The following is a 69,656-nucleotide window of genomic DNA, read 5'->3' as shown; positions in this document are numbered from 1 at the left end:
TGGAGAGTGGCCAACCAAGCACTAAGCACCGTGCTGGCCCCCTAAACCATGTTTCTAACAAAAGCCAATTTTAACGAGACGTGAGCCACTCAAGCCACACAGAGTGCCACTCTCAGAATTAAGTTCAAGTAAACCATTAATCAATTTAATTAAAAAAAAGGACCAGAGTGTGTTATAGCGCAGCAACCTAGCACAACTAACCATAATGCAACCCAAAGGTATATATAAAGGATATAAAGTGGCTAGGAAATCCTTATAGGCATACAGTATTAAAATGCAGTATGAAATTGTATTTAAAGTGATAGGTTGTTCATGTTATACTTGCCTTCCTCGTACTGCTCTGGCTGCTGCTCAAAGTGCTCGGAAGACGGCTGCTCCGGGTACTGGTACTGGGGCTCCTCAGAAGGATCAACGTCTACTCACGAACACATGGCCAAAACAATGCACGAAAATAAGCATACGAGCAAACACTAATAAAAGCTAAGAAACAGTACATCAATACATAAAAACAGCGCACTAAACTACTCTAATACTGTTCTACGCGTTACAACGATCGCGTGGATATAAAGAACGCTAAAAACGGAGCTAAAACGCGTTTTCTAGGCTAAAAACAAGTCCTAGGGGCTTATTTGTATGAAAACTGAAGGTCCAGGGGGTTTTATGCTAAAACCGAGGGCCTAGACGTAAAAACCAGAAAGATCCGAGGGCCCAAGCGTAAAAAGACCAAAACTGGACGGCGGGTTCTATTCTGAGAAAAGCCAGGGGGTTATCTGCTAAAAACTGGGCCCAACTGTAATTATTTGTGAAAACGCCTGGACTGCGGGTTGATTAGCAGAGAGTCCAGGGACTCTTTAGCAAAAGTACCGGCCGAACCGGTATCTTTGATCCCAGACCGTTGGATCTCGATCCGACGATCCGGATCTAGCGGGGACGCGATCTAATCTGGGCCCTAGGTTCCGGATCGGACGGCTCTTAGGCGATTGGGTGTGGGGCGGCGGCGGAACGCGCCGGCGTGCCCTGTTCCGCGGCGGCGCAGCATAGGGCTCGCCGGAGTTCGTCGGATCCGACGTTCTGGGGCTAGATTTGGCATGCGGTTTGGCCTGGGAGGTAGTACGCCTCATGCGTAATCCACCGGGGAACTTAAAGAAGCGCGGCAGGGCTGGGAAGGGGACTCCCGCCGACATGGGCGGTTCGGCGGCGGTGGAGAAGCGCCGGCAAGCGCGGCCGGGGCACCTAGGGTGCGCTACAGGTTCTAATCGCCCGTACAAAAGAAACAGGGAAGCAAAGGCGTGCTCACCGAGGCTCGAAGCAGTAGGGAGCGTGGCGCAGGGGAGGTCGACGGCGTGTAACGGCGGCGGGTCGGCGCTGGGTTCGGGGAGGGGTCGATGAGACGCAGCTCCGGCCTCCAATTCCCTCGAGCAGGTGCGCTGGTCGGCTGTGGTCCCAGAGAAGCTGTCAGTGAGGTCAAGAGGCCAGCGGCGGGGCTGAATCGCGGCGAGAATTCCACTCACCGGCGATGGGTCTCCGGCGAAAAATCCGGGCGCGCAGGGGTCGAAGCCGTGGATGGCGGCCGCGGGGACACTACTGGCACCAAGGCGGAGCTTCTGCTGCGGATTCGATGGCGGAGGGGGCCTGGGCGTGCGGCGAGGCGGCGCGTGGCCACGGCGGTGCCGTGCTCTGCTCTCACGGAGCGAGGGGAGAGGCGGCTAGGGTTGGCGGCTGCGGATGGGGGAGCAGGGAGGCCGCAGGGGCAATTAAAGGGGCCGGCGGGGATCCTGGGGATGCGCACCGTGAAGGGCGCGGCGCGAGATCTCCGGCGAGATGCTCGGCGGTAGCTGCGCGAGGGGGAAGCCGACGCTGGCAGGCTGGGCCCACGGGTCAGCGGCGGGGCGTGCTGCGAGCGGCTGAGCGGGCGAGCGGGCGAGCGGGCTGGCTTGCGCCGCCAGGTGGGGTCGGGCTGTCAGGCGGGGCGAGGCGACTTGGGCGCTGGCGAGCTGGCCTGCGCGGGATGGGGCGTGCGGAGCGGGGCCAAGCGGGCCTGCGCGGGCGCTCGGGCTGAGCGGGGCGGAGGCAGGCCGCAGTGTGGGCCGCGGCTGGGCAGGCCGGGGAGGTGGGTTTTGGGCCGGACGAGGGAGAGAGGTGGGCTGCGGGTTGGGTTTTGTTTGGGTCCGGTTTTGGCTGGGTTTTGGGCTTTCTGGGTTTTTGGTTTTCTTTTTCCTACTCTTCTCCTTTTCTATTTCTAATTCAAACAAAGTTTGAATTCAAAATTGAATTTGAATTCAAACCACACTCAAATAAAATTATGCACCAGCATGAATGCAACAAAAATTTAAACCTATGATAAATTTTAATCATTAAGGAACAAGAAATTAGATTAAATGCCAACTAAACACAATAAACCTTAGAAAATTTAACCTAAGCCAATTAATTTATTAATAAATACTGAAATTTAAAATTAGGGTGTTACATACCCTACCCCCTTAAAGAAATCTCGTCCCGAGATTTAGCTGGGCTGGCTAGCAAAGAGATCTGGATATGTCTTCTTTAGCTCATCTTCTCGCTCCCATGTAGCCTCAGCTTCACTATGGTGACTCCACTGAACTCTGCACATCTTGATGCGCTTGTTCCGAGTAACCCTCTCTGATGTCTCCAGAATCTTCACCGGATGCTCAGTATAAGTCAGATCCTCCTGGACATCGACTCCATCCAGGGGTGCCTGCTCCTCGGGTACTCGCAAACACCTCTTCAGCTGAGATATATGGAAGACATCATGAACTCCTGAGAGGCTGAGAGGTAACTCCAGGCGATAAGCAACTTCGCCTTTCCGCTCTAGCACCTTGAATGGCCCCACATAACGAGGTGCTAACTTCCCTTTGACATTAAATCTGCGGATTCCTCTCATCGGAGACACCTTCAGATACACATAATCACCGATACTGAAAGTCAGGTCTCTCCGCTTGCCATCAGCATAGCTCTTCTGTCTGCTCTGTGCAATCCTCAGATTTTCTCGCACAGCCTGAACCATCTGCTCTGCATCATCTATGATCTCAGGGCCAAAGAGCTGCTTCTCACCGATCTGATCCCAATAGAGAGGAGTCCTGCACTTTCTGCCATACAATGCCTCGAAGGGAGACTTCTTTAGACTGGCCTGATAGCTGTTGTTATATGAGAACTCAGCAAATGACAGGCACTTATCCCAACTAGTACCATACTGAATAGCACAAGCTCTCAGCATATCCTCCAACACTTGGTTGGTTCTCTCTGTCTGCCCATCTGTCTGAGGGTGATAAGCCGTACTGAAGCGCAGCTTCGTATCCAACGAATCATGGAGCTGCTCCCAGAACCGAGAAGTGAACTGAGACCCTCTGTCAGATATGATCTTCTTGGGCACACCATGCAAGCAGACAATCCGAGAGATGTACAACTCTGCAAGTCTAGCACCGGAGTAAGTAGTGTTCACTGGAATGAAGTGAGCAACCTTCGTCAGACGATCCACTACTACCCAAATGGAGTTGTACCCTTTCTGAGTACGAGGCAATCCAACAATGAAGTCCATAGTGATTTCCTCCCATTTCCACTCTGGAATCTTCAAAGGCTGTAACAGACCTGCTGGCCTCTGATGCTCAGCCTTGACACGCTGACAGGTGTCACAAATAGCCACGTACTCTGCCACTGAACGCTTCATCCCATACCACCAGAAACGTTCCTTCAGATCATAGTACATCTTCGTGCTGCCCGGATGAATAGAGTAAGCTGTATCATGGGCCTCACTCAGAATCAACTTCCGAAGATCATGCACATCAGGCACGCAGATCCGGTTCTTGTACCACAAGGTACCTTGATCATCCTCTCTGAAATGAGGAGCCTTGCCCTTCTTGAGCAACTCACGGATCTCCTGCAGCTTCTCATCATCTTTCTGATGCTGCCTGATCTCTGACTCTAGAGTCGGTACTGCCTCAAATGCTGCACTGGAAGTATGATGCAAGAAGCCCAGACTCAACTGCTCGAACTCCTCGCATAACTCTGGAGGCATCTGGAAAGCCACGGCCATGTTGACATAACTTCTTCTGCTCAGAGCATCTGCTACAACATTGGCCTTGCCCGGATGATAATGGATCTCCAGATCATAATCCTTGACCAACTCTAGCCATCTTCTCTGCCGCATGTTCAGCTCATTCTGCGTGAAAATATACTTGAGGCTCTTGTGGTCAGTGTAGATATCACACCGCTGCCCATACAAGTAATGCCTCCAAATCTTCAGAGCATGCACAACTGCGGCTAACTCAAGATCATGAGTAGGATAATTCAGCTCATGCCGACGTAACTGCCGTGAAGCATAAGCTATCACTCTGCCCTCCTGCATCAGAACACACCCAAGACCATCCTTCGAAGCATCACAATATACGGTGAACCTCTTCGTCTGGTCCGGCAGAGTCAGGACTGGCGCCGTAGTCAACCTTTTCTTCAGCTCATCAAAGGCCATCTGACGCTCATCAGTCCATACAAAAGCCACATTCTTCTCTAGCAAAGAAGTCAAAGGCTTCGCGATCTTGGAGAAATTCTCAATGAACCTCCGATAATATCCAGCTAAGCCCAAGAAAGATCTGACTTCCTTCACTGTCTGCGGTGTCTCCCACTCGAGCACATCCTTCACCTTGCTTGGATCAACAGCAATGCCTCCCTGAGAGATAACATGACCGAGGAATGGAACCTCGTCAATCCAGAACTCGCACTTGCTGAATTTGGCATACAGCTGATGCTCTCTCAATCTCTGCAATACGAGTCTCAGGTGCTCCTCATGCTCTTCTTCTGTCTTGGAAAAGATCAGGATATCATCAATAAAGATCACCACGAAGACATCCAGATAATCCATGAAAACCATGTTCATCAGATGCATGAAGAAAGCCGGGGCATTAGTCAAGCCGAAGGACATGACTGTATACTCATATAGCCCGTACTTGCAGGTGAATGCCGTCTTCGGAATATCCCCAGGATGGATCCTCAGCTGAAAATAACCCGAACGAAGATCAATCTTCGAGAATATACGAGCACCTCGAAGCAGATCGAAGAGATCCTCAATACGGGGCAGTGGATGCTTGTTCTTGATAGTGACTGCATTCAGCTCCCGATAATCCACACACATCCTCTTCGAGCCATCCTTCTTATCTACTAGCAGCAATGGAAAAGCCCAAGGAGAGAAGCTGCGACGGATATAGCCCTTGGCTAGCAACTCATCAATAGTCTTCTTAACTTCTTCATGCTCTATAGGTGCCATACGGTAGGGCCGCTTTGCAATAGGAGCTGTGCCAGGCAAGAGATCAATACAAAACTCAATGGCGCGTTCAGGCGGCATACCTGGCAGATCATCCGGAAAGACATCCGGGAATTCAGACACCACGCGAATACCGTCCGTGGGTCTAGCCTCCATCTGATGAAGAAATCCCGAAGGCTCTACTGCACTGATAACAACCTCTTGGCCACTGGAAGCTGATAGCAAGACTGTCCTCTGAGCACAATCTATCCGAACTCCCCATTTGGCCAGAGTCTCCATTCCCAGAATGACATCAATGCCCTTGGTGTCTAGCACCATCAGATCAGTACAGAACTCTACTCCCCTCAAAGAAACACTGACTCTCGGGCAGTAAGTGTGAGACCTCAACTGTCCTCCCGGTGAAGATACTAACAGGCACCTCTTTAATGTGCTAGTATGAATACCATGATGCTCGACAAAAGACTGAGTAATGAAGGAATGCGTAGCACCAGTATCAAAAAGCACTGTAGCTGGATATGAATTAACCATGAACGTACCAATAACCACGTTGGGAGCCTCGGCCGCTGACTCGGCCGTCACGTGGTTCACTCTGCCCTGTGCTGGCGCCCTGGGCTGAGCTGGGCGCCCCTGCTGTCCCGCCTGCGCCTTCCGGGGGCAAGCGTTGGCGTAGTGCCCCGGCTGGCCGCAGTGAAAGCAGGTGCGAGGAGGTCCCTGAGCCTGCTGTCCGGTAGGAGCTGCCGGACGTGGAGCCTGTGGTGCCGGTGGAGCTGGTGGAGCAGTACGAGCCGGAGGTGCCGGTAACCTCGGGCCCTGACCTGCCTGCTGCTGTCGAGGCGGGTACTGCTGCGGTGGCCTCTGCTGGTACTGCTGAGGAGGCCGGTACTGCTGCTGGTACGGCTGAGGCTGCTGGAGTCGTGGACGAGTGTTGCTGCCGGAAGCAACGGGGACAACCTTCCTCTTCTTGTCCTCCATCTCCAGGTGCTTACGCTCAGTGTTGAGCGCACTGTCAACCAGATGGTTGAAGTCGTCGAAGCGGTGGTTGAGCAGCGCGTACTGGAGGTAGTCCTCAAGACCCTCCATGAAGTGCTCCTGCTTCTTGCGGTCATCCGCAACCTTGGCAGGGGCGTAGCGTGCCAGTTGAAGAAAGCGATCACGATACTCCGTGACCGACATAGTCCCCTGAATTCACAAAGACAGATAGATATCGGAAAATTAACTCAGGATTCATAAGGATAGAACAAGGGGCATTAGCTCAAAAGAAACCGTTGAATGATTATACTTAAGATTACCTGCTTCAGTGCAAGGAACTCCTTCTGCTTCATCTTCATAACGCCCGCGGGGACGTTGTGGCTGCGGAAACGCTCCCTGAACTGGAGCCAGGTGAGAGACTCGCGGTCATAGACCGGGTGGGACTCCCACCAGTCCAAAGCTGCCCCTCGCAGCTGTCCTGCTGCGTACAAGACGCGCTCACGATCATCGCACTGGGCGATGTCCAGCTGACGCTCCACTGCACGGAGCCAGTCGTCAGCCTGAAGAGGGTCGGACGTGTGAGAAAACGTCGGCGGGTGACCCCTCAGGAACTCAGCACGCCTGTTGCGAGGCTGCGGCGGTGGAGGAGGCGGAGGCTGAGTGTGAGCGTGCTGAAGAGCCTGAACGGTGTTGTTCAGGGTAGCCATCATCTGCATCTGGAGCTGGAAGTACTGCTCCGGAGTCAAGGGCGGAGGCATCGGGAACCGTCCGCTGTTCAAAAACCGGACCGTCCGCCGTTCAAAAACCGGACCGTCCGCCGTTATAAGCCAGTGAGTCATAGTGCATTTAATGCGTGTTAGAACTAGCCGTTACAGCCTGGCGGACCGTCCGCGCCCCAGGGGCGGACCGTCTGCAGTTAAGTGTTCCACACCACCAGAGACGAACATCGTCTCTGGTACAACTTTGAAATTAGCCGGCGGACCATCCGCGCCCCAGGAGCGGACCGTCCGCCGTTCATCCTTGAATTCCACCAGAGACAACAATGTCTCTGGTACAAATTGTCAAATAGTCGGTGGACCGTCCGCGCCCCAGGGGCGGACCGTCCGCAGCACAGATCATAAGCCCAACCAGAGAAAACACCCTCTCTGGTACATTTTGAGTTAGAGAGGCGGACCGTATGCCCACCTGGGCCGGACTGTCCGCCAGTCACATCTAATTTCCACCAGAGCCAAACATGCGCTCTTGTACGGGTGCGGACCTTCCGCACTCCAAGGAGCGGACTGTCCGCGCTTGTGCTGTCAGCTCTCAAACTTGTTTTTTTTTTCAAATCTTGTCAAAGTGTCGTTAGCCCTCATGCATGCACCTAGACATTTTAAGAAAAATGGCACTAAAGACCCGTCAAGCACGAGTACACAACCCCTCTTGATAGTACGGCTATCTATCCAACAAATCCGATCACTTTTCATCCACTAAACGCCTTGTGACCGGTAAAATACAAAAGCCCGATTTTATACCTTTGTCTTGAGCCCGAGCTTTGCATATCATCTCCAAACTTCACATGTTCACAACCAAATCCCTTTCATCCGTGGATCAACCTATGCTCATTATCTCGAATGAAATTGTTAATCCACAAATCATTGTCATTAATTATCAAAACTCGAATTAGGGGCCTAGATGCTTTCAGGGGGAGACCCTGTTGCTGGCCTCCTCCTCCTTTTTCTCCTCCTCTTCACGGCGGGCGCGGCTCTTCGCCGGACTCGCCCGCCGCGAGGCCAGCTTTGCGGCATCACTGGAGCCACACTCATTGGATGACTCCTCCGCCTTCCTCTTGGCGCAGCTGAGCGACGCCCTCATACACCAACGACAAGGGCGATAAGAACAGCTCCAGGGAATAAAAATCAAGAAAGAACAAGATCAAGGTTGGGAAACTTACCCGCCGCTACGACGCAGCGGGAACTTCAGCTTCAGCGGCGTGGCCGATGGAGTCCCAGAGCCGGTGCGCGGGGCGTTACCTCCCCGTGCAGTTGGCCCAGCACCTGGGCTGCCTCCTTTTCGACTTGGGGGCCGGCCGATGCCGACCCCACTTCAACAGTGGCCGAGGGCGCTGATGCCCCCCGAACTTTGCTCGCCCTCTTCCGGGTCGAGCGCCTCAGCGTCTGCTGCGCCGCCGCCAACCCAGCTTTCGATAGCTTGATCTTCTTGATGGCGCAGTGCATTTTCCTCCTCAGGGCCGCCGATGGTGGCAGCCCCGAGGCTCCGGTGATCTCCACCTCCGGCTCACTCCCCACGGAGGAGTCAGAAGAGAACTCGGACTCCTCCTCCGCCGGTTGGCGCAGCTCAGTGGGGGCAGTGGCATCCTTCCTAGGATCCCCCTCAGGCAGAGGAGCGGGGGACTAGTACTCCAAGACCTTGGCCTGCAATGGATCCGAGTTGTGTTACAACCCAACAGGTGCGCCCGGAAACACAGAGCAAAAATAGAGGAAACAACTCGGAATGCACAAAACAACTTGGAAGATTCAAGCAAACTTAAGGCGTCGGTCGGCTGCTTCAGGCAGTGGGCTTTTGGGCAGCCCTTGTCCCGGATCTGCCCCACCATGATGCGGGTGACCCAGTTCACGATCTCTTCCCAGGGGACCTTGCAATCCTGCCCCCGGGTTGGATCCCGATGACCCCAGTACTCGAAGGCCAGGTGGACCCTCTCCTGGATCGGCTGCGTGAGCCGCCTGTAGAAGAAGATGGCCACCGCAGCTCCCGTCAGACCTTGCGCCGACAAGTCGGTGATCTCCTTGAGGAGGCGCTCCACCTGCGCCATCTCCTCGGTGGTCGGCGGCTCCTCCCAACACGCCTTGTACTCCGGCGCGCGGCCGGTGCGCGCCAGGAGGCAGGGCGCCGGGTTCGCCACCACGAACCATTCCCGCGCCCACCCCTTGTTGGTGTCGCGGAGCTCGAAGTCGGGGTAGACACTCCCCTGGCACCGCGAGAAGGCGGCCCCACCCACAACATTCCGGTGAATGTTGGACGGGTGCCCCTTGAGGCGGTACAGAGCCCGCCACAGATTGGAATGATGAGCGATCCCCAGGTACCCCTCGCAGAGGTGTATGAAGATGGCGATCTGAGCAATGGAGTTAGGCTTGAGATGAGTTACCTCGAGCCCGTAGAAATTTAGAAGCCCGCAGAAAAAGGCCCCCGCTGGCAGCGCGAAGCCCTTCTCGTAGAAGGACTCGAACACAACCGCCTAGTTCGTGTCCTCCGACGGGAATTCCTCCCCGTAGCAGCACCGCCACCTGAAGATCTGCTTCTCCGGGAGGATGCCGCGCTCCACCATGTCCTGGATGTCACTCTCTTGGAGCGAGCACCTCTGCTAGGATGATGACGGTAGTGGGGCCTCTCCGGAGCTCCCCGAAGTTGAAGACGTAGACGCGGCGGGCGAGGCAGCCATGGTGATGGCAGTGAAGCTCAGGCACGGGGAGGAAATCGCAACGAAGACGAAGGCCGAGATCTCTGGAAACATGTCGAGTTAGCTAAGGCGGCGGAAAGCTCTGGAGCGCTCGGGAACAGGGTGGCCGCTCCGCGCCGCCTCCCTGTTTAAATATTGGAGGCCCCACAAAGGGCAGATCCGGAATCAACAGGTGGATCAGATCAGGCCAGTGATCTCACGGTGGATGAGGCGGGAAAAACGGTAACATCCTTTTTTACCGTTGCCTCTGACAACCCCGCTCCCTTGTCAGCCGCGATAGATCCGCGCAGAGAATAATGGTTGGATTTTCACCTTAACGCGAATATGCTCCAGATATTCCTGGAAACTACTCGGCGTGTCTCCGTTACCCAGCCAGGGCCACAGGGCCCGGAGGCCGTGACGACCCGGCGCGTCTCCATGACTCCGCCAGTGACCCTGCTCGGGGGCTGGGCGCCATCTACGACCCGGCGTGTCTCCGCAACCCAGCCAAGGCCTCAGGGCCCGGACGCCGTGACGACCCGGCACTTCTCCGTGACTCCGCCAGCAACCCTGCTCGGGGGGGCTTGTGGCAGCACCGCCCAAATTAATCCGGCTCAAGTGCGCTAACCATCACCCTAAAGGTAATCCCGGCTAACACGCACTTCAAACGGAGTAATCCGGCAGGGCTGTCGGGAAAAGTCCCGAAGAATCCACCTGAGCGTCGATCGAACCCAAAGTTTACATACAACCCACACGAAGGTGAGTCCAGAGAGTACAATATTTCACAATTATATTACATTACCGGGTCTTTACTTAATTATTACAAACCAAGTTCGCAATCTCAGAAAGGTACTTGAAGTTCAAATTGAAAGTAGTTCAGAGTTCAACTGCAGCGGAAATAAAGCGAGTTCTAAACGATGATACAAGATGTCATGATGAAGCCCGTACATGACATCACTCGGCGTTGTCATCGTTGGCCGGAGTCGAATCCCACTCCACCGACCAACCAGGGGGTAAGGTACAGGGCCAAGTCAAGCTAGCTATTTGATCTTCAAACATATCACCTGAAACAAAGTTGAGCCACAAGCAAGGCTGAGTATACTAATACTCAGCAAGGCTTACCCGACTAAGGGTATACTTAGCCCTTAATCTAGACATGCAAGGCTTTTGGCTTGAGAGATTTGTTTTGCCGAAAAGCAGTAAAGAGTAGATCCTTAATTCTAGTTCAATTAACAAATCTAGGTGAGCATCTATCCAATAGCATACATGGTGGGAAACAATTATTTTTCATCATTCAACCATATTCATCATCCTCATTGTTCCACTTCTTACTCTATGTGGCAAAAGGGTTAAGCAGTCCCAATATCCGTGAGAGGCGGACGATTCGAATCGAATTTGTTAACCTGGCCAGGCAGACCTAAACACACGCATGGGAACCGAGTCCCCACGCAACATTTCCCCTTTCTTTCCGGCTCGTGGATCAGGGTCACCCCCTTCGACTACAAGAGCGCCACGCCACGGTCGACGCCGGGTCGTGACCACGCTTGCACCCGCATGTGGCCGCATGAGAAACAACGTTCAAAGAGGGTGAGGGAAAAGTCCACTCCCCGGGCCGATTAGGTACTTAAGCTTACCGATTACCATATTTCTCGGCATGTGATTAGTACGTTCAAACGCTTAACCACCACTACCACACACCGTGGCCTTATCCATTTTCACTAAACAGACAGGGTATCACAAGTACAACAACCCCGCCCATAACCCTTATATTGCAGTGTGTCGTAAACATCCAACTCCTATAATTCTCGCGAGTGACAGGAAATCACTCGACTTCTACCGAACCATTAGCATAGCCAACTAGTAACCTACACATACTAGTGTTCAAACATAGGTACCTAGGATCATGCAACTAAGGTTCCAAACAATTCCTACAAACTTAAATGCACAAGTAGATAGGAATATAAGCAGTTGCATAAATTTAAAATAGATAGGACATGCTCCGGGGCTTGCCTTGCTAAGCACAGTTAGCCTTGGCCTCTTCCGAACTTTGGTTTGGGTCTTCGGCGGCTTCAGTTAGATTATCTTGGGCTTCACGCTGCTCACTCTCGGACTCCGGCACCAGCTCGTACGTACCGTCGGCGAGAGTAGGCGTATCTATATGAAATGCGCATGCATGAGTTGTGTGACCGTAACAACTTTTTATTTACTTCACTATAAAGTTGTAAAATATTTCATTTACATCTACTTGGGCAATCATTTATAGAGTATTATCTAGATTAACTATTTCTCATTAAGTTAGTGAGGGTTTTGCCTTTTCGTAAAAACTATTTTTCAATAGCAAACATGGATTATTCATAACTGCTGTTAAATATAGTTTCCCGTGTTGAGATTTTTATACAGAGTACTTTGCTTAGACACAAACCTACTGTCAAAAATTTCAGACATTTTCGTCAAGCAGGTTAATCACTAAAAATAGCGTAAGCTGCTACTACTAGAATCAAGATTAAATTGTACAGGCGAAACCATGCGAATACTAGTAACGAAACATTAACTAAGTGTTGAGGATCTGGTGATGAACCTACTATAAATTTTTCAGCTTTAAAAGAGAAACATACAAGGCATGAAAAATAAAGCAATATATAGTGGCATAGATCAAGATTAATTTATACAGACCATTATACTTAGATACTGAGCCTCAAATTTTTACAAAGTGATTAGGTGAACATAATAGACCTATGGTCAAAATATCATGTTTTTCCAGGCATAGGAACTATTTTCCTTGATTTAATGTATTTCTCCTTACCAAAAATCATTTGGTCCAGTTGGTTTTAACTAAAATTCTCCAACTTTTTCCGTAGAATATGGGAACCAAACTAAAGGTACTGTAAAAGTTTTAACCCGTTAATCATATCATAACAATTTGGATAAATAAAACTATTTATCTTAGGAATACATCAAGTCCTATATAAAACCTATAGCTACGAGTGTCAACTGGCCACCAAACTTTTATAGTGTACTACACTTACAGTCTACAACAATCTGTCCAAAAATCACATACAGATCATGGCTAGAACTTGAGATACAATAAAAGTTACCTATTCTTTATATTTTAAATAAAGCAAAAAATATTGATCAAATGAAAAAGTGCATGTATCAAAAGTTGTAGATCTCTTTTCAAATATTCCAGAACAGTTGAGTTTGCATTTTTATGATTTGTCTACGATTTTTAAACGAATTTACAATTCCGCTGTTTGAAACTGAAAACTGAAAAACGAGATTTGCAGACAGGCCCTTGACTTTAGTGCATAACCCCCTGGGATCTAAAAACAATTCACAACCAGGCCCATGGACGGAGGTTGAAGAAGGGGAGGGTAGGGGCGGCCTTTCCCGGCCGAAATCCGGCGGCGAGGGGGAAGTGGGGGAGGAGCTAGACGAGACCGAGCTCTACCCATTTGTGGGCTCAAACAAGGTTGGGGATGGCCGGAGGTGTGCTCCCCGCGGCGAGCAGTGGGCGGCGGCGACGGCAGGCCACGGCGGCGCTCTGGCGAGTCTGGACGGCGGGGAACTGGCTGAGAAGCTTCACCGAGGCACGAGGAAGGTGGCTGGGGGGTCCATTGGGGGCGAGGTGGGGCGGAGGAGGGGCTTCCACGGCGGGCTATGGAGGGCCGGCGGCCATGGCGCGGCAATGGCGGGCTGCGCGCGAGTAGGGTCCGAGCTCGGCCTTATATAGGCGCACGAGGGAGGGGAGGTGGTGCTGGGGAGGCCGGGCAGCTCGGGCAGGCGGGCAGCGGCCCGGGCACGGCCGTGGCAAGGGCATGCGCGGTGTTGGCCGCGAGCGCGTGTCGCGGAGCCAGCGTCGTGGTCCGGCATTGAAGCCGGGGCAGAGCGCAGCAAGGAGGGAGGCAGTGTCGCAGTGGTGACGGGACGGGGCAAGCTGGGCAGCTAGCGAAGGCACTCATGGCTGGGCGGTGGTCGCAGCGTGGTGGCAGCGGCAGGGCGCAACGAGCTGCTCTGCCATGGCCGAAGCAGAGGAGCAGAGTGAGGGGAGAGAGAGGAGAGAGAAAAAGAAAGAGGGAGAGAGCGAGGTTTGATAGAGAGCGAGGTTTGATCGAGGAAAACTCAAAAATTTTGAACTAAACTTGAAAAGTTTTGAATACCAAAGTTGTTCCTCGTGTCAAAATCTACCACTTTGGTTTCATACGTTTTCCCATTTGAGGCTCGGTTTGAAAGTTAAAAATTCGAATTCAAGTTTAAATGAAAACCCCCTAAACCTACTGTTTTTCGGGGTTTTCTCCAAATTTCATGTTGTAACTTGAAAAACTTTGAATACGAAAGTTGTTTGTCTTATAAAACCCTACAACTTTTGTTTTGGGCAAAAGTTCATTTGAGCTAAGGTGTGAGAGTTGACTTTTCAGTCTATTTAAACGGATTTTTGGCTTTTAAGTATTTGAAAATTTGGGGGTTTTAACTTGTCATTTCATGTGCATAAATTCACCTTGTCTCCACTCTTTTGTTATGACTTAGTTGTGCCATCAATTTGGGGTATGTTCGGGAAGTTTCACCTGGGTTTGAATTGAGGTTTTGCATTTTAAACTATTTTCCCGACTTAGGTTTATATTTAAAATGGGGACTGTCACAGGGCTGGGCGCCATCTACGACCCGGTGTGTCTCCGGGACCCAGCCAGGTCCTCAGGGCCCGGACGCCGTGACGACCCGGCGCGTCTCTGTGACTCCGCCAGCGACCCTGCTTGGGGGTTGGGCGCCATCTACGACCCGGTGTGTCTCCGATACCCAGCCAGGACCTCAAGGCCCGGATGCCGTGACGACCCGGCGCATCTCCGTGACTCCACCAGGGCCGGACGCCGTGATTGCTCAGCGAGTCTCTATAACCTAGCTAAGGCCTCAGGGCCCAGATGTTTGGACTACTCGGAAAGTGTCAGTGACTTAACCCAGGGCTTTAGGGTCGGGGTAACCGAGTCGGGTTCGGTCACCATGGCAATCTCAAGGTGGCTAAAGGTTGATACCCTCAGGGGATCCGTGTAACAAGAATATTGGCTGGACGCTCAAGCATTCGGACAGACAAGAGTTAAAGATCATTTCTTTGACCCTCGAAATGCTTCTCCGAAACCTTCCTAGGCTCGGGGGCTACACCCAACAGGTGCGCCCAGGGGCGCATCCCGTTTCGGATCTACAACAACGATGGATATTCTTAATGAGCACCAAAGGACTTCGTTCAAGTACGACAAGGTTCAACTCGGCCCTCCGGCGCTCGGGGGCTTGACGAAGGTAGATCTATGTACCTCCTGCTGAATGGGGTCCCCAAATCCAGGAGACTACCCTGCTCGGTGACTCGGCTACGACCACTCGGCGTGCAGGACTCGGCTGTGCGCAGAGGGGATCCCCAATGGATTAGGATGAGAGGCTCCAGCTAGAAGCCCGAATATCTAGGGATCTTAACCGACCTCCTTCCTTATAAAACAATCCGAGCATATCATTCCTTGTACCCCTACGGCTCCTGGTCTATATAAAGGAGACGTAGGCCGACCCATACATAGACTCCTTCTTTCGCAGCATTCCACAAACCCTAATACAACCCCGAACACAGGACGTAGGGTATTACGCTCATTGCGGCCCGGACCTTGTCTAAGTCTCTGCATCTTCGTGTTACCATCGAGCTCTTGGCCCTGAGATCCCCATCCTGAAACTCTACCGCCGGGTACACTCCTGGTGGACTGGCCGGAATAACAATTCGACAACGATTCTATCTTAAGAAACAAAAACTACTCTAAAATAAGATAACTCTTGCCAACCGAAGCCAAAATATCTGGTCAATCTCCCCTTCCTTAGTCAACAAGATTTTCAACAGTGACACGCAACCATCCCTCCAAATCCATCGATCGTACGACGCAGAATCTTTTCTCCTTTGCAATACTCTTCCTTGACACGTGCCAAAATCTAGTGTCAACATAGACCCACTTTGCTCAAAATAAGCACTGCAGAAAACACAATCTTAAGCATATAATTTACAAACGTCAGCTGCATTGTACAGACAAGGTGACACACAAGATCTGAGGATTTCATTTCACATACAAGATATGGTTCAAACACCAGATTCTGCTCTTGCTTGTCGATCTGCTAGCGGGTGAAGGCGTAGAAGACGATGCCGATGTAGATGAGCATGGCGGCGGGTATAAATAAATCTCGACCGTTCGATGTTTACATATGAGTCCTTTTCTGACAGTATTATATGGTAATATTGCGCACCATAAAAGACCTTGTAAATAAATGTAACCTTTTCTACAGCAAGATGTAGAGAACATCTCAACCATTGTTATAGTTGCACAAATGGCTGATCCAATAGGGCGAGGCAAAGTCGCGCCTAGTTTTCTAATACATATTGGTGGCCGCCATTTTAAATCAGTACTTGGTCAGATCGAGCTGCCGCTTTCCTACTTCTATAAAGAAGCCGCGCTCCTCCATCTCACCGCACCGTCGGTGCAACCTCTGCATAGGGTCGTACTCCTCCCGCGAGAGCCGTCTGTCGAAGAGCGCCTCGGCGTCGATGCTCCCACCCGCCGGCTCCTTGAACTCGACACTCGGCGCGGCCTCGAGCTCAGAGAGGTTCTGCAGTACTTCACTCCTCGTGCGCGTCACGTACGTGTCCGTGTTATCGTTCTTCATGTTCTTGTCTGCCGGGTAAAAGAGCTTGTAGCCCTGGCTCCTATACAAGCCGTCGTAGCAGTGTGGCGGTATGTCGTCAGCGATGTTCTTGCCGATGGCGACTGCCGTCTGCGTGCATCAAACAAGTTAAATTTAGAATCGGCCAATCGGTGAGCACGAATTGATGATCAATGCCACAATATAAATGGAGAATGATTTAAAATATAAGACACCTAGAATTTTACTTTTGATTCTTGAAATTTCTTATTTGATAGCAGATTGAAGCGGAGTGTATGTGTACCTCGTAGCACCAGCAGGCGGCGACGTGGTTGATGGTGTACCCGCCGCCGCCGAGGAGCAGCAGCGGCGTGCTGAAACTCCGCATGAAGCTGACGCACCGGGCGTGGCCGGCGATAGACAGGTTCTGGTGGCCAAGCCTATCGCCGGAGAGCGAGTCAGCGCCACACTGCATCACGATGGCCTCCGGCTGGAACACCGCCACGACCCTTGTCATGATGGGCTCGAACAGCCGGCGGTACCCATCGTCGTCCATGCCCTTCTTCATCGGCACGTTCACGGCGCGGAGCCGGCCGGTCCCTTCGCCGACGTGCTCGATGAGCCCCCTCTGCTCCGGGAAGAAGCCCTCGGTGCACTGGTGGAAGGACACGGTCATCACCCGGTTGGACCTGACGAAGGCGGTCTCGACGCCGTCGCCGTGGTGCACGTCGATGTCCACGTACAGCACGCGCCGGAAGTGGCCGAGGAGCTCTTCGATGGCGAGCACGATGTCGTTCACGTAGCAGAAGCCGCTGGCCTTGTCCCGGCACGCGTGGTGCATGCCGCCGGACCAGTTGATGGCGACGTCGGCCTCCCCGCTGGCGAGCGCGCGCGCCGCGGCCAGCGACCCGCCGGCGTAGCGCTGGCAGTAGTCCCAGAGGCCGGCGACGGGGGGGTTGTCGACGGAGCGGCCGTATGTGGAGACCGCGCCGACGTTGCAGCCCCTGGCCCGGCGCGCGACCTCGCCGCCGGCGCCGAAGCCCTCCGGGGTGAGGTCCCGCAGGAGCCCGACGTAGCGGGCGCCGTGGAAGCCGGAGATCTCGGCGTCGGTGGCGGGCCTGGTGCGGAGGCGGGTCATGTCGCCGAGCAGGCCGTAGGAGCGAATGAGCGCGTGCGCCATGTCGACGCGGCGAGGCACCATGACGTGGTCCTCGCCGTAGTCGACGCCGGCGATGCAGCGGTCATAGTAGTAGCACACGCGCCGCTTCGCGCCGTCGGGGCACGACTGCGACGGCAGCGAGTTGCCGCCGGTGTTCATCGTCGTCGTCGGCAGCGACCGATTCGAGCGTGAGGGATGCAGAGTCGAGTACTAGCTGGACACCGGAGAACAGGCGTTTCGTGCGTGTGCTATGGGCCCGGGACGCACACAACACATATGTAGACGCGCGGACATGGTGTTGGTGTCGGATTGCAACAACCAATGTAATATCGGAATCGGCGACCCGTGTTCTCAATCCTGATCGCAAAATTAGGAACAAAATTCTATTTTGATAGGTGTTCCATTTGGCGCCCAATAATTAGGAACAAAATTCTATACTGGATTATGGGAAGTTTGGATGTGCTAAAATAGGATGCTAAAGTTTAGTTATAAATATGATAATGAAGTTGTTTTCTTTTCATCGAGCATCAACCCCCTTTTTTATACATGATCCGAATACTCCATCCGTTCAAAAATACAACAAGTCATTTTAAACAAAATTTAGATTACTCGCCCACTCAGAACAATTTGGTAAAGATGGCTTCATTCTTAGTGGAGGGACTGCATTTTGGGTTGATTTTTGTTATAATGGTAGCGGCGGTAATTTATAAATAGGGATAGGGGTATTTTGGGTTATTTAAAGATTTTTTTCCTTGTGTCAACTAATTAATGTGTTAATTTTGTAGGTAGAGAACATGTAGATTTTCTAGTATCCAAATACTATGATAATAGATTAAATTGTTTCATGTGAATTGTCTACATAAATATTGTAGAAATTTTTAGGTCTCTAGAGGCTTGAGCAGGTGGGATCAATGGCCGAATAAAAAAACAGTGGTGGATCAGTGGACCTGAAGCGCGCCATACTTGGCTCCTTTTCGGCCCGGCCCAGCTTCATTTCGAACGTACACACGGCTGCCCGGCCAGGCGGCCACCAGTTATTTCAGTTACCTTCCCGCCTTTCCCGTTTTCGAGCCCACCGGACAGTGTCCACTCTGGCTGGTATCACTACTACACCTAACCTGAGCTGTCCTGTTTCTCTGGCACCGACCCCACCCCCACCAGGGTCCCACTTCACAGAGTGTATGTGTAGTAGGCTGCACGTTGCCTCTCTCTCCTAATTAATCTCTCAATAATCATATCACAATATCAGATGCATAGCCATGTTTGCCATAAAAAAGACTATTTTAAAATGTTGAAGTCGAAACGCATCATCTTCTCCATTGATGGGCAGCAGGAATTGGCCAGCCAGGCCACACCACCAAAAACATTTTCCAGCTCGCCCAACTAGAATTATTTTTGTTTTAAAAAAACTAGTATTATTTTTCCCTCTACTTATGCTGCGCTTTTATTAATTTGCTCCGTGTATTTTATACTAGTATAGCACCCAGAATCTGCCCCTCCTGACCCACAGATTTCACTGTCGGCACTCGGCACCATTAAATTAAATTAGTTTTCGTTGACAGAAATGGCCATCAGACAGATAGTTAGCTCCTGAATTTCTTTCTAACGCTGTCCCATCAAAGATTTTTAGGGTGACATGTCATTGTTAGGCCGAAAATCAAAAGGGAGAAGAAGGAAAAGGCAGGGGGAGAAGAGGGGAAAGTACCAAGCCAGCTAGGAAGCGAGGAAGCAGAGATGCCAACCGCAAGGTGCTGCGACCTCTGCTCATGAGCTAATCGGTAACAAGCTTGATCATGCTTCACCTGTCTAATCCAACTTGTTTTATCCTTTGCTAATCCGATCCCAAGATTTCACACGCGCTTGCCTGCAGTGGCGACGACAGCGCAGAAGCCCCGTCAAGGTCAAGGCCGCCTATGGATGGGGATCAGAGGAGGCAAGCCGCCGCCGTGGTCACCGTCGCACGGGCGGCGCGCGCGCGGGACAGCCGGGCGCGGCGCCTGATCGCCTGGCTGCAGCTTCTCTTCCGTGAGTGTCATCCCGTCCGCCGATTCGGTTCCATACTAAGAAAAAGAAGAGCTCGATCGTGGTCCAACCCGCCGGCGCTTCGGATTCTGCAGGGGCGTTCGTTCAGAGGTACGGCACGCTCGCGAGCTGGGACGCGGCGGGGCGCCCCGTGCTTGTCGTCGCCGCGGCATTCTTCCTCCAGCGGACCCTGCGGCGCCGGTACCTGTCATGGAAGGAGTCGTCGCGGCTGCGGCGGACGGCCGCGGCCGTCACCGTGCAGGCGGCCGTCAGGGCCATGGCGGCTCGCCGCGAGCTCTCGCTCCGGAAGCAGATCAGAGCAGCCACGCGCATCCAGGTAGCATCCCGGTGATCAACTATAGCATCAGTATATTGCTGAACTTCCTGTAATGGACTCTAATTTCTCGTCGTGTCGGGAAAAAAAAGGCGCAATGGCGTGCGTACCGGGCAGTGTGGAGCTACCTGATGACGAAGAGAGCAGCCCTGATCTGCCAGCGTGCTTGGAGGCAGGGCATTGCGAGAAGGGAGCTCAGGAAGCTCAGACTGGTCCGGCACTCATCTTCTACTGCTCATACATGGTGCCCGGTTTTGTACCTACCTTCGCCCATTTTGATACATGGGAAATGTGCAGGAGATTCTTGAGAGGGAGATGCAGGATGAGATGTGCAGGCTGCGTGAAATGGTGGACGTACTCCAGCAGGCCGTCAATGACGCCGAGACGAGGGCCCTCAACGAGAGGGAGGCGGCGAAGAAGGCGATTACGGAGTCGGAAGCGGCCCCGGTGATCAAGGATACCGTGGTGATGGTCGAGGACACCGAGAAGGTTAACTCGTTGAACGCAGAAGTTGACCGGCTGAAGGTCCCTCGCTCACACCAGTTCGATTCAGAGATTGTGGAATGTGGAATGGTTACATGTGGAATCTGATCTCTGAACATTCAACATCAACCTGTTGTCACTTTGCGGGTTGCAGGATCTGCTGGGAGCTGAAATGAAGGAAACGTTTGCCGCGAAGAAGGCGCTTGCTGAAGCTGAATTGAGGAATGAGAAACTGGCTAGGTGGCTTGGAGTTGAGGAGGTTAAGAACAAACGGCTGCAAGATTCCCTGAAAAGGTTGTATTGCAAATTCAGAATCAGATAGTAATCACCTTCATGCGCACTGCACATTTTCTGTGAACTCATGACGCAAATAATTCTGGTGTTTTGCACGGTTCTTACATAGGATGGAGAAGAAGGCTTCCAATCTAGATGAAGAAAACAAAATGCTTCGACAGGCTGTTGCATCAATTCCTACTATCAAGTCACCATTGACTGAAAACCGTGAAACGCCTAATATTCAGGTACCTGCTATGAGCATTGCCAAACTATTACGTGCTAGATTACCATCGCCAATCTATTACATGCTGGATTACCATCGTCAATCTAATTATAGTTGTGCATATGTATGTTGGCAGGAAAGTCCTGATAATGAGAAAACACCAAATGGTGCAGTGAAGCCCATCATAGTAGATAGGGAGGGTACTATCCATGTATGTATGAGCTTGCAGCCACCTCGACCAATAAATACTTATTTTTAGCTATTTATACATAGCTAACTTGACAGTATGGATTTCTAACTAGGAGAAGAGTGCTGAACAACCTAGCTCAAATGGCCATGAAGCTGAGAAGCAACAGCAAGTATGGCACTGGTCTGAACTTTTCAGCTTTAGTGGTTTCGCCATTCAAGCGATGCATCTGAGCATTTTCTTGTTACATCTCAAAACATTCAGGATCTTCTGATCAAGTGTCTATCTGAAGATCTGGGCTTCTCGATCGGCAGGCCTATTGCTGCCTACCTCATCTACCGATGTCTGGTCCATTGGAAATCATTTGAAGAGGAGAGGACCCCAGTCTTTGATCGGATTATTCAGAAGATTACTGCTGCCCTTGAGGTATCTGGCAGGTTATAGGAATTTTGGTTAATAAAAAATGTAGCATAATTTTAATACTCTTCGCTGCTAGGGTCGAGACAACAATGACACATTAGCATATTGGCTGTCCAATTCATGCACACTGCTGGTTCTTCTCCAAAGGACACTGAAAATCAACGGGGTAGCTGCTTTGGCTCGTCAGAGGCGAAGAGCATCGCCTCTTAAGGTTCCACAGGTATATGAAGAAATCCAACTCTATGCTAAAAAAAATAAAAAATGATGTTCCTAATGGACTTGGGAATTCTGAAATCTGATCTCGCTCCAGGAAAACCAAGATGCTAGTCATCCTGACCGTACAGTTTCTGATGGACGGTTTATCAGCGGGCTAGCTGAAGTTTACCAGGTTGAGGCCAAATATCCAGCTATTGCATTCAAGCAGCAGCTCACAGCATTGTTGGAGAAGGTCTATGGGATAATCAGGCACAATCTGAAGAAGGAACTGTCCCCACTTCTCAGCCTGTGTATTCAGGTACTATTCTGCACATTGTAGTTTCCAAGCGTCTTTGCCAAAAATTAAGACTCAGGGTAGAAATCTTCTCTAGGCACCAAGAACATTTGTTGTCAGTCCAAGGGGATCATGTTCTCAAGGAACAGATTTGGCACAGCAGGCTTCCATGGCACATTGGCAGAGCATCATCAAAATCCTCACAAATTCTCTCAATATCTTGAAATCAAATTATGTACGTACCAACAGCCCAAAACTGTAGTACTAGCTACTGTTCTTCATTGAAACACACTTCACTCAGGGCCTGGTTTCATTGTAGGTGCCGGCATTCCTGATTTGCAAGTTGTTCACTCAAGTTTTTTCTTTTATCAATGTGCAACTTTTTAACAGGTATGGAGCATATTATAATTTGCATATAGCTTTAAGTACTAGCACCATGAACTCATGCAACATTTGTTCAATTATAGTCTCCTGCTACGGCGCGAGTGCTGTTCGTTCAGTAATGGAGAATATGTCAAAGCTGGACTTGATGAGCTAGAGCACTGGTGCTTTTGGCTGACTGAAGAGGTGATAATTCCTTCATATTGTTTCAACAAAGCCTTGAGAAAGCACTTGCTAACCTTCTTCACATGTAACTGTAAACAGTATGCTGGCTCTGCCTGGGATGAGCTGAAGCATATTAGGCAAGCAGTCACACTCTTGATACTCGAAGAGAAGCACAGCAGGAGTCTCACAGAGATCACAGACGACTTTTGCCCAGTAAGTTTCTGAACCTTGCAAACTACTACATGCTCTCCATACCATCATTCTCAAGTTAAGTTAGTGACAAAATCGGTCCTGTTCTGTGGTACCGATCGACAGGTGCTGAGCATGCAGCAACTGTACCGGATCAGTACGATGTATTGTGATGACAAGTATGGAACCCTGGGCATTCCACAAGAAGTGAGTCAATTCCAGCACATTCATGTCAAGACCTACCAGTCTTCCACTTGGTCAGTTCCTTGACTGAATTCTCTCAAAACCGCAGGTCATCTCAAGCATGCGGACCAAGATGATCGAGGGCTCTAGCAGTCCATCCGCGCACGACGATATCAACTCGTTCTTGTTAGACGATGACTTCAGGTATTGCTTCCTCTCTTCTTGAATCTTGAATCCCCATCTCAGTTACCTGATGATACATCGATCCTCATCAAGACTGCATTTCTGATTGCAGCATACCGTTCTCCGTTGACGACATTGCCAAGCTGATGGTGCACGTGGACATGGCAGACATGGACCTCCCGCCACTGATTCAGGAGAGCAACGGCTCGAAACTGGGACACTGAAATGAGCGGCGAACTGATCGACAATACACTTCTTCTTTTTTCGTGTTGCAGTGATGTACATAGCGAGTGATATACGATATACCACAGTTTTGAGATTTGAGTTCTGATTGCATATACGGTTTTGTTTTTTTCTTCTTCGGTTGGTCTTCGTTTGTCTTCCCCCTGGGTGAGTCCCTGGTTGGCTTGCGTGTGCATGATTGTACAGAACTGAGCTGGCATGAAATGGAAACAAAGAAGGACTTTGTGCTTGATTTTTCAGAAGAGTAGTAGATGCTTGCAAGCCAATCATTCCTGCTGTATTTTGCCATGGCCTTGTTTAGATGCGAAAATTTTTTAGTGTAAAGTACTGTAGTACTTTCGTTTGTATTTAGTAATTATTATCCGATCATGGGTTAATTAGGCTTAAAAGATTCATCTCGCAAATTACAGACAAACTGTGTAATTAGTTATTTTGTTTAGTTACATTTAATACTTCATGCATGCATTCAAAGATTTGATGTGACGGAATCTTGTAAAGTTTTGAAATTTTGAAGGCAACTAAACAAGGGGCATGTGTGCTAGGCTGCCCGCTGCCGAATTGGTATACACTTCTTTAATCTTGCCCATTTTCTAATTGGGACACCTGTCACTGGGGTTGATGACTTGTGGGCTTGTGGCCAACTGTTGAGCATCTGTCACTCTCTCTCAGTAATGATAAAAACAAAAGGCACTGGTGAGCATCAGTCACTGGAATTGGTGGCTTGTTGCCTATCCTTATTGCCTCTGATTGTCCCCCCTGGCAGTGTGCTTTGGACCGGGCCATGGCCAGCTCATGGATAATAAAGTAGCCATGGCAAGGAGCTTAAACCATAGCCACTCTTCTTTGGGTTGGGACAACGTTACGGACGGCAACATAACAGTGTTATATACAGGTTCAGAACACGACTGCTCGTTCATATCTTTGTCGGCAACACTGCTGTCTGAGTTAGTGAGAGAAGAGAGGGAACAGACCAAAAACAGCTTTTGCTAATCAATGTTAGCAGCACGTTGTTCACGCGACCTCCACGACAATGAATAGGAAAGAGCATGCAACGCACTGATTTGGTTCTGCTTATCTGCATGAGGGTTTCTATTTACTTTTGATCCAACAACTTGATCTGCAACACAATTTGATTCGACAACAGTGTGAGATCCGACCATGGATGTGTCACGCAGCAAGTGTGCAAAGCGGTTGGGAGAAGATCCTCCAACTCTGGCTACCGTCCTCTCTCCTCGAGTGAATTTTACATGAGACGGTTCAATTTCTTGTGGTAAATCTAGAAGGATTCCTCCCTCAAACGCATGGAGTTGGTGTAACAAACAGCTGCCCACCGCACGCGCCAACTGAAACCAATAAGCTTGAACTGAGCATCTGCTGATAATCTCTCATACGGCAGAGCCTGGTACACTTGGGGGAATTGCAGTGCTGTGAATAAGAGGCCAGTGTGCACCAGGTTCATTATACGTTCGGACCTGCTGGCAACCTCTCTCTCTCTCTCTCTCTCTCTCTCTCTCTCTCTCTCTCTCTCTCTCTCTCTCTCTCTCTCTCTCTCTCTCTCTCTCTCTCTCTCTGTCTCTCTCTCTCTCTCTGTCTCTGTTTCCATTATTATTCCGCTTAAATGATGATACACGTCTAATTGAATTGTCAAAGTGATCTATCTTTGAGGAATATGTGAATGTCTCCTGCATTAAGTCTTCAGATGGAATGTGATCAATCTTTGTGTAGGATAAGAGTGTTTTGTTTTGTGTTTCAATCAAGGGCAGCCAGTGATGGGTCGTTTTCATTATGTCTCATCTTGATTTGGCGGTCAGGGCATGACCCAGGAGTTTATAATGTACTTCCTAGTAATGCATCTTCACTTACAAGCCTCTGTGGCTTTCAGCAATGACCAATCTGTTGAATTGGTCAGCTATTTTCCACTTAAAAACAACAAATAAAGGCTTGCCTCTAATAGTTAGCTCTATATATTATATAAAGGAATAAAGTTCATTTTATCCCCTGAACTTGTCACACAGTTTGAAAGGCCAAAGTCTGGCTTACACCCTCAAACTATCACAAAAGTCCGATTTCCAACCTTCAACTACGATTTTCAGTTGTCACCTTCGAAACCGGGCAAATTTGGCCCTTAGGATGGTTTTGAAAGTGGCTACTCCGGCTGCCTGTTCATCGGGGCGGGCGCCATCACCGGCGTGGGCGCAAGGACAATTGCGGGAGAGTCACGCGGGAAGGAGAGAAAGAGAGAAAGAAGAGGGATGAGGATGACATGTGGGGGTCACCATGGGAAACCACCATACCTTGAGATGGTCCATGGGGGTAGTTTGTCCGGATTTGAGAGTTAAAGGGGGTAATTTATCTGGTTTTTGAGTTAGAGGGTGTTTTTCAGACTGGGTGACAAGTTTTGGAGGGGGGGGGGGTAAATAAACTTATTCCTATTACAAATGGCTTAAGTAAAAGCAAAAGAAAAAGAAATCAAAAGAAAAAAACAATAAGGACAATGTTTCTGGCTAGATACTAGTAAGAGCTGGTAAGTATTTTTGTTTCACCTATGCATAAGAATTATTTTATGAAACTAAGCATTGCGGACAAAACATGTGTTCAAACCGCTTTATTTTATCTTATAAACACAAAAATTTGTATTGATCTCAGAGCTGAACCTACTACAATCTTTTAGGAGAACTAGTACTACTCCTAGTTACTAGTTTATAACATCATTCATTCACAAAATTAAATATAGAATATTTGTCCAACAAGACAAGATTACCAAGTAGTAGTTGAGAAAAGATTCACAAGGAAACTTGGCTTGTCAACTCGTTTTACTCAAAACACACACGGATAAGCGTGACCTTGACAACTCAGAAAAGCTTGACTTTAAGCAATCATCCACATTTTAAACCAAGAACTAATACATGGTTGGTTGGTTCGAATTCATAGACAGGGCTTCATCAATCCCATATGTAACATATTATCAAACTATATTTCCTAATGTTCAAACATACCGAACCGTGAATTCAAAAGCAAAGGAATATATAGTCAAGCGTGGTGTTCCAAATGTGGCGAAAAAACAAGAAGCAAATATAGCATATGTATGACGTGGCAGTGAGCTAGAACTTCTAGTACTATGTTTTGGCACCAAAGCGGCAAAGCTACTGATGCAGTTGGCGTGGCAAACAGCTGCCCACCACCACCTCCAACTGAAACCAATGAACTGAGAATCTGCAGCCAGTAGTCTCCTACATAATTCATAGCGATGGATAGCACAGTTTGTGGCCAAATTAGGAGGGCAGATGATGAGTTCTTCTGAAAACGCAAGACATCATGAGCACATCAACATCAAACCGGAAGTAGCGGTGTGCAATCACTGAGGAACTAGCTAGATTTGTTGTAGAACCGCAGCTCTGTAGAGTGAGAATCTATCAGTGGCCAACTGATTGTACGTTCAGCTTAAATGATGATACATGTTTGATTGATTTTGTCTATTGAAGTGATGAATGTCTCGGTATGACATGTGGATGTTAATCCATGCATTGTTTCTTGTTCTTTAGCTGGATCCATGTTTGTGTTGTTGCAACAGAGTTCGTAGGCAGACAAATTTGGCTCCCCTGAGCTTACTTCGTGTTCCAATCAAAAGCAGTGATAGGTCACTTTCATTCTATCTCTGCCTCTCATTGCTTTGATGTTCAATGAGTGTGCCTAATGACACAGGAGTCCGCAGGAATGCTTCTATATCTTTGAGCTTGTACTCGAACAAAACTACACAAATAATTAAAAACAAAAATACTAAACAGTCCAACAAGATAAGATTTGATGTAGAAGTGGAGAAAAGATTTCCGCGGAAACTTGTCAGGAAAAATATTGTAAAAAGAACACACTGATGACCTTGAGCTTGACACCTCACTATAGCTTCCCCTTAAACAAATCAACCACATCATCAACCTTAACCTATTCCCCCGGTTCAAATTCATGGACATGCCGTTTTCACAATGCATAAAAAAAACCAGCATGAAAACACATCTGTGCCTGATGGACACATAATTAAAGTAGCATAAAAAACATATCTGTGTCTGATGGACACATAATTAAAGCATCTCCTCGTGTTTGGAAAACACGGCCGAACAAACCAGGAGCTCAAACGCAGGAGAGACTAGTCCAAGGGCGGTGCCCCCCAGCAGGCAAGATTAGGACGTGGTGAAAGCAGCTTGCTTTGCTTGCTTGCACTCAATCATGGAGCTCATTTGGAAAGGGGGAATGGATTGAGGGGCTCGTCTAGGAACCCATTAGCACTAACATAGTTTTATCATGATTTTGCATGATACTCTAGGCTCCATGGAGCCACATCCACCAGCACGGCAGCACTACACTGGGATTAGATTAATGGCATGATGTTTAGGTGCTACTGCACATTTGGATCTTTTTCCTGCACTGAAACTCTGAAAGGCACACTCATCCGGTCAAGCAATATAGATAGCTATAGGGGTGATCTTATTTTTGGAAAAGTAATATAAAATTTTGAACTAAAGAGGGTTGAAGGTGAAGGTCACTAATTAACACCCCTAGCTAGTGTTTGTTAATCGCGAACAGCTTAACACCCCTAAACACCCCTAGCTAGTGTTTGTTAATTGCGAACAGCTTAGCCGTACTGGCGTACTGCTAGTAGCAGTAGATGTTCCTAAAAAAAGGTAGCAGGAGATGTTTTTGGCTGTCAGGTTGGTGATGCGCATCTCGTGGCGTTTCGTTGTCGTGATGGGTGGTGCCCAACCACACGAGGCCCAACCCAATCCATCAGGCTAATCATACAGCGGCACAACCGGCCACATTCATTATTCAAACGAATCATCTCTAACTACGCAAATACCGCACCAGACACGCACACTGGAATCATCGTGCTCGACAGCTTGCTACACCCACTGCTCAACTCAACCCTCTCGTGCAACGCAACGCGGCAGCAACTGCCCGTTGTCCACAACACCGTACGTCCAAATACACGTACGCGTACGCGTACAGGAATGGTGCACACGAACAAAAAGTGCAAACAGAGAAAAGGGTAAAGATGCTTCACTTTGTCATGATGTATTTTTACAAAGTCCAAAAGCTTCCGAAGTGCAATAGACATGAAGTTCATCAAATCGGCTCTCCTAATGCAGCACCCAAGGAGAGCTTTTTGGCCATTTTAAAACAAGCACAAAAGGGGCTCCCTCTCGCTCTCACAAACCTCACTGTCAATCCCCTAATAACTACCCAAAATCAGCGAAAAAAGGAAATCATTCACGAACAGTACTGTACTGCAGACAAACCGGGATTAGCAGCCAGAAGAAATACTAATCTTTTGTTGTATCTTCTCTCTCTCTCGCTCCATTTTTTGAGGACCAAGTTTTCCAACTCCTTTTTTTTGTTTTTTTCCTTCAAAATGTCAGAGGCGTTAGAAGCCGACGGCGACAGCAGCGGTCGCCGGCGTCTCCGGCAACGAGATGCCGTCGTCCTCCTCGTCGTCGCTGCCGAAGAGCGACCCGATCACCATGAACTCCCCGTCCTCCTCAATCTCCACGGTGGCGTCCTCTTGGATGTGCCTCTGCCACTTCTCCCGGTACGAGTTGAGCTTCTCCAGCTTCAGCCCCTCACGGAAGCTCTCGATGAACCTGTCCGCCTTGGTGTTCACGTCGGGGCTCGCGCAGTACGAGGGCGCCGGCGAGGCCAGCACCGAAGGGGTGTCACCGTCGCCCTCGGACACCAGCGGTGGTGGCGGCGGAGGAGGTGGAGGTAGCGGCGGCGACGCCGGCGGGAGCGGGTAGTAGGCGTAGTAGATGTGGCGTGCGTGTGCGTGTGCGTGTGCGCGTGGCTGCTGCGCGTGCGCGTGCGCGTGCGTGTGCGTGTGCGCGTGCGCGTTCGCGCGCGGCGGGCGCATTCTAACCGGTGGCGGCGGCGGTGCTGGAGGTGCGGGGCGAGACGGGGGCGGAGGCGGCTTCTTCGATCGGCGAGTGGGTGGTGGCGGGGGTGGCGGCTGCGGCGGCGCGACGGAGTGGATGCGGCGGCTCTTGCTGCCGCCATTCTTGTTCTTGAAGAGGTTGGAGAAGATGGAGGACGGCGGGGGCGGGGGAGGCGGCGGCGGGGCGTTGGTGGTGCGGACACTGGAGTCGGGGCTCGCCGACGCGTCGGACGACGGCGGCGAGTAGTGGCCGTCGGAATGGTGGTGGTGATGGGGCCGCCTCTTGGCCTTCATGGTAATGCTCTTGCGCTTCTTCTGGTAGAACAGAGCAATGGCGGACGCCAGCTCCTTGGCGCCGCCCACGCTACCGCCGCGCTTCTTCTTGCTGCGCGACACCGTCGACGGAGGCGGGGGTGGCGTTCCAGGCGGGAACATGGCCGGCGGCATCGGGTTCCTGACCTCTTCCACTACAATGTCTTGCTCCACGTCCTCTGGTCTCGGCAGTTTCTCGACGCTGCGCCGTCGCCGTCGCGGAGGCGCTGGCGGCGGAGACGGAGGCTGTGCCGCAGCAGGTGCCATCACCACCGGAGCCTCCTGCTCCGGTATCACGTCCACCGGGGGCGAGCTCCACCTCATGCTTCTCGATGGAGCCACCGCCGCCTCCTGGTCCAGCATCGCATCCAACGACTCCGAGTTCCACCTCCTGATCCTCGCCGGCGCCACCCGGGCCTCCTGCTCCGGTATCACGTCAACCGCCTCGGCGCTCCACCTCATGCTCCTGGTCTGAGCCACCGCCGCCTCCTGGTCCAGTATGGCATCCAGCGACTCGGAGTTCCACCTCCTGATCCTCGGCGGCGCCACCCGCGCCTCCTGCTCCGGTATGACGTCCGCCGCCGGCGCGCTCCACCTGCTGCTCCTCGCCGGCGCCACCGCCGCCTCCCGGTCCAGTATCGAGTCCAACGACTCCGAATTCCACCTCCTGATCCTCGGCGCCGGCGTCGCCACCCGCACCTCCTGCTCCGGTATGACGACGTCGTCCGCCCCCGCGCTCCACCTCCTGCTCCTCGCCGGCGACACGGCCGCGTCCCTGGGCCGCGGCCTCTCCTCCTCCACCTCGGGCATCTTGGGGAGCCTCTCGACGCTCCTCCTCCGCCTCCGCGGCTCCCGAGGCGGTGACCTCCGGCCGCGTTCGACGAACGTGTCGACGGGGATCGTCTTGACCTCCGCCGCCCTCCCGTGCGGGTCGACGTCCCAGGTCCGCTCCTGGCGCTCCGGGCGGCGGTTCCGGTAGAGCTGCTCGTCGTCGTAGGAGCGGCAGGCCGCCTCGGGCGACGCGAGGCTCCAGACGCCGTCGCTGCCGAGGCGCAGCTCCGGGTAGGAGCTGCTGCTCTTCATCCGGCGGATCCCCGCCGCCGCGTGGTTGGGGCGGGGAAGGCTGGCGTAGACGCTGTCGAAGGAGTGGTGGTACCCCTCCCCCCAGTCCCCCGCGCCCGCTGCGGGCGGCGCGGGAGACACCTGCCGGCCGTCCTTGGCCGCCGCCGCCGACGACGAGGAGGAGGAGGAGGAGTCCCCGTCCCCGGCGCCGCCGCGGCCGAGGAGGCCGCAGAGGATGGCGAAGAGCACGAGGCAGAGGTTGACGACGTCCCAGCCGCTCTTGAAGCTGATCCCGCCGCGGCGGTACCCGGCGCCCCCGCCGCCGCCCCCTCCGCCTCCGAGTCCTCCGCCCGCCCAGGGCGTGGGGCCGCCGCGGCGCACCGCGGAGGGGAGGAACGGCAGCAGGAGCAGCGCGAAGAGGAGCACGAGGACCCAGACCTTTGCCCCGCCGGCGCCCGCATTGTCGTCCCCGTCGGACGCGCCGCTGGTGCTGGGCGCCGCCGCGGCAGAAGAATCCCTCACCTGCCCGTCCATGAGCGGCCCGGCGGCGTGGCGCAGAGATGGATGCGAATCCGAACGGCAAAAGGGCAAAAGGCTCGCTCTCTGTCTCGCTGCTGTTGGCTTTTTTGGCTGTTCGGTTTTCTCCTCTCTCCCTGTCCTAGTCCTAGGCTCAGGACTGCTTTCTTCTCTCCGCCTCTGAGCTGAGCTGAGGTATATATACTGTATACATAACATGGGTGAGGTGAGGTGAGGTTTCAGGTTTGCTTAAGATGATCGCCCATAAACGGGATGACGCCATGATTTGGCCGGAGAAAGGGCGCGTACGGTACGATCGGTAGGAACGAATGATTAACCGAGCCACTGCCACAGTAACCTCTTGCTCTCTCTTAAACAATGCTGGTCAGGTGAGGTCCACCGGCAGTCACGCGGCGCACCGAAGCTTCGCTGCCAAGCAGCAGCAGCAGCAGGGAGGTCGCCTCATCATCCGCACCGTGTTGGTTTTCTTTTTTGAACAACTCCGTGTTGATTTTCTTGGCCACACACAGGTAGGCCTGCCGCGAGCATCCGAGCGGTGATTAGCGTGGTAATTGCGTTTGCGCGCGTGGAGCGGTGGAACGAACAACGGAACTGATGAGATGGCCGATCGCCTTGCGCTGATGATCTGGCGTGTATTCCGTTGCCCCGTGGCCGTGGTGTGCGCGAGCAAGCAATGCGTGCTCCGTGTGATGCGCATGCGCTGGACCTGGCGGCAGTAACGTCTTCCGGGCGATCTGCTGCCGGAGCTGTTTCCGAAGAAAACCGGCCGGCGTTCAGGCAGGCGCTCACGCGGCGTCGAGCTGGTGCCCGCCAGCTACCAACGGCAAACGCAACCGAATCCGGCTGGCTTAGCTTCTTCATGCGCATCATCCCCAGAGGCACCGTTCCGTGCATATCGCCCGTCACATCATCCAACGACCCCCGTTGCTCAGTCTCTGCGGGTCGTTGCTCACATAGATTGAGCTGGGCAGATGCACAAATCCGTGCTCAGATGGCTTCGATTTGGCCATGGCGTCTTTCGGCTCCTCCCAGCGTGGCGCCATCATATGCTGCCGTGGGCGCCTCGGCCTTTTTTTTGGCTTGGCTGCCGGGGCTGGCTACCATTCCTGGCCGCCACCGGCGAGCCGGGCGGTTCCGTTGGCTTCCAGCCGAGCAGAGGGATGATGAGAGGAAAGGCAGTGGAGCACGGGGGGGCCCCTCTCCCTCCTCCCCTTGGCTCGCTCATGATCCACGCTATGACCATACACGCACAACAGGTAGCTAGGGTGATGAACAGGAGTACACACTACTTCACTCAACTCATCCTTTCCGTTTCCCTTTCCTGGTACCCGGCACCGGCGTCCCCGCATTATCGGCAGAGAGCACGACGATCTCGTTCAAAGTTGAGACGCTTGGCCGGAAAGGAATCTCTGCCTGGATGCGCCCGCAGAGTCATATTCCTCCTGAAAACTCTACACGTCGCCCGCTCAAAAGAAAAAAAAAATGGTACAAAACTCCTTAATCTGTTGCCATTGACAGAGACGCTCGAGTACTTGTATTTCCTGGCGAATGGTTATTGTCTGTGATGCTTAGTATTAGTTACAACACTTAATATCTGGCATCAAAACAGGAGCACAAGTACTTGCAGCGAGCTCTGCTGATCATGTTGCAGCTGGATACTACTTGGATCCCAGGTCCAAAAGGTACCTGGCCGATTCTGAAGTCAGAACAAAGCAACGGCGCGCGGCAGAATGCAGGAAGGGTAAAAAGCTGCGATTTGTTTGGAATACCAGACAGAAAGCAAGGAGGTATGGTCGCTTCCAAAGCAGATATAGATACCTTGGAAATGGAATCAGGTCGTATCAGGCACTCTACAGTATACTCGCTGCCTACACGCACCCTTGATTTGCAGGACTTGATCAGCAACCACAGATTAGAGCAAGGAACAAATAAATACAGCACAGTGCGGGAATAGCATCCATCCTTGGAATTACGTGCTCCATAACGGAGTCCCCGATGATATATTTTCAGGTCGATGGCGATGGTCGATGGGACGACGACGACGACGGAGGAGGAGCAGGGCAGGGGGGTCCGTGGGCGGTGGCCGATTCCGATGGTCCATATGCGCGGCGAGACCCCATCGATCGATGGCGCGGCCGCAACCACAATACCGCAGCCGCAGCCCTTGACATGATATGCACTTTGCTGTGCCTGTCGGATTCAACATTCAAGGGGCTCCATCACCGTCCGTTGATCCGAGAGGACCATGGAAGGGAGGAGGCTTTCAGTGCAAATGATTGCCCGGGGGCTACACTACACTCTCAGTCCCAGGGGGTACAGGTGCGTGACACTTGGCAGGTGGTTTAGTAAAAGCAGACATATAAATGTGATTTATATACTGGTATTCCAGGTCTAGTGCCAAAAGGCAGATGATCGGGCAGAGCTCGGCGGCAGTGCATTCAGGGAAAAGAAAAAACATGTGATTTATATACTATGCAGTGCTTGTAGGGAGAGAAATCGTCGTCCCGTCTCTTCTGCGTTGGCGAGCAGCCGAGAGAGATGGGATGGAGGACGACAGGGGTGTGTGGGCGGTGGCGTGGTGTGGGAGCCTGCCGGGACCCTGGGTGGCGGGTGCTGTCAGGGATCGGCGAGAGAGACCGACCGATGGATGGCGCCGCGGCAACCGCAGCTCTTATCTCTGACGGTTGAACTCGGTTGAACTCTTATCTTTCATTGCCTTCGACACTTGATCATAGTATTTTTCACAGTTACGGAAGAGAGTGCGGCCACTGTGCCCCTTTTCACCTTTTAGTATGTTGCAAAAAGAGAAAAAAAAACAGGGATGGCCGCGTCACTACCACCCGACGTTTGCCGAGTGCTGAAGGCTTTGCCGAGTGCAAGATATCGAGCACTCGGCAAAGTTACAATTTGCCGAGTGCCTACCAAAAAGCACTCGGCAAAAAGTCGCACTCGGCAAAGATTGGCTTTACCGAGTGCCACACGGGCAGCACTCGGCACACAGCCTCACGTGTGCGCCACACACGCCCGCCGCGTCCGTTACCCGTCACGGCCGTTATTGTTTGCCGAGTGCCCGCAAGGGGACACTCGGCAAACACCTCTTTGCCGAGTGCCTCGCAGCGGGCACTCGGCAAAGACTATCACGTGCGCCGCACGCGACCGTTACCCCGTTGCCACCCCGTTGCCACGAACGTTAAACCGTTGCGAAGTCCGTTACCGTTATCGTTTGCCGAGTGCCAGGTTGGGGCACTCGGCAAAGATTTGTTAATGCCGAGTGCAATTATCGTGGCACTCGGCATTCAAACTCTTTGCCGAGTGTGCTCTTTAGCTCTCGGCGAAATAACAAAAACAAAATTCTCCAACACAGTCCAAACTTTTTTCTTTGCTACTATACTATACAAAACACTGTATATTAGAATTTGGTACATTTTTTTTGTTATGTTTACTATATTTAGTTAATTTATTTGATTAAAAGGATATTTTGGGGATAATACAATTTTGAACTGCAAAATATAGTATAAATGAACTATAATGAATGGAAAAATGATTTTTATGTTATTTAGTCTAATTTGAGACATTTTCAAACAATTGAATGGGAAAGTTGAACATCTTGATCCTGAAACGGGACAAAGTGCGCTATGGACAAATTAGTTTTTAATTTATAAAATTCAAAAGTAATCAGAAAATCTTGAAATCTGTCATGACATCATGGCTTTATACAGGGAATCTATGGTAAAAATTTGAAATGGTTTTGGAAAAGTTGTCAAGTATGTAGTTTACGAAACGAGGCATCTCCGAAGAAGTTTTAGAGAACTCAAAATGATTCTTTGAGATTTTGAGTCAGAGTGATGTTCGACTTGGAGTTTTACTTGCAATTTTTTTTGTAGTCATAAGATATGAAGAATTGTGTAATGTTAATTTTGGGCGATTTTTTGAATTCTTTTGACAATTTTTAATTTTTTTTTCTGAACTAGAGTATTTAAATTGAATTTGAACTAAAAGTGCATGAAATAATGACATTTTTTTGTTGTAGCATGCTAATTTTTTTGTATATGCAATAGACTGCATAAATTAGTTCATGTGAAATTTCGGTTATTTTTCGAATTTGTTTTGTAATTTTTATTTTTTTTTGAAATGTAAAGAATTAGTTCATATAAATTGAAATATAGCTAATAATAGTGATTGAAATAATGGAAAAAAAATTTGGTAAAGCATGAGTAAGAATTGTTGTGTGAAATTGGCAATGAAATTTTCTATTATTTGAAGAAATTTGTAAAATTTTAAATTATATTCAAATAAATTTCTGAAAACAAATTCAGAAAGGCCACTTTGCCGAGTGTCCAGTCAGGGCACTCGGCAAAAGGTTAGTATGCCGAGTGTCCTGTCAGGGCACTCGGCAAAAGCTGACTTTACCGAGTGCCCAGATCTGGCACTCGGCGAACTTCCTCTTTGCCGAGTGCCAGATCGGGGCACTCGACAAAGTCAGCGACACTTAGTGTTGCGCGGCACCAACGTGCGCACCCACACACACAACACATGCACGGCCGCCGCACCCCGCCCCCCCACCCCCGCCGCCGCACCCGCGCCGCCTCCCCGCGCCCGCCCCGGAGGCCGCGCCCGCCCTCCCGACGACGCCGCGTCCACGTCCCCACCCCGGAAGCCGTGCGGGCTCCCAACGTCGATGACCGGCCGTCCCCGGACGCCGGCTCCCACCCCGGCAGCGGCGTCCCCGGGGCCCGGCTCGTCCCCAGCGCGCGCGGCCGGCTGGACCCCGCCCCCGACGCCGTCTACCGTGGCCCCTGGCGCTGCCTCCGCACCTCGGGCGCTGCCCGCGCCGCCTCCCCGCCCCCGGAGGCCGCGCCCGCGGCCCGGCTCACGGCTCCCGACGCCTAAAACGGAGCTAGAACGTGAAAACTACGCTTAAAACAAGATCCAGGGCTTAACTGTAAGAAAAACAGAGTTTCTAGGGGTTTTCTGCAAAAACCAGGGACCTATACTAATTAATGGTTAGATACAGGGGCTAACGCGCAAAAACTGCAGCTCTGGACTGCGGGTTCTATTTCTAAAGAGCTCAGGGCCTAAACGCTAAAAACAGGGTCAAACTGGAAATACTTTTGAAAGTGTATGGACCGCGGGTTGATTTCTGAAAAGGTCAGGGTCTCTTTAGCAAAACAGCCAGGCCGAAGGGGTATGGGTGATACTCGGCCGTTGGATCGCGATCGCGTGGCTCGGGTTTGATGGGATCTCGATCTAATCTGGACCGCTGGTCCGAGATCGGGCGGCCAGGGGAGAAAGGGCGCGCGGGGCGGCGGTGCTCAGTCGCCGGTGAGTCATCCCGTGGCGGTGCTTCGCCGGCGACGGCCGATCTCGGCCATACGGGCTCTATTCTAGGCCGGGTCTGGCCGGGGAGGTAGCCCGCGGCATGCGTAATCCACTGGGGTGGTTCACGTGGTGCTGCCGGGTGTGGAGCACAGTGCGCGGCGGTGGGGGCGGCTCGGCACAACAGAGCTCGCCGGCGTGCGTGCTGGCGTGCGGTGCTGGGCAGAGGAACTGGGGCACAGGGCCTAGTGCGCGTGCGCAAAGCCAAAAACAAACTCAGGCAAGGTCCGTGCGTGGCTGTGCTGTTTTGCGGAGGGCTCGCCATGGAGAGTCTACGGTGCGGCGGCAGCGGAACACCGGCGTGCCGGTGTTCTGGAACCTAGGGCGCGCGATAGGGCCTTCAAGCTAGCGCAAAAGGTAGAGGGGGCCAAGGGGTTGCTCACCGAAGGTCGGAATCGGGCGGAGATGCGGCGCAGGACGGTCGGCGTCGAGGTCCGGCGGCGGCGATGGGGCAGTGTTCGCGGAGGAGGGCGTTGCAGGTCTTCTCCGTGCTCCTGGAATCACCGGGTTGGTGAGTGGTGGCGCTATGAAGGTGGTCCAGGGGTCAGTGAAGCACAGGAGTCGCCGGCGGCGAGAAATTTCCCGAATCCGATCTCACCTGCGACGGCAGGGTCTGGGAGAAATCCGGTGCGGGCGTGGCTGGACTCGGGGAACACGCGCTCGGTGAGACTCCGGGCGTCAAGGCGGTGCTGCTGCGCGGTTTGGCCGGGGCTCCAGTGCGGCGGAGCGGCGTGGCCGCGGTGGCGTGGAGTTTCTACACGGCGGAGCTAGGCAGGGGCGGTGGGATTTCGGGCGGCAGCTGTGGTGTGGCGTCGTGGCTCGCAGGAGAGGGTCCGGGGATCTTGGGCGGCCGTGCCAGGCGCTGGCGTAGCGCGGAGAACACGGGCGTGATTGCTCGCGGGGGAAGCAGATCGCGCCCAACGACCTAGCGTGATCCGAGCTCGGGAGATGCTTCTAGAAGGGGTGCGCAGGCTGGCGAGCGGGCCACGGTCTCGGGGCGGGTCCACGGTGCAGAGGAGGGCGAGCGGGTCTCGGGCTTGGCGAAGCAGAGGCGCGGCCGGGCATCACGGCAAGGAAGACGGGTCTTACCTATGGGCCTTGGCGGTCAGTGGCACAGGGGCGCGGATGAGCGAGCGTGCTGCGGGCTGGCTTGCGCCGCCAGGTGGGGTCGGCGTGGCAGCGGCTCTGGGCGACGGTAAGCGCGGGGGCACGTGAGGGAAGCTGGACCTCGGCGGGATCGGGCCGGTGCGGGGGACGCGGGAAAAAGAGAGAGAGAGGTGGAGCGGGCCGTGGTGTTGGGTTGGGCTGGTTTGGGTGCTGGGTTTTCCTTTCTCTTTTCTATTCCCTTTCCTCTTTTCTATTCTATTTCCAAACAACTCAAATATATTTGAATTCAAATGAATTTGAATTCAAACTCCTATGCAATCAAGCAAAATAAAACCATGCACCAGCATGAATGCAACAACAAGATTAAACCTAGAAAAATTTTAATTACTTGTGAGAGAGAATTAATTTTAATGCAAGTCTAAGCATATAAAACCTTAGAAAATTAAATAAAGCCAATTAAATTTATTATTAAATGCGGAAATTTAAATTAGGGTGTTACAGATGTACACGGGCCGTCCAAGTCAGGCTACCATGACCGATGAATGGATTCGAAAGACCAATGATTTTTTGGAAGCCGCGTGGAGTCAAGCTGAAGGATCGAGTTTCTTGTGGTGTCCGTGCAACAGATGTGGAAATAAGAAACGGAAAACGAAGAAGGTTATGGGCCAACATCTTTGCAAGTATGGATTTACGCCGGACTATACCCGGTGGATCTTTCATGGTGAAGGCCACCGTATGAGGGACGAGGTCGTGAGGCAACGCATCGATGATTGTGATGCTGATGGTGGGGTTGGAGACATGTTACATGACTATCATGAAGCACATTTCGGTGAAGGACCGCAGGAGGAGGAGCCAGAGGCATCCGCAAAGGCGTATTTCGAGATGTTGGAGGCTGCACAGAAACCACTTCACGGTCATACAAAAGTTTCTCAGCTGGACGGCATCGGACGGCTAATGGCTTTGAAGTCTCAGTTTAGCCTGAGCCGAGACGCCTTCGACAGTCTGTCGACCGTGTTTGGAAGCATGCTTCCAGAAAATCACATTCTGCCAAAGTCAATGTATCAGGCACAGAAAATTCTCGGTGCACTTAAGATGCCATATGAGCAGATACATTCTTGTCCAAATGGGTGTATCTTATTTAGGAAGGAGCATGAGAAAGATGCTTACTGTCCAAAATGTAAAGCCTCTGGGTTCCTCGAAGTGGACTCTGGTGATGGTCAGCCTAAGAAGTAGCTCACGATTCCCGTGAAAATCCTACGCTACCTTCCTTTCATTCCGAGGATCCAACGACTATTCATGACCGAGGAATCCGCGCAACAGATGACCTAGCACAAGAATGGTGTTCGATACAACCCTGACAAGATGGTGCATCCATCCGAGGTGAGTCATGGAAGAATTTTGATAGGATTCATCGTGACAAGGCTAATGAAGCTCGTAATGTACGTATTGCACTTGCAACAGATGGGTTCAATCCTTATGGGATGGTGGCCGCCTCGTACTTATGCTGGCCTGTGTTTGTTATCCCTCTGAATCTCCCTCCAGGGGTCCTATTTCAACGACAGCCCATATTCGTGTCGTTGATTATTCCAGAGCACCTGGGGAATAAAATGAGTGTTTACATGGAGCCTCTGATTGATGATTTGGTCAAGGCATGGGACGAAGGGGTGTGGACCTATGACCGAGCAACAAAGACAAATTTTAGAATGTATGTTTGGTACCAATTCTCCCTGCATGACTTACCCGTGTATGGCATATTCTGCGGCTGGTGTACTCACGGGAAGTTCCCATATCCAACATGCAAGGCAGCTCTGCAGTTCATCTGGTTGAGGAAGGGGGTAAGTATTCGTCGTTTGACAAACATCGACAATTCCTCCCCGCTGACCATCCTTTTAGACAAGACATTAGGAGCTTCACGAAAGGTGTAAAAGTTACAGAAATTGCACCGCCGATCATGACGGGTGCTGCGATTCATGCTCAGATAGACGCTCTCCGAGTCAACGATGGCGGTGCTTTTGTTGGGTACGGTGAGGAACATGCTTGGACTCAGAAGTCTGGGCTGTGGAGGCTCCCTTATATTGATGATATTCTGCTTCCACACAACATTGATGTGATGCATACTGAAAAGAATTGGGGGGAGGTACTTTTTGGAACAGTCATGGACATTTCTGATAAGACGAAGGACAACATAAAGGCAAGAGTGGATCTGACAAAGTTGTGTGATAGACCAAGATACGAAATGAGGACTCCTGGACCCGGGAGGAAATGGAAGAAGACACAGGCCGACTTCGTCCTCACGAGGGCCCAGAAGAAAGAAGCACTAGAGTGGATCCAAAAGTTACAATTTCCCGATGGATATGTAGCGAATCTTAGGAGGGGTGTGAACTTGACTACTATGCGAATCAACGGGCTAAAGAGTCTTGACTACCATATATGGATTGAGCGGCTTCTTCCGATGATGGTTCGAGGCTACTTACCTGATAATGTATGGCTCGTGCTAGCAGAGTTAATCAATTTTTTCTGTCAGCTTTGTGCTAAGGAGTTATCTCGGGCTGTTATTGCGAACATGGAAAAAATGGCTCCCGTGTTGCTCTGTAAGTTGGAGAAGATCTTTCCACCAGCCTTCTTCAATCCAATGCAGCATTTGGTTCTGCATCTGCCTTATGAGGCAAGAATGGGAGGGCCTGTGTAGTTTCGTTGGTGCTATCTAGTTGAGCGATGCCAGAAGGTTCTTCGAACGAAATGTAAGAATAAATGCAAAATTGAGGCTTCGATTGCTGAGGCATATATTTTGGAGGAGGTGTCAAACTTCACGACTAAATACTATGGTGAGAAGCTTCCCAGTGTGCATAATCCACCTCCTCGTTACAATGCTGGCGATAATGAATCGAGTCTCAGCATTTTCCGAGTGCAACTTGGAAGTGCAAGTGATGCGAGGTATAAGACCCTGAACCATGATGAGTGGCGCCGTATCATTCTTTATTTGTTGACCAACCTTTCTGAGGTGGAGCCGTACATAGGGTAAGTTCTCATTTAACGTGTTCACGATGTTCCACGATTCAGCATCTCATTTAACATCTTCTTGTGTTTGCACTAAGCAGCATCCAACCCCTTGATCATATTTCACACAGGCAATTTCTTCGTCAATTCTGGCGTCGCTCAAGGTCTCCGACCCAGAACGAATCGGAGTCTCTTCTTAAAAATGGCGCCGGAAATTCTCAGCCTGATTTCATTTATTGGTTGCAACAAAAGGTAAACTCCGATTCACAGGATCTTTGCTTTAGCTATAGGTTCAAGTCATTTAACGTTTCGAACAATATGACGAACTTTGTCCCTTTCGCTTTCAGGGGCATACCGATTCGTCCATGAGTGCCGAGTTGAGACAAGTGGCTGATGGATTTATCTATAGGGTTAAGTCATTTAATGTTTATGACATGAATGGATATCGCTTTCACACAACAGGATACGAGCAAAGTTGGCCCAATCGAAAAACCACTAATACTGGAGTCTTTACGCCAGGCCAAGATGGGGTCGAGTATTATGGAAGATTTGAAGAAATATACGAACTCAAGTTTCAAGGTTCCGTACCACTGACTCCCGTTATTTTCGAATACCATTGATTTGATCCTACATTAACCAGGCGGACCCCAAATGTTGGCCTAGTCAAAATTCGTCAGGATTCAAAGTTACCAGGCGACGATGTCTACATTGTGGCTCAACAGGCCACACAAGTTTATTATCTCTCATATCTGTGCCAAACCGACAAACATCTTCAGGGTTTGGATGTTGTGTATAAGGTATCGCCACACGGCAAACTTCCTGTCCCAAACAATGAAGACTACAACAATGGCAGAGAGTTCTTTCAAGAAGAAGGACTAGAAGGGAGTTTCGAGATAGACTTAAGTGACGTGATGGGAATGGAAGTGGACAATGAAAGGATTGCTGACGAGGAAGTTGGAGACGAGGTTGAAAATGCTCATGACTTAGAATTACTCGATCGGCTGCATTTGGGCAGAGACAGTGAAGATGACATTCCTCCTTCGAATAATGCTGATTACGTCGAGGAGCCTAATAGTGATGATGAGATTATGAACCAGCTAATCCCGATCATGATGACTATTTCTAGTACATGTATGAACTGAATTGTTTAATTCTATGAACTGATTTTGCATATTTGTAGATATATTTATTGTTTATTTTGCATAATTTGTTGAGTACATATTGTTCATTTTTGCTGATTTGTTTACAATTATTCATTGCAGGTTATTGATTCGAAATGCCAGGCGGGGGCAAAATTGGTTTCCTGAGCGCCTTGTACAGGAGTAGTGGTGGAGAGCAAGAGGCTCCTGAGGGGTCTAGTGCAGCAGGGGGGTCCAATGGCTCAGAGGGGTCCAGGAGGCGTTGGGGACGAGGGCCAGGGAGAACGAGAGGAGGTAAGACAGGTGGTGGAGGCCAGGGGAGGATGAGAAGGAGCAGGAGGGAGATGACACCTCCAGATTTGATGGCGGCGGCGGTGGCGGAGGAGGAGGAGGAGGAGGAGGAGGAGGACGAGGAGGAGGAGCAGGAGCAGGAGGAGCAGGAGCGGGAGCAGGAGGAGCCGAGACAGGAGGAGAAGGACCAGGAGGAGGAGGCAGCAGGAGATACGAGGGCGGTGTGGTTGCGAGGACCGTCGCAACTGCCGTAGCGGCCGATACCTCTTGCGAGACGCCCGATGATTCGACCGGTACCGGACAGGTAATACTTTATGTTATGCACAATGGCATTTATTTTTCAATTCATATGTTCAAAATGACAAGACACTAATATTTTATGTTATACACTTTTACAGGTATTGGATGCGCGTGCAGGCGGGTGCCCACAAAAGGAAGCCCAACGGCATCCTGAGAACCCTATGCAGGGAGCTCTTCCCTGGGCTGGTGTTGCATGCCGGGATCCTGGAGGCGGCATACACGTGGGACCACTACAACGCTGTCCCAGATGCAGAAGATCGGGAAGGGAGGTCCTTCGGCAACAAGGCGAGACAGGTGGTGGGAGAATTCTGGGTAAGTCGTCGCACTATATTGGTGAATAGTTACCATATATTTGAAACTCTTTGAATATTGACTGCAATTATCGAGTCTATATGCAGGATTTCTACAGGTGCGAGCCAGGATATGAGGCCATAGCGGCTCAGGTGGCTGACACAGCATGTCGCAAACTAGTGAAGGACATGCACTACGAGGCGCGTGTTCAGGCCGTAATTACCTACTGCGCCGATGTGGAAAAAAGAAAAGTTGGCAAGGACGTAGCAAGAAATATGTTCCTCACGCGGGAACAATACTTGAGGGTAAATGACGAAATCACTACTCATTTATTTTGAATTTCATTTTCGGAAATGTCATCCACTTTGCATCCATTGCGTGCTGGGAAATGATGGTGGACAGGTGGCTTAGCGAGGAGTGGATTCAGCGGCACAACTTATGCCGGGAGCGCCGCTTGTTGATGCAAGGTGCGCCACACCATCAAGGCAGCCGATGCCTTCTCGAGTACAGGGATGTTTGGGTAAGTCATTACACTTTTTGGTACTTTCAAACTCTAAATTCTGCATTCTCACTAATCATTGTATTCTTTCGCTTTGCTTGCAGTCGGAGTCACATGAAGACCAGGAATGCAACGATTTCCAGGCATACTGTATGGCGCACAAAGGCAGGGCGACATCCGACGTCTCCTACAACCCGACGGATCCACCCGAGGCATACAGCAACCCGAGCGTCCACACGCGCATCACTGAGTACACGGAGATGGGAAAGGCGCTCCATGGGAACACATGGGATCCGGCCACCCAGCCCCTTTCTGGAGAAGCCATCATGAGGGCAGGAGGAGGGAAGAAGCACGGCCGTTACTGGATCGCCAACAACCTTGTCGACACAGCCAGTACGCCGACTCTCTCCCAGCTTCGGGCAAGGACCACCGACTCGACCCCGCCAATACGCCCACGGCCTGAGACTTCAGTGGCCAGCGTGCGTGCAATCCAGGTTATTTCTCTTCCATTTATCGTTCGTTGCTTTTAGTTATCTTTTGTTCGCATTGTAACATTTGGGTGAAATCTTATAGGCCCGGATGGACGAAGAGACGAAGAGGCGGGAGGAGATCGATGCGAGGCTGGAGGAGGAGCGGACGCTAAGGCAGGAGCAAGAGCGCATGTGGTAGGAAGAGCGGATGCAGGAGCGGTAGAGGATGGAGCAGGCGCTTCTTGCTGAGCGAGAGGCCGCGCAACAACAGATGCAGACCATGTTCTCATACCTCCAAGGCCTTGGCGCGACAATCAACTATCAACTACCGCCAACGATGCCCTGGCCTCCACCACCGCTGCCACCGCTAGGCCTTCCTTCTATCTTTCCTCCATATGACGCTACAGGCACTCATGTGAGTATGATATATAGATTTACTTTGCTTGCACATACATATTCAAATTTTGAGATACTTTATGTCAATATATCATGTGCTATATCTGAAAGAACATCTAGACTCACTTAGTGGTTGGTTGATTAATGACATATGCTTTAATAAGAATGATTAGAAGGTATCACAGATGATATATACATGATCTAAGTCAAGGATATGAAAGTTGAAAAATGGCTATTCATTTAATATTTTATCTTTTCAAATTGAGTCTAGAAATGTCATACTATCAAGAGGGACATGAACTCTCACAATGTTCTCAAGATGTAATCCTATGTCCATTTTTTTTGCAGAATCAATCGATTGGAGGGTCAAATGAGCCTCCGGACGAGAATTCACCGGCACCGGCAGCGTCGCAGTGGCCACATAGCTGATTTAGAGTTGGTCATGGTATTTGTTTTACAGACTTGTGCTTGCTGGACTAGACTTGTTTAATTTGTTGGACTTGTGCTTGTTGAACGTTAAAATTATGGCATCGATGTTGGACTTGTGCTATTTGTGATATTCGTGCGATGTAGCGTGAGATATTTGTGTTATTATGTGATATTTGTGATGGACATGCCTTATATATGCTGTATTAAATGTCTGGAATGTATATATGCTGTATTTGTGATGATGAATGTGGTTATTACACAATAAATAGAATAAATAAAAAAACAGCAAGCTTTGCCGAGTGTTTTTACCCAGACACTCGGCAAAGCAACTATTTTTCTATTTACTGGAAAAAGAGTTCGCCGAGTGCATTTACTTAGGCACTCGGCGAAGATGGAAACTTTGCCGAGTGCCAGACGCGTGGCACTCAGCAAAGAGCCAAACTTCGCCGAGTGCCAGTGTGGCAGCACTCGGCAAAGCTCGAAACTTTGCCGAGTGCTACCAGCTTGGCACACGGCGAAGTTTGAATCTTTGCCGAGTGCCACGTGTCTGGCACTCGGCAAAGTTTTCGACCCCGTCCCGTTCGGCCGTCCCGTTCGCCCGTTCCGTTCGTCAGTTTGCCTGTTCGTCCGTCCTATTTCAACTTTTTTTGCCGAGTACGGCTTGGCACACGGCAAAGATTTGCCGAGTGCCCGAGAAAAGGCACTTGGCAAAGTCGGCTTCGCCGGTAGAAGAAAAGCCGTGCGCACTTCACCGAGTGCTACACTCGGCAAAGAAGTTGCCGAATTGTCTGTGACACTCGGCAAAGTACGCGACTCCGGTAGCGCGTGGACGCGGGAGCCAGCCAGGACCGGTGGTTGGTTGGGAGAGGGGCTGGGCTGGCGTGCGCTTTCCATGAGGCTTTTCAGCACAGATGATTGGTCCAGGTCTCCAGGGCCCGGTGTGTAATCAAATGCTACTAGTACGACCACACAACAACGCCTGACAGGTACTCGTAAGTAATCTCTGCAGACATATATACTACTACTAGCATGCGACATTCTCCACCCTGTCCCTAGTATAGTACATTGCGTGCTACTGTGTATGCGAACGCTGCAGTTTTTAGCTTCCTTGCAAGTCAAGCAGGCACATGATGCGTTTCTGCTGCGTGTCTAACCAGCGATTTGTGTATGTGTATCGAGCTTGCATTGACCGGCCGGGCCGGCACTGAGCAATCTGGGACTAGGAGGGTGCCCACGTACATGGAGCCGAGCTGCGGTCGGTGGGGGGTATTTTACGGCGACGGCGGCGGCGAAGGACTTGCCGGTGAGCCCGCGTCGGTTGGCCACGCGCCCCAGCAGGCAGGCCCCGGCCTCGGCGCCTCCCCTTCCCTGCGCGGTTGCGCCGCGTCCCGCTGACCCCTCCTCCAGTGCTGCTTGAGAGAGACATCATCACCTTCCAGAAAGATGTGATTTCCGTCCGAAATGTATGATGTTGTCACGGCGCGTTGGTTCCTCGTAAAGTTCGAAGCCATAGCGGTGGGTCCAGTTTTGCATTGCTTGCTTCCAAACAAACTTTAAATGTACGTCGAGTAAACAAAAGAGGTGAAGTTAGCATGGAGTACGTAACGTAATGGTGTTTCGGATTTGCCAGGGCCCTGCTTCTAGCTTCCGCTCGCTGGGCCAAAGCGGCGGCTATCGATTCCAGTCAGGCAGAGTGTTCGACTGGGATAAGGTCCAGGGCGCGTTGCGCTGCTGTATGCCTTTGCGACCATGGAATTTTTTATTTTATGAATTTTAAAAAATATATATCCAACTTAAAAATTTGCAGATCTATACCACTACTGTCGAATGAAATGACTATAGCCGGATGAATCGGCAGCAGGTGCACTGTAGCAAACTCAAACTTACCATCGGCTCATCCGATGGAATTTTCCTGGTCTGGACAGCCTAGTTTCAAAAAAAAACATAACTAATATATGAACTCAGATTGAGATAAACTTTCTATAAAAATTGTAGATCTTGACGAGAGCTACAACAATGAAGTTCATTTTTTTCATTAGGTACCATCTTGGTGCTCAAATAATCGATAAAATCTTCAGATCTAAAGTTTAATTTTGGATCTGAAGCTTGTGTGAATTATTTGAGCACCAATATGGTTCTGAATGAAAAAATTTTGAACTACAAGTTGTAGATCTTGTTGAGTTACACGATTTTCATATAAAGTTCATCACCATATGAATTCACATATATTAATTATGATTTTTTTAAGGTGTGTTGTCCAGTGTTCTGACCAAAATTTAAATTTTAGATCAGAAATTTGTATTGATTATTTGATCTCCAAGATTGCCCCGAATGAAAAAGTTCGAACCACAAAGTTTTAGATCTCGTCGAGATCTAATATTTTCATATACAGTTTATATCCATCTAATTTCATATAAATTAATTATGATTTTTTGAAAGTAAGGTGTACAGACTAGGGAAATTCCGGCAGTAAGGTTGCTCGCTATAGCCATTTCATTCTGCGGCAATGGTGTAGATTTGCAAATTTTTGGATTGGATGTATATTTTTGAAATTCGTATTCGTAAAATATAAATTTTAAAAAAAATCGCGAAAATGATCGGAATCACAAAAACAAACCACAGCTCCAGCAGGAGCTTCCTGAATGAGCCAACAAGTTGGCCCTTGGGGCCTGGGAGTTGGCGATGTCCCAAATGCAGGCCCTCTCCGGATGTCAGAAAGCTTGCGAGGTGTTGTTGGAGTATAGGGAGCGGAATTCGTGAGACCGGATGTCGTTTCGTCAGTATTACAAGGTTTCTGTTTACTATTTCCAATCTTGAGTAATTTCGAGATTACAAATATGTTGCCAATCTGACACTCAGATTTGAGCAACGTCATTCCTTCACAGCATGAAGAGTTGCAACTTCATTTAAAAATACCCCCCATGAAAATTCAAATGCCAAGATCCAATAATGCCAGAAAATTCTCCGATTTCATCAACAATCCATGCATTACATTCAATTTAACCAAAACTTGGCTACAAGCCATCAGGAGTAGACGCCAAAGAATCATACGCAACAACAATGCCAAAAATCGACTAACAACCAGTATCTAGGATTCCTCTTCATTCTTCGCCACCAATCTAACATGCTTGCCATCAACAGAAAATCTGGAGCTTGAAGCTATCTGCAAACAAGAAACAGCAAAGCAATATGCATCAGTTAACAAAATATTCTAAATAGGAATCATCAATGGGAGAAAACAAGCAAATTAGCTAGATTTGTTTTGTGGCCATTACTTTATCCATCAAGGTAGCACGGAGCCCCTCCTTGTCTTCAGTCACACCACATTCCTGCAGCTCCTTGACAACTAGCTTTTGTAGCTTCTTAAGCTTCATAACTCCATCTGGGTTCTGAATGAAAACAGCTAAACTATCAACACCAGATAATTTCAAGGATGGGATGACATGAGAGAAAATAAACATTTTTGGTACAGATGACTCACCGTCTTCAGTGCCTTAGTAATAACCTTCTTCCACTTGATCTTTTGTTTATGAACACTTTTACAGTCAGCACCACCTGCAGTGCTCTTTGTTTTGTTTTCTGACTTCCCATCTTTAGATTGTATCACCTCTCCAATGTTCGAACTTGTTAAATGCTGCCTTTTTGTGTTATCTGGCTCCTCTATGGCCATGTCATCCAATCTCTTTCTTTTGCCACCATCCTTTTCTTCATCTCTTTCATGACCACCACTCTTATCACCACCATTTGCTTGAGCAGATTCTATTGTAGGCACAGCCCCAGTTTCCTTGACATCTGCAGTTTGTTCAGCTCCATTTGCTTGCTTCTGGGAAGCATGGAAGGCTTTTGCTTTTGCCCTATGCTTCTTTCCATCAGCATGCAATAAGAGAGTCTGCTTGCTAGTGGCAGTGGTGTTGCATAGGCTGCAATAGAAATTCGCTGTAAGTAAACAAGTTCCTAGATATCCTCCAAAATATCCAAGCGAAGTCCAGAATTATCCAAATCAAAATCTAAACACTTCAGATCCATAAATAGGATGAATACGAGTGAAACGAGAGAGTGCTTCATCTTCAATGTGCTGGCATCAGGGATGAACCAGATGTTGTAAACAACGATGACAAATTTGCTTTCTTAAAATTTTAAGTTGACTGAACAAAAAAATTATTAAACTCAACTTAGCAAGCAATAAATGTTGATGAACGCATTTAAAAATATAACACCTAATTCAAATAAAGCAGTGCCTAATTTATGTAAGAAGTGATGCTTTGCAAATTAAAACAGTAATAGCAAATGATGACCTCAACATAAAACATGTTTACTGTATGAGTGCAAAAAAAAGAGAACACTTGCACTGCGCATGTAAATGATACAATACAGATCATTTTAATGGTTCCAAGCAAGCTTGCCTAGATGGTAAACAAAACAAGCTACAAAAAAACACAATCATAAGTATTTGTGACTTGAAAGATATGTGCAAGCTTTTGGTTACCCGTTTTACCATGTCTAGTTGCCTACATGTATGTAATTACACCCCATGTTAACATTAATTTAAATCACCTAAATGATTCCAAGCAATATTTTATGAATGGTTATATTAGTAAGCATAAAAACATGATAACCAACAGTTCTGGAGCTAGGAATCAAAATGGCTTAAAGCTATCATGGATCAGCACTGTTACTACATATAGCACCAGCAAAGATCATTGCATATATACTATGGGATCACATTGGCAAACCTGCAGAACCAAGGAGGCCGTGTCGACAGCCCAACGTTGACATCAACATCTGCATTTGGCTTTGGTTTATCTGGCTTACCTGGCGCTCCATTGGTTGGCTTGCTCTGTCCCTTGGGACCATACTTCTCCTGAAAACAAGATATGGAAGAAATGAGCACTGGATTGAATAATATAATTTGAAAACATCTTACAATAGCAACAGTAACCAGATGTTATAGTCTAATGTACATTTAAAACTTTACAAAACCCTAAATAGCTACTGAACCCACTAAACCCTGGAGAACACACTCTGAAGACTACAACTTGCACATATAACAATAGCCACAGTAAACGGGCGTGATAGTCTCAATGGAAATTTAAATATTAATAAAAGCCCTAAATCTGGGGAACACACTCTGAAGACTCCTATATATAATCTGTACAAAAGAAATGGCTCAATTAGAAATTGAAGTTCCCAAGCATTCTAACATATCCCTTCACAATTACAAAACACTAATCCTAATCAAATGGCAAATAGCAAAATCATTCTACAGGCAATAACCTCTCTGTATAGCTTAAGGCAACAACAGCAAGAAATGACCCCGAAAATCCCACTCTACCAACCATACTGAACATGTCTAGCACCCCAAAACATAGTTGCTGTCTTGCTGAGCAACCTGGACTAGCCTCACTACAGTAGCAACAAAGGAGTGAAAAAAAAGAGAGCACCCACAATCCAATGCAACACCAATTCATAGGCAAGGATTACACGATAACAACCAATTGCGATGTCAAACACATGTCACTACATTGGAATTGCACAGATCAATAAGAAATTGCACACTACAGCAAGGAGATACTAGCAGAGGAACATACGGCCTCGGAGATGCACTGGGTGTGCCCCTGCACGGTGTCCTGGCTGAAGAACTCGCCGCAATCGATGCATGATAGCTGCCGCCTCGCAAAACAACCAAAGAATCAACCACTTGTAAGCCGCGGCGCCAACGGTCGGTCCAGAAAAGGGACCGGAAGAGGGGAACAGGGGTGGGCGTCGTGCTCACCTTGGAGGCGTAGCAGGAGCGGAAGTGGCCGGCGAGCTTGGGCTTCTTGAGGTTCTCGCCGCAGTCCTCGCACTGGAACCACACCATCGCCGCGCCTCCCCGGAAGCTTCTGGCGGCAGGAGGCACCCCCTCGCGGATGAAGGGTGGTACGGGTCGTCTGCTAGGTAGGGTTTTGACTGGAAGGAGGCGCGGCGAGTAGCAGGCAGGGCGGGACTCGGGCCTTCTGTAAGACGGCCCAACAAGGGTGGGAGACTTGAAATTTCAGAATTTGATCGGGATTGTGAATTCTTTTGTTTCTCATTTTCTTCAACCAGTAGTTATGCATGTACTTAGGCATGAGTTTAAAACTAATTCTATATAAATTTTATGGAGGTATATTGTAACATCCGTAAAAATTCATCCAATTAAATCACTCGCTAAAAATTATTTCAAAATCTTTTCGACGCTGAGCTCAAATCATTCCAAAATCCTTTTCTGTCCGAGATCCTGATTCCCCGAAATCTTTCTCGGCGATCCGCCATCCCGACACAGGAATCAATCACCGCCCCCTCCTTGTTTCACCTTTCTTCGTTCTGCATGCGCGTCGCTTCCTGCCGAAGCTGCTGCGACCGTCGCTGACCGGCCGGACACCGCAGCATGCGCGTGGCCGACCGCTGCCGCGAATCGCGCCGATGTCTCTCTCCTCTTTTTCTTTTTCTTCTCCCCTTTCTCTTTTTCTCCTTTTCTTTTTCTCCTCCTTTCTTCCTTCTCCTTCCTTCCTTCCTTCCTCTCTCTGCTTCCTCACGGCCACGAGCAGCACGCGCAGCACGCTGCGCGCCCCGAGCTCGACGCCGACGCCCCTCTCCCCACCAGGGCCCCCACCACCGCGTCCCATCCCTTGCACCGCCGTACCCGCTTGCCCGCCTCGACGCCCGAGCTCTCGCGTCCGCCAGCGAGCAGAGCCACGCACGCACGCCCTGTTCCCACACGCACCCGGGATGCCCGGCGCGCCGCTCGGCCTCTGCCCGACCCATCCCGTCGCCCTATACCGCCGCCGCAAATCGCGCCCCCGCTCCGCGACGCCATGCCGACTCCAAGCGCCATTAATGGCTGCCGAGCTCGCCGGCCGGCCTCCACCACGCCCCACCCTTCCCCTCGCCTAGCACGGCCTATAAATAGGCCCGCTGCACCACCCACCACCTCCACAAGCTCACCCGCCACCGCTCGCCACTTCCCTGGCCCTGCAGTGCCGCCACCATAGCCGCCGCCGCCGCTCACCTCCGCCGGCCACCGTGGCCACGCCTCCTCGCTGCTTCTCCGCCCAAGGTGAGGGCAGGGATAGGATCTCCTGGACCCCCACAACCTCTCCAACCATCGCGCGCCCCCTCCCCGAGCTCTCAGCGCCGCTGCCCATGGTAACTGGGGGAATAGGTTCCCCTTGGCCCGCTCAAGCTCTCCCCCTCCTCCTTGGCCGCCGCCGAGATCCCAGGCCGCCGGCCCCAGGCTGCCGCCGGCACACCGCCCCCTCCTCTGTTTCACGAGAGAGAGGAGGAAGAAAGGGCAGTTTTGCCCTTAGGCCCCTCCCTTCCTTCCTTTTTATTTAAGAGCCCTCCTACTCTCTCTATTTCCTTTTTAAGAAAAACCCCCTCCATCTTTAATAATTCCAAATCAACCCTTTCACTATTTGAAAATAATTATGAATAGATCCCTGCCTTTTTCCAGAGTGACCCCAATGTTTCCAACAATTATAATCAAGCCCTTGCCATCTCAAAAATAATTACAAAGAAGCCCCTATATCCGTATTTAGCCCCTAAACCCCTCTTTAACCTATCATTTCATGCGCCAAAAATCCTCGGATTGACCTGAAACTCGACCACGTCATTTCTAATATTATTTCAGCCAAAGAAGCCCCTATATCCGTATTTAGCCCCTAAACCCCTCTTTAACCTATCATTTCATGCGCCAAAAATCCTCGGATTGACCTGAAACTCGACCACGTCATTTCTAATATTATTTCAGCCGTGTCCTTAGAAACTCTTCCAAAAATATTCTTCCTATCTTCATGTCTTCATTTTTAATGATTCGAGCTCAACGGTAAAACCTTTATTTCCTTTTCTTTATTGTGTGCTTGTTTGTGGGCACCGTAGATCACGGTGTGACCGAGGAAAAACCCGTCGACGAGCAGTACCGCGAGCAAGTGTGCGAGGACCAGTACCGCGACCTCGAACCCGAAGGACAGTACCTCGATCAGGACTTCCCGGAAGGCTTTGTGAACGGCAAGTTCAATCTCTCCCTTTGATGCATATTTTGTCCCAGTTTTATTAACACAACCTATTGGCCTGTTTTACAAAACTGCAAATGCTTTGCCTGCTGTAAACATGGTTGGATAACTACCCCTTGATTTGTTATAACCATTCCTTGACCACCTAGATTAATGTCTAAATATGATTTATTCTATTTGGATGTTAATTGCTGCTAGAATGCTTAGGACCTTGAACATGGTACAACTTGTTTTATAAAAGGAAAATGCGTGAGTGTGTGGAAAGGGAGAATGTGGAATTTTTGGAAACTAAAAAAAAGATGAGTTTAGATGAGATGGATGGCACTTCGGTGCGAATTGCCAAAAAGTGTGCTCGTACCTGTGTGGTTGAGTAGGGATGGGAGATATCCATCTTGTCATAATTTAAGGACCGAGTTGATGTGTCATCTTGCCTAACTCAACTATCGTGCAAACCACTCGACCATTGTATGTGGCAATGGCTTAGCATAAACCCCACTAGTTAGTCTGATAGCCATCAGGAGAGCTGAGAGCAATGGGTGATCAAGGAGAAGGGATAAGATCGTGGTGACTTATGCCCCGGTTAAACCTCGGTGATAGGTTGATGATCCCTTGGTGGATCCCGTGTTGGCTAGTCAGGTCTAACTAAGGTGGGTAATGGCTTTGTTGGGATCTGGACCGACACTAAGGTGACCGTGCTGTGGTACCCCACTTGTGGGTACAGTTGCACGCCTCTGCAGAGTATAAAATCTATTCGAATAGCCGTTGTTGGTCACACAACTAGTACTTCTTCTGTGAATGGATGGGTTGGCATGAGTTGTTTTGGAAAAATGTCCGGCAGCTGTGCCGTGTGCTACGATGGATGAGGAGTCCGGTAGCAACTCATAAAATTGGATCCTGGGCAGATTAATCCTACGTGCTACTCGGTGCAAAATAATTGCTCAGAAAATCTTTCTCTTTCAAATAAACCCGTGCATAAAAATTAGCTTTCCGCAAATTAAACCCTAGCCTTATCCTTGATCTATCCTGTCCTGTATTCTGTTTATACCCCCTCCGTGGGTGTGGTTGGACTTGCTGAGTATGTTTGTACTCACCCTTGCTTAATTTTTATAGAGGAAGGTCTAGACTTTATTCCCGAGGACGTTGAGTAGGGGTTCCGTTCTGCACCCAACCTTGCCTGTGGATAGGGTCACCCGCAGGAAGCTTCGTATGACGCAAGACTCTGCTGACCTCTTCGTGGTTCACGTACTTGTTTAGGTTTTAGTTGTTGTCATCGCGATAGTGGCGCTTTATTGTCCATTACCACGTAGAGTTGTACGGTGATGTACCATCTGATGTAATAAATGTGTTATCAGCCTCCTGGGACTGATATTTGTATCACATTTTGGTCACCTCTTTTGAGGGGATGCTTCAGGTGGTATCAGAGCCGTAGATTGGACGTAGGACGTGACCCCTAGGATCGAGACCCTTTTTCAAGCCTTTCCACAATAGGACTTTCCTTGTTTAACCCTTTTTCCCACACAAACACTCAACACTGACTCTTGTCCTGTTCCAGATGGCTGACAATAGATGGAGTGGCGGAATCTGCCCCGCAGAGCCTGGCCTCCCTAAGTTATTGCTACTCAGCCCAGAACGCGTCGGAGTTGTGGATCCACCGGAGTACACCTACTGGGAGTACGACTCCAGGGGCACCCTTCGTGTGACATGATGTTCTTCGTGGGAAAGAGCACCCGCTATCCTGATGCGGAACCCTGGTTCATCTCCACCACTGGCTTTTTCTTCCCAGACACCTACCGAAAGGCCGCCCGAAAAGCCCTGCGACGTCTGTGTGTGGTTTACAAACATCATCTTCAGCGGACTCCTATGGGATTTTTCCCGCCTACTGAAGGAAGAGGATGCTCATGGATTGCCCGGATGAGAGGACTTGGGAGGGAAGAAGAAGAACTAGAAGATACGGTCTCCCACCTATCCATCTACCTCACCGGCTTGGACCAACTCTACCGCGAACAGGCGGCACAACTGAAATACCAAATCCGTAGGGCAGAAAAGGCAATCCAAGAAATAGAGGAACAACAGATAAGAGCCATATGAGCCGAGAACTCCCTAGCCACTCTCCAAACCCAATGGCAAAACCACGAGGCGCTCAGGACAGAAGCTGGGTTGTTAGAAGAAGAATCCGAAGAAACCCATTGGGATAAGGGTACTCAGACCGAAGATGAGGTGTTGGAGTAGTGTCTTCCACCAAAGAAGTGCCCTATCCAGATCGAAGAAGAGTCCCCATGATAGGAGAGTAGCATACCTAAAGCTAGAGTCGCTATCCTAATAATTGTGTATCCATGGAAAATGTACCCCACTCTATTGTAATAATAAGGACCATCTATCCCTTTTGTACCCAAGTATTTGTGCAAAGCTTGTTCACCCTATTTTTGTTTTCAGATGGCTGAGGAAGTATGGACCCAGGGCATTTGTCAAGCTGCACCTGGCTTCCCCAGCCTTTTGATCAATGCCCTGGAGAGTCTTGGTGTTTTTGAACGCCCAAGGTACTACAGCAGGGAGTACGAGCACCATGGTACCCTCCGCTGCAGGGTGATCCTGGTCATCGCCAAAAGTGACCGCTATCCCGACATCCAGCCATGGCGAGTGACCGCCACAGGTTTTATGTACCAAGACACCTATCTCTTGGTCGTCAGAAAGACGCTCCGTTATCTGTGCCGGATTTTTGAGGGACACCTCGCCCCCACACCGATGAGGTTCTTTCCTTCGGCCATCAGAACTCCTATTTGGGAGGCTCGCATGAGAAGCCTGGAACCGCGCCGTCATGAAGAGGACCCCCTGTACCAAGTGGCTGCTTATCTAGCCTCCTTGGATCAGCTCATTGACGAACAAGCCAGCATCCTGAGGGAGCAGACCCATGGGGCCGAGCAAGCAGAGCTCGCGGTAAGAATGCATCAGATCCGGGTGGCACAAGCCGAGGCAAGAGCTGCAGCCATGGTCGGTAGTGAAGCGGTTGCCCAGGAGAGCCTCAGGCAGGCCCAGGACCGGCGTATGCAAGAATGGACCAGAAGTGGAACGTCAGTCCCGGCAATTGGGGAAAACCATGTCCTACTTGGGATGCCCATCATAGGATGGGGACCACTTTTGGGGACCCCACGAGCCCCACCCAAGAACCCTGAAGGACCTAGTGCTGCCATTGAAGGAGAAGCTGCTGAGCAACCCCTGGAAAACGGAAACCTAGAGAATGGAGAGCAAGGACTGCTCGTTCCCCTGGAGGCACACTCCGTTCCAGAAGAAGGCTCGCCCCACGAGTAGCATGTCCCGAAGCCACCCTAGAAAAAGCCCTCCCAACCCCTTTAGCTTAAGTTGTACCCTTAATTGTGGCCTTTGTACCCGGTCGTGTAGTACGCGTTTTGGTCTTGCCCCAGTGTTGTACCCCTTGCAGTAATGAAGTTGTTTGTGCTTGTTATTTGCTAGTCTGTGTGCTTGTTAATCTGTGTGCTTATCGGCAGGAGGTGGATTCTGCCTTTTCAAAAATACAAACTAAATAACTTAAACATCACTTAATACCAATCCCAGTCTCACAAAGACTCTACCCAATCTACAAATGTCTTCGCGACGCGGTTCAAGAGCCTCCCACAGTCGGACCCCTGCAGCCTCTGGCGCGGGAGTACCGCCTAACGAACAGGACCCTCGTCAGGGAGAACAGGAAGCGAACCAGAAAGGAGGAGGACCTGGCACAAGCGATAAGCAATCAGACCCTCATACTAGAAGCCCTGGCCAATGCCCTCGTCAATAAGCTGCCACGAGAGCAGACCATGAATGACAAGCTGACAGCTTTCCTGAGAACCAAGCCACCCACTTTTGCCGGATCCAGCAACCCCTTGGAAGCAGATGACTGGCTGTGTGTGATCCAGAGGAAGCTTGAGCTGTTCGAATGTCAATACTGAGACAAAGTTCTTCTGGCCGCTCACCAACTCATCGAAACTGTCTTAGCTTGGTGGGAAAATTACTGTGCCACTGCCGAAGATGCCTCCACAATCATTTGGAATGAATTTGTGAAGGAGTTCCGCCGCTACCATATCCCCACAGCCACCATGAAGCGCAAGGCGGATGAGTTCCGCGAACTGCAGCAAGGGAGCATGTCTGTGGAAGAGTACACCTACCAGTTCATGGAGCTTGCCCGCTATACACCAGAGGAAGTGGATAAGGATGAAAAGAAGCAGGATATGTTCAAGAAGGGACTGAACTCAGAACTTCGGACCTTGCTTACCCCTCAGATATACCCGGACTTTAATACTCTGATGAACATGGCCATTCTCACAGAAAGGGCCAAAGCTGAATAAAGGAAGGAAAACAAGCGTAAGTTCATGGAAAGCAAGGCCCGCCAGCAGGACCGCTTCCAGAAACCAAGAAGCTCCAGCTATACTGCACCAAGATCTCAGGCTCCAATGCAGTATAGGACCCAGTCCCAAGTGACAGACCGCCAGGCCCCTAACACACAGTTCAGGAGCAAGAACACCATGAAATCCCCGCAGAGCAATGCCAGCCAAGTCACCACCACCAACAACAATGCTACGGCCTGTTTCAACTGGCGTGAAACAGGGCATTACATTGCTAACTTCCCCTATGCCAAAAACAAGCCTGCTGCATCAGCCTTCTCCAACTCGGTGAATGGGCCTAGGCCACCGGTGTCCGGAGCCAACTGTGTCCCCATCGGCAGCAACAACAAGGGCAACAACAACAGCCAGCAGCCTTATGGACGAGCCCGTGTCAACCACATCAACGCGCAGGAGGCTCAGGGTACACAAGGAGTGGTACTTGGTGAGTTCCTAGTCAGCTCAACTCTGGCAACAGTATTATTTGATTCTGGAGCATCACACTCATTCATATCGTCAAGCTTCGTGGATAAGCATAAAATACCTACGGTACTACTAAAAACACCCCTATTAACCCGAACGCCTGGAGGTGACATCAAGTGTCAACTAGGTTGTTTACGGGTAAGGATCAATTTAAATGGGGTAGAATTCCTAGCAGACCTAGTAGTACTTAAGTCTAAGGGAATAGATGTAATCCTTGGAATGGACTGGTTAAGCCTACACAATGGCCTCATAGGTTGTGCTGACAAGGTAGTACACCTAACCAACTCAGATGGGATGCAAGTGACCTGCCATACTCGGGGAAGTGGACCAGACCCAATGATTTTCAGTATGGATGTGAAATCCTTAGAAGGAGTTCTAGTTGTGAATGAACACCCTGATGTTTTCCCGACGAACTCCCTGGAATGCCACTAGACCGGGACATAGAGTTCTCCATTGACCTTGTCCCAGGGACCTCTCCCATAGCTAAGAGACCCTATAGGATGACAGCCTCAGAACTAGCAGAGCTGAAGAAACAACTAGAAGAGTTACAACAAAGTGGTTTTATCAGACCTAGTTCATCCCAATGGGGAGCCCCAGTCCTATTTGTCAAGAAGAAGGACGGGAGTATGAGGATGTGTGTAGATTATCGTGCACTGAATGAAGTCACCATCAAGAATAAGTATCCTCTACCCATGATTGATGATCTCTTTGATCAACTAAAAGGAGCCAAGTATTTCTCCAAGATTGATCTAAGATCGGAATATCATCAACTCAAGATTAAGGAAAGTGACATCCCGAAAACGGCCTTTGTCACTCGTTATGGGCAGTTTGAGTTTACAGTGATGTCTTTTGGACTCACCAATGCACCTGCTTATTTCATGAACCTCATAAATAAGGTGTTTATGGACGAGTTAAATAAGTTTGTCGTAGTCTTTATTGACGACATACTCATCTACTCCAAAAGTGCTCAAGAGCATGAACAACACCTCAGAGTGGTTCTGGAAAAGCTAAGAGCACATAAGCTATATGCCAAATTCAGCAAGTGTGAATTCTGGCTTGAGAAAGTAGATTTCCTTGGTCATATTTTGACCGTAGAAGGAGTAGCAGTTGATCCCGAGAAAGTTGAGGCAGTTTCCAATTGGCAGCAGCCAACCAATGTTAGTGAAACCAGAAGCTTTCTTGGATTAGCTGGGTATTATCGGAGGTTCATTGAAGAATTTTCCAAGATAGCTCGGCTCATGACAGAACTGCTCAAGAAGGATAAGAAATTCACCTGGACAGAGTCATGTGAAAGAACTTTTCAAGAATTGAAGAGTAGGTTGACGACCGCCCCAGTGCTGACCCTACCGGATATTCATCGGGACTTTGTCATCCATTGTGATGCATCCCGATAAGGTTTAGGGTGTGTCCTTATGCAAGATGGGAAAGTAGTTGCATATGCTTCCCATCAGCTGAAGCCTCATGAGCAGAATTACCCAACCCATAACTTGGAGTTTGCAGCCGTAGTGCATGCCCTCAAGATTTGGAGGCACTACCTGATTGGAAACAAGTGTGAGATATACACGGATCATAAGAGCCTGAAATATATCTTCACCCAACCAGATCTAAACCTCAAGAAGAAGATGGTTAGAACAGGTTAAGGATTATAATGTGGAAATTTATTACCACCCTGGTAAAGCTAACGTGGTAGCAGATGCATTAAGCCGGAAACCTTACGGACCCAAGGATGCCCATCTGCAAGAGGAAATGGCACGATTGAATGTGCACATTGTCCCTCGAGGCTCCAGCCACAAGCTGAGTATTCAACCTACCCTGGAGGACAGCATCAGAAAGGCCCAAGGTTCAGAAAAGAATTTAATGAAAATCAGCAAACATACCGGAGAGAACAAAGCACCGGATTTTCGGATGGATAATAAGGGAACCTTGTGGTATAAAGATAGGATTTGTGTGCCCAAAGAAGGGAACTTCCGGTAAATGATCATGGACGGGGCTCATAACTCGGCATATTCCATCCACCCAGGGTCCACCAAAATGTATTTAGATTTAAAATAAAAGTATTGGTGGAATGGAATGAAGTCAGACATTGCCCAGTTCGTTGCCCATTGCGACACATGTCAAAGGATCAAGGCTGAGCATCAGAAGCCATCAGGATTATTACAACCCCTACCTATCCCAGTTTGGAAATGGGACGAGATAGGAATGGATTTTGTGGTAGGATTGCCCAAGACCCAAAAAGGTTATGATTCCATTTGGGTAATAGTGGACTGGCTCAACTAGCCCAGCTCTATGTTAATAATATAGTAAAGTTGCATGGTGTACCTAGTAGAATCGTTTCAGATCGAGGGACCCAGTTCACCTCCAAGTTTTGGAGAAGGTTGTATAAGGCCATGGGTACCAAATTGGATTTTAGTTCGGCCTATCACCCGCAGACTGATGGACAGACTGAGAGGGTGAACCAAATTATGGAGGATATGTTAAGGACATCTGTCCTTACCTATGGTAAAGATTGGGAACAAAGTTTGCCCTATGCAGAGTTCTCATACAACAATAGTTATCAGGCAAGCTTAGGCATGTCGTCATTTGAGGCTCTCTATGGGAGAAAGTGTAGAACCCCTCTGATGTGGTCAGAAGTAGGAGAGCGTTCATTAGTTGGACCAGCCCTCATAAAGGAAGCAGAAGAAAGAGTAGCAGAAATCCGCAAAAAGTTGAAAGCGGCCCAGTCCAGACAGAAGAGCTATGTGGACAAGAAAAGACGAGAAATAAGTTTCAATCCAGGAGACTTCGTCTATCTCAAGGTTTCACCTATTCGAGGGACCCGGAGGTTTCAAGTACACAGAAAGTTAACCTCTCGGTACATTGGATCGTACCAAGTGCTAAAGAAAGTCGGAAAAGTAGCCTACCGACTCCAACTACCAGAAGGAATGTCAGATATACACCCGGTGTTCCATGTCTCGCAATTAAGAAGGTGTTTGAGGGTACCCGAGACAGAACACATGCCAGTGGAGGCAAAAGATTTGCAGCCAGACCTACGATACCAGGAAGTACCGATCAAAATTCTGGACACAATCACAAAAAGAACAAGGAGCTCAGAAGCATGGATTTGCAGAGTCCAATGGAGTAGGCATGGAGTAGAAAAAGCTACTTGGGAGAGCGAAGATGCGCTAAAGAAGGAATTTCCCCATCTGTTCAGAATTCAGTCGAATCTCGAGGATGAGGTTCATTTTAAGTGGGGTAGGTTTGTAACATCCGTAAAAATTCATCCAATTAAATCACTCGCTAAAAAATATTTCAAAATCTTTTCGACGCTGAGCTCAAATCATTCCAAATCCTTTTCTGTCCGAGATTCTGATTCTCCGAAATCTTTCCCGGCGATCCACTGTCCCGACAGCGTAATCAATCGCCGTCCCCTCCTTGTTTCACCTTTCTTCATTCTGCGTGCGCGTCGCTTGCCGCCGAAGCTGCTCGCGACTGTCGCTGATCGGTCGGAGGCCGCAGCACGTGCGTGGCCGACCGCCGCCGCGAATCGCGCCGACGTCTCTCTCTTCTCTTTTTCTATTCCTTCTCCCCTTTCTCTTTTTCTCCTTTTCTTTTTCTCCTCCTTCTTTCTTCCTTCCTCCCTCTGCTTCCTCACGGCCACGAGCAGCACGCGCAGCGTGCCACGAGTAGCACGCGCAAACTGCCGCGTGCCCGAGCTCGACGCCGGCGCCCCTCTCCCCACCAGGGCCCCCACCATCACGTCCCATCCCCTACACCGCCGTACCCGCTTGCCCACCTCGATGCCCGAGCTCTCGCATCCGCCAGCGAGCAGAGCCACGCACGCGCGCCCTATTCCCACGCGCTCCACGCGCACCCAGGATGCCCGGCGCGCCGCTCGGCCTCTGCCCGACCCATCCCGTTGCCCTGCACCACAGTCACGAATCGTGCCGCCGCTCCGCGACGCCACGCCGACTCCAAGCGCCATTAATGGCCGCCGAGCTCGTCGGCCGGCGTTCATCGCGCCCCGCCCTTCCCCTCGCCTCGCCCGGCCTATAAATAGGCCCATTGCACCGCCCACCACCTTCACGAGTTCACCCGCCACCGCTCACCCCCTCCCTGGCCCTGCAGTGCTGCCACCATAGCCGCCGCCGCTCACCTCCGCCGGCACCGTGGCCACGCCTCCTCGCTGCTTCTCCGCCCAAGGTGAGGGCAGGGATAGGATCTCCTCGACCCCCACAAACTCTCCAACCACCGCGCGCCTCCTCCCCGAGCTCTCAGAGCCGCCGCCCCGAGCGCCACCACCGCCTCCCGCCGGCCCTCGCCGTGCCACCCCCTCGCGCCGCCTCCGCCCATGATAACTGGGGGAATAGGTTCCCCTCGGCCCCCTCAAGCTCTCCCCCTCTTCCTTGGCCGCCCTCGGGCTCCCAGGCCGCCGGCCCCAGGCCGCCGCCAGCACACCGCCCCCTCCTCTGTTTCATGGGAGAGAGGAGGAAGAAAGGGCGGTTTTTCCCTTAGGCCCTTCCCTTCCTTCCTTTTTATTTAAGAGCCCTCCTACTCTCTCTATTTCTTTTTTAAGGAAAACCCCCTCCATCTTTAATAATTCCAAATCAACCCTTCCACTATATGAAAATAATTATGAATAGATCCCTGCCTTTTTCCAGAGTGACCTCAACATTTCCAACAATTATAATCAAGCCCTTGCCATCTTAAAAATAATTACAAAGAAGCCCCTATATTCGTATTTAGCCCCTAAACCCCTCTTTAACCTATCATTTCATGCGCCAAAAACTCTCCGATTGACCTGAAACTCGACCACATCATTCTAATATAATTTCAGCCATGTCCTTAGAAACTCCTTCAAGAATATTTTTCCTATCTTCATATCTTCATTTTTAATGATTCGAGCTCAACGGTAAAACCTTTATTTCCTTTTCTTTATTGTGTGATTGTTTGTGTGCGCCGTAGAACACAGTGTGACCGAGGAAGAACCCGTCGACAAGTAGTACCGCGAGCAAGTGTGCGAGTACTAGTACCGCGACCCCAAACCTGAAATACAGTACCTCGATCATAACTTCCCGGAAGGCTTTGTGAACGGCAAGTTCAATCTCACCCTTTGATGCATATTTTGTCCCAGTTTTATAAACACAACCTATTGGCATGTTTTACAAAACTGCAAATGCTTTGCCTGCTGTAGACATGGTTGGATAGTTACCCTTGATTTGTTATAACCATTCCTTGACCACCTAGATTAATGTCAAAATATGATTTATTCTATTTGGATGTTAATCGCTGCTAGAATGCTTAGGACCTTGAACATGGCACAACTTGTTTTATAAAAAGAAAATGCGTGAGTGTGTGGGAAGGGAGAATGTGGAATTTTTGGAAACTAAAAGAAAGATGAGTTTAGATGAGATGGATGGCACTTCGGTGTGAATTGCCAAAGGGTGTGCTCGTACCAGTGTGGTTGAGTAAGGATGGGAGATATCCATCTTGTCACAATTTAAGGACCGAGTTGATGTGTCATCTTGCCTAACTCAACTATCATGCAAACCACTCGACCGTTGTATGTGGCAACAGCTTAGCATAAACCCCATTAGTTAATCTGATAGCCATCAGGAGAGCTGAGAGCAACGGGTGATCAAGGAGAAAGGATAAGATTGCATTGACTTATGCCCCTGTTAAACCTCGGTGATAGGTCGATGACCCCTTGGTGGATCCCGTGTTGGCTAGTCCGGTCTAGCTAAGGTGAGTGATGACTTTGTTGGAATCTGCACCGACACTAAGGTGACCGTGCTGTGGTACCCCACTTGTGGGTAAAGTTGCACACCTCTGCAGAATATAAAATCTATTCGAATAGCCGTGCCCACAGTACTGGGCGAGTTACGGTTTGGTCACACAGCTAATACTTATTCTGGGAATGGATGGGTTGGCGTGAGTTGTTTTGGAAAAGTGTTCGGTAGTTGTGCCGTGTGCTACGGCAGATGAGGAGTCCGGTAGCAACTCATAAAATTGGATCCTGGGTGGATTAATCCTACGTGCTACTCGGTGAAAAATAATTGCTCAGAAAATCTTTCTCTTTCAAATAAACCCGTGCATAAAAATTAGCTTTCCGCAAATTAAACCCTAGCCTTATCCTTGATCTATCCTGTGCATGTATTCTGTTTATATCCCCTCCGTGGGTGTGGTTGGACTTGCTGAGTACGTTTGTACTCACCCTTATTTAACTTTTATAGAGGAAGGTCCAGACTTTATTCCCGAGGACGTTGAGTAGGGGTTCCGTTCTGCACCCAACCTTGCCTGTGGATAGGGTCACCCGCAGGAAGCTTCGTATGGCGCAAGACTCTGATGACCTCTTCGTGGTTCACGTACTTGTTTGGGTTTTAGTTATTGTCCTCACGATAGTGGTGCTTCATTGCCCATTACCGCGTAGAGTTGTACGGTGATGTACCATCTGATGTAATAAATGTGTTATCAGCCTCTTGAAACTGATATTTGTATCACATTTGGGTCACCTCTTATGAGGGGATGCTTCATATATAATATATTCCATGGTGTAAGAGTTTTGCCAAACAAATAGATTAAGAATATAAATCACGTATTAGTCGGCACCTAAGCTTATGCTAACAATAATAATAGTTCAACGAAAATATTATATTATATCAGGTCCAGCATAAGAACTTATCTTAAATCACTATTGATGATTGATTAATATATAAATTTGAAATATGGGCAACACCAGAGTCGGAAGAGAAGTGGGTCACCGTCGCCGTCCAGTGTCGCGTGGTAGGAATTGTCCCACCTCGCCATCGCAAGGCAGATGAGACGGATTAGGAATGTGTATCGGGTGAGTTAGATGAATTGAATCTATCTATCCATCTATCTATCTATTTATACTATAAAAATCTAAAAAAATGTAATTAACATATACCTAAGAAAAGTACCTTGTATCTCTCACGGCGGTCCCACCTTGCAGCTGCGGCACCGGTCCAATCGGTCTATTTGTACTATAAAAATCCAAAAGAATTGTAATTAGCATGTATTAAAAAAAACTTTGTACCTCTCACAGTGCTCCCACCTTCCGGGTGCGGCACCGGTCCAATCGTTAGCAGATCGATGAAAACCGCGACATCTAAAATGGTTCCGCCAGAATCAAAAACTTTTTGACACCCGCCCTTGTGCTACCCTCGCGCGCGTACCCACTCGACCTCCGCACCATCCCCGGCGTGATTGATCAATCATCAATCAATCAAAATCGGAATCAAGCAGCTGCCACATTCCATTTGATCCCTCCCTCAGTCCTCCTAGCGGTCCCTCCTATCAAGGTCAGGCGATGCATGGAGGCGGTGGCACCGTGGCAAAATCCGCAGAGGAAATCCACCACCCGGAGGCCGGCCCCGACTGGGCGGAGGCGGCGATATCCATGACGGTGGCAGGCGCAATGGCCCGCGACCGTTCCGGCGTTGCGCCAGTCTCCGCCCCCGCCCCACCGGGAACCGCGCCGGGTAGCGTGGTTGTTCTTGTTCGGGATCGACGGCGATGTGGGGTGGGGCGCCGCGCCTGCCCCGGCCGTGAACGCGCTCGACCTTGATGTGGCCGCGCACTGATGGCCTCCCCAGCGCTTGGAGAAGCGGCATAGGAATTGGGGATCAAATCAACCCCGAGAGGACGTGGCGCGGGGAAGGGAGGCCTTCCTCTCCCGGGTCTGCGCACTCACCGCTGTGCTCCGTACCCGTCTGGGCGTCTCCCGTGGCGACGTCGACTTTGTCCTCGCGCCGCCCGGCGTCCACGTCCCCGTGCTCTACTATGCGCTAATGGCCATTGGGGCCGTCGTGTCCCGTGCTGACCCTCACGGCCGGTGAGATCTCCGACCCTCACCGCCGGTGAGATGTCCGGCCTCGTCGCGCTCTCCGGCCCCTCCATCGCCTTCACCGTCAAGGCCACCGCAGGCAAGCTCCCTCCGGCGAAGGCGGGCTCGGCGGCCAAGTTGCTCCACCACGCGGCCGCGGCCTTCATGCCCCACCTACGGTGCGGGCGCGTCCGCTCCACCATGCGCAGACGCGGCGCGGCCCCCTGTGGCGCGGGCGCGGCGGCCAAGCGGCCCGCACTGCGCGGCTCCATCGCTGGCGCACTCCTGCTCCGCGTCAGCTCGCCGGGGCACGTGGGTAGGGCGTACGCGCTCCGCCTCGCCGTCCGCGATTTTTCAGCTAACCCATTCAAAGAGGAGCAGCGGAGTGCTGGTGTGCGTTCTCTTTAGTTGGACTCTTCTTAAACTTAATGCAAGAAAAAACAGCGGGTGCAACAGATGGTACACCATTCAATTCTGATATTTGATCGCTTTACAGTTCTTTGGTCTGCATTCAAAGTCCTTCCTTTCTGATCTAATGTTGGCTGGGGAGAAGTTTTGCCAGGGGGATTGGTCAAAGATTAAGAAGTACAATTCTTTCGATGAGGGAGAGTTGCTTCTCTGTTGTTTCTCGTCAGCATATATTATTGCTTTACTACATGATACTCTAAAAATGCCACTGCATCATAAGAGGTGAAACCACCTTTTCTACAGTTTTATTCTTTGTTTGAAACCTGAATATTTACATGACTTTTGTTTCAGGATTAATGTTGTAAATCAAATCCACGGTGTGCCTGTTGACTGGGCATTAGGTGCTTTCATTGTGCAAACGGCATTGAACCGGACAGAGTACTCAGACTCATCAGTTTCATATCTAAATAGCTATGACTCTTCTGGCTTGGCACCATTTTTATTGATTACAGCTGTGGTTGTATTTACAGCATTCTCCATTTTGAGGTGGAGATGGCCTCAGCTGAAGACGATCACATGGAGAAAGGTTTTGCGTGTCGGCGCTGGTATGGGTGGACTATCTGCAGCGGAGCACCAGCAACCGTGTATGTAGATTTTCGTAAATTGATTGTTGAACCGCTGGCCAACCACCATGCATCTCTGCGCAGCCTTGCAGAATTAACCGGAGTTCAAGCAGCAGCCCTTATGTACCATAGGACGATCTGGGTTGCGGCAGCATTCTTGCTCGCTCAAATTAAACACGTGGCTCTCCTAATGAAACACGTGCGGAACACTACTATCTTACGTCATCTCCAGTGGCGGAACCATCATCCGACGCATCTTGCTCAGAGCAAATCTTTACTGCTGCAGGAATTGAACCATCTATTGTGATATGAATGTTTACTTTCACCAAAATCATGATCTTATTGCTTATTTTCACCATATATAGTTTCTTTAAAATGTTTCTTGCAACTAAAATTTAGTGCGGTTAATTTTTCCCAATATTGCTCTTCAAACACGTGCGTGCCGCGCGCAGGGTTCACGTATCCGACCGGTGACCGGTAACCGCCGGCCTCCGGTTCCGGTATACCGGTCCGGTTTGGCCGGTTACCGGTCGGAACCGGTGGAATTCAAATTTGAATTCAAACTTCCCCGTTCAACCGGTTCCGATCGGTATGCCGGTCGGTTAGACCGGTATACCGGCCGGTTTGGCCGGTATACCGGCCGGTTTGGATGGTAACCGGCCGGTTTGACTGGTACAGGTCAAATTCAAATTTTTTTCTTTTTTTTTTAAATTCAAATGCCCACAAAGTATACTAAATAAATGTTTGTACAACATATTTTAGTCTAAATGAACCCTCCAACTCTTTTTTATACTACTTTTACATTGTATTTGTATACTTTCGTATGCACGTTTTTTTTATTTAACTTATAAATTCCGCAAACCATACTAAATGAACGAATTTTTGAGAAAATTTGACACCATTAGATTCATCACACCTTGAAATATTTTTAGGAATTTTTTGAGAATTTTTCATTTTTTTGAATTCAAATTCAAAATTTGAATTTGGACCGGTTGGGAACCGGTCGGAACCGGAACCGGTCCGGACCGGTTTGACCGGTTACCCGCGCGTGCACCCTACTAGTATTTTGAAAATTAGCAGGGATCCCCCAAAGGAACACGCGAGTATATTTCCAAAATCAAAATATTGACACTTCCCAAATTACAACAAATACAATTGGGAATCTACATTGGATGAATATTTCCAAAATCAGGAGGGATCCCGTACTTTTTGTATTTTGATCCTGCTTCCGTTCTTCGACGGTAAGGCCCTGCATTTTGGCTCTGCTTCTGTTTGAACTTCGACGTTTGAAACCACGCAAAAATTATATCATATATTTATATAGATATAATTATTTTTTACCCTTGTGAATGATGTTTAACTGACAAGCAGGCATTGAGGTCACCACGCTGGGTTTTTGTGTTGTTTGGATCGATCATGTATTCATGTTGCTTCCACACGATCCTGATGGAGTGATGGGGCTTATGCAGGAGGCTGATGGGAACAACCGGACGCTGTCGCTACTGTCTAGTAGATTGTAACACCTCATGTATTAATCACCTATAATTAAATTTAATCACGACTATTAGTTTTAAACTCACGCGATAAACTACTAGATAAAAAATTTCTGTCAGCTCGGGCCGGATCGGTCCGACTAGTATGAGTAACCGGTCAGACCGGTTGAATTTGTATGACTTAATTGGTCCCACAATCATTAAAACAAGAAGCAATATATATCTCTCACACACACAGCTCACTCTCTCTCCCTCACTGTCACTTTCACGCTCTCCCTCTCCCTCATGAGCTCTCCCTCTCTCTAATGCCCTAGAGTGCAAATCCTCCATCTCAACTTGATTACAAGGTCAAGGAAGTTTCAAATCGGGTGAGGGACCTTCCTCCCTACGAGCTCCTCCCAAGGGTACTTTGGATTTCAAGGTCTTCGTGAAAAAAATCTCGTTCTAGGTATTCAAACTTGTGCCGGTCCAATCTATCTTTCTAGGAGGTTCTAAATGATTTCCTTGGGTCAATCGTCTATATATGCATCCCTTCACTAGGATCTAAAAGGGTTTCGATTTTTGTTGGTTAGTTTTTCCCCAATAAGGATTTCTGTTTTTGACAAAAAAAAAACGTGCTTATGGGAACTTCCTACACCATGTCGGAACTTTCTACGCACTTAAATCCAATCGGCCGAGCACCTCTTGTCGGAAGAAAGCCAAAACTTCCGATGGTTGTCGGAACTTCCTACGCCAGGTCGGAACTTCCGATCAGCACTGAGCAGCAGAGTTTGTAAGATGCGTAGAAAATTGCAGAAAAATTAGAAAAATATAAAACTAAATTTGTTAGCTTCATATTTTTATGCTCTATAGGATAGAACTATAAAATATGTTTTTGACAACTTTTACTATGTAGTTTTAATTATATTAGATAAAATGCCCTTATAGCTTGTTAAATGCATAATTGGGGTTAGGAAAATGCTAAAAATATAAAACCAATTGAGTTCACTTTGTTTATCCTGGTGTAATGATTAGCCGACTTCCGCTTGTGTAGTTGTTCATATTTAGGTAATAGTGACCTTGTGCTTTTATTGCTGCACTTTTTACTGCATCATCCATGCATTTATACATATCCATCATTGCACCTCATTTAGGTATGTTAGATGTACAATGTGTGAACGTGAAGCACGCAGTGTTGGAGCCAAACCACAAGACGGTGTTCGGTGGACATCTCTAGAAGATGGAAGGACCCGTTGAAGCAACCGAAGACCCGGTCAAAGGTCGGAAGGGCCCAAGGCCTTGATAGTATTAGCACTAACTTAGTGTTACCCCAGACAAGCCCCGGTGCATAACCTACTATTTTAAATTATGAAACATTATATATCTATTACTTGTGCATTACGTTTCAGGAATTGTTTGAAACCATAGTTGTATGATCCGTAGGTTCCCTTGGGTCTTATACTAGTATGTGTAGGTCGTAGCACTGCCATGCTTAATAGGTCTCGATAGAAGTGGAGTGATTTCCTGTCACTCGCGAGATATAGGATATTTTAGAAGTTGAGAAATTTTCGGTTACTCGCGAGATATATGATGTTTTTATATTTCATTATATGAGTTGTTATATTCAAGATGGAATGAAGGAAAATGGAGACCGGACGGGGAATGATGATGAGATGTAGGATATGGCAGCATGACATGGTTCCTGAGTGTCTTAGCCCCGTCTGTGTCAGTTAAGGACCGTCTGTTATTGGCTGTGCTGATAGGAGATTTAATTGTACTAACCGCATGACGAGAGTAGAAGATAAGTCGAAACTGGCAAGCCTAGTACTGCCTTGTTTCCAAAGTACAGGACTTCAACTCACCTCCTAGAGTAGTCGAGTGACCTCGGAGAATTGGGGATTCATAGTTTACTTTTGGTGGTCTCTCATAGGGCTCGGCTGACTATATGATGGTGAGGCGGTCCTGTAGTTCGAGGCAGGGAGGGGAATGGTTAGCTCGTATAGTCCGACGGAGCCAATATGTGCCGTGTTGGTTAGGTCTACCTTGA

The 69,656-nt window shown here is 49.7% G+C and overlaps 5 protein-coding genes and 2 long non-coding RNA genes across 8 annotated transcripts; 4 read left to right on the top strand and 3 right to left on the bottom strand.

Annotated features, from left to right (window-relative positions):
* Positions 1–16,094: 16,094 nt before the first annotated feature.
* On the bottom strand, positions 16,095–17,652 carry LOC120674808 (histone deacetylase 19-like). The gene is made up of 2 exons (XM_039955926.1): positions 16,639–17,652; positions 16,095–16,466 (listed from the first exon to the last, which is right to left on the bottom strand). The coding sequence occupies exons 1-2, from the start codon at positions 17,650–17,652 to the stop codon at positions 16,095–16,097; spliced, it is 1,386 nt and encodes a 461-aa protein (XP_039811860.1).
* A 1,462-nt stretch (positions 17,653–19,114) lies between these two features.
* LOC120674698 (myosin-17-like) lies at positions 19,115–23,524 on the top strand. 2 transcript variants are annotated; one of them, XM_039955836.1, is made up of 19 exons: positions 19,115–19,271; positions 19,364–19,518; positions 19,611–19,852; positions 19,942–20,061; positions 20,147–20,374; positions 20,487–20,626; positions 20,736–20,853; positions 20,968–21,042; positions 21,134–21,190; positions 21,283–21,444; positions 21,515–21,658; positions 21,749–21,952; positions 22,026–22,163; positions 22,248–22,318; positions 22,396–22,495; positions 22,574–22,687; positions 22,790–22,870; positions 22,956–23,050; positions 23,142–23,524. In XM_039955836.1, exons 2-19 carry the CDS (start codon positions 19,407–19,409, stop codon positions 23,251–23,253), a joined length of 2,313 nt encoding a protein of 770 aa, XP_039811770.1. In that variant the 5' UTR covers positions 19,115–19,271; positions 19,364–19,406; the 3' UTR covers positions 23,254–23,524. The 2 variants fall into 2 exon arrangements, with proteins under 2 accessions (XP_039811770.1, XP_039811771.1); XM_039955837.1 differs by lacking the exon at positions 19,115–19,271 and having other exon boundaries at positions 19,353–19,518.
* A 4,780-nt stretch (positions 23,525–28,304) lies between these two features.
* Positions 28,305–31,410, bottom strand: LOC120674695 (serine/arginine repetitive matrix protein 1-like). Its single transcript, XM_039955833.1, has one exon. The coding sequence runs from the start codon at positions 31,299–31,301 to the stop codon at positions 28,689–28,691; it is 2,613 nt and encodes an 870-aa protein (XP_039811767.1). The 5' UTR covers positions 31,302–31,410; the 3' UTR covers positions 28,305–28,688.
* Positions 31,411–40,548: 9,138 nt separating this feature from the next.
* LOC120674709 lies at positions 40,549–41,930 on the top strand. The gene is made up of 3 exons (XR_005675170.1): positions 40,549–40,604; positions 40,685–40,835; positions 41,846–41,930. It is a non-coding gene; the product is annotated as an uncharacterized LOC120674709 (long non-coding RNA).
* A 619-nt stretch (positions 41,931–42,549) lies between these two features.
* On the top strand, positions 42,550–42,843 carry LOC120674708. Its single transcript, XR_005675169.1, has 2 exons — positions 42,550–42,625; positions 42,712–42,843. It is a non-coding gene; the product is annotated as an uncharacterized LOC120674708 (long non-coding RNA).
* A 484-nt stretch (positions 42,844–43,327) lies between these two features.
* Positions 43,328–43,956, top strand: LOC120674704. Its single transcript, XM_039955848.1, has 2 exons — positions 43,328–43,597; positions 43,677–43,956. Exons 1-2 carry the CDS (start codon positions 43,364–43,366, stop codon positions 43,770–43,772), a joined length of 330 nt encoding a protein of 109 aa, XP_039811782.1. The 5' UTR covers positions 43,328–43,363; the 3' UTR covers positions 43,773–43,956.
* A 3,320-nt stretch (positions 43,957–47,276) lies between these two features.
* Positions 47,277–50,378, bottom strand: LOC120674703 (UBP1-associated proteins 1C-like). The gene is made up of 6 exons (XM_039955847.1): positions 50,172–50,378; positions 49,987–50,061; positions 49,132–49,259; positions 47,880–48,318; positions 47,674–47,787; positions 47,277–47,561 (listed from the first exon to the last, which is right to left on the bottom strand). Exons 1-6 carry the CDS (start codon positions 50,256–50,258, stop codon positions 47,487–47,489), a joined length of 918 nt encoding a protein of 305 aa, XP_039811781.1. The 5' UTR covers positions 50,259–50,378; the 3' UTR covers positions 47,277–47,486.
* Positions 50,379–69,656: the final 19,278 nt, after the last annotated feature.

The sequence above is a fragment of the Panicum virgatum genome, chromosome 5N (genome assembly GCF_016808335.1).
Source record: "Panicum virgatum strain AP13 chromosome 5N, P.virgatum_v5, whole genome shotgun sequence".
In the NCBI taxonomy this organism is placed as follows: domain Eukaryota; kingdom Viridiplantae; phylum Streptophyta; class Magnoliopsida; order Poales; family Poaceae; genus Panicum; species Panicum virgatum.
Note: the sequence above shows the minus strand (reverse complement) of the source record. Positions and strands in the feature narration are given on the sequence as shown.

Excerpts from the sequence above, each read along its gene's own strand:
- LOC120674808 (XM_039955926.1), bottom strand. The coding sequence starts at position 17,652 with ATGAACACCGGCGGCAACTCGCTGCCGTCGCAGTCGTGCCCCGACGGC. Across the intron at positions 16,467-16,638 it reads CCGCCTGCTGGTGCTACGAG|ACGGCAGTCGCCATCGGCAA; the intron begins GTACACATACAC and ends TGATGCACGCAG.
- LOC120674698 (XM_039955836.1), top strand. The coding sequence starts at position 19,407 with ATGGATGGGGATCAGAGGAGGCAAGCCGCCGCCGTGGTCACCGTCGCA. Across the intron at positions 21,191-21,282 it reads AAGCTGAGAAGCAACAGCAA|GATCTTCTGATCAAGTGTCT; the intron begins GTATGGCACTGG and ends CAAAACATTCAG. Across the intron at positions 22,688-22,789 it reads TCACAGACGACTTTTGCCCA|GTGCTGAGCATGCAGCAACT; the intron begins GTAAGTTTCTGA and ends ACCGATCGACAG.
- LOC120674695 (XM_039955833.1), bottom strand. The coding sequence starts at position 31,301 with ATGTTATGTATACAGTATATATACCTCAGCTCAGCTCAGAGGCGGAGA.
- LOC120674704 (XM_039955848.1), top strand. The coding sequence starts at position 43,364 with ATGGGAAAGGCGCTCCATGGGAACACATGGGATCCGGCCACCCAGCCC. Across the intron at positions 43,598-43,676 it reads CCAGCGTGCGTGCAATCCAG|GCCCGGATGGACGAAGAGAC; the intron begins GTTATTTCTCTT and ends GAAATCTTATAG.
- LOC120674703 (XM_039955847.1), bottom strand. The coding sequence starts at position 50,258 with ATGGTGTGGTTCCAGTGCGAGGACTGCGGCGAGAACCTCAAGAAGCCC. Across the intron at positions 50,062-50,171 it reads GCTCCTGCTACGCCTCCAAG|CTATCATGCATCGATTGCGG; the intron begins GTGAGCACGACG and ends GCGAGGCGGCAG. Across the intron at positions 48,319-49,131 it reads CGGCCTCCTTGGTTCTGCAG|CCTATGCAACACCACTGCCA; the intron begins GTTTGCCAATGT and ends TTTCTATTGCAG.